Source organism: Cnephaeus nilssonii (assembly GCF_951640355.1).
Source record: "Cnephaeus nilssonii genome assembly, chromosome: 3".
Taxonomy (NCBI): Eukaryota; Metazoa; Chordata; class Mammalia; order Chiroptera; family Vespertilionidae; genus Cnephaeus; species Cnephaeus nilssonii.
Window position 1 is genome coordinate 47,613,677 of NC_137074.1, and position 72,089 is coordinate 47,685,765.

The 72,089-nt window shown below is 38.2% G+C and overlaps 1 protein-coding gene across 2 annotated transcripts; it reads right to left on the reverse strand.

Annotated features, from left to right (window-relative positions):
- Positions 1–5,317: 5,317 nt before the first annotated feature.
- On the reverse strand, positions 5,318–28,173 carry TMEM207 (transmembrane protein 207). Of its 2 annotated transcripts, XM_079766448.1 has the most exons (6): positions 27,556–28,173; positions 24,597–24,634; positions 20,497–20,541; positions 19,210–19,352; positions 13,568–13,627; positions 5,318–7,667 (listed from the first exon to the last, which is right to left on the reverse strand). In XM_079766448.1, exons 1-6 carry the CDS (start codon positions 27,628–27,630, stop codon positions 7,531–7,533), a joined length of 498 nt encoding a protein of 165 aa, XP_079622574.1. In that variant the 5' UTR covers positions 27,631–28,173; the 3' UTR covers positions 5,318–7,530. The 2 variants fall into 2 exon arrangements, with proteins under 2 accessions (XP_079622574.1, XP_079622575.1); XM_079766449.1 differs by lacking the exon at positions 13,568–13,627.
- Between the last annotated feature and the right edge of the window lie 43,916 nt (positions 28,174–72,089).

Below are 72,089 nucleotides of genomic sequence, written 5' to 3' on the forward strand. Positions count from 1 at the left end.
AAAATATTTCTATTGATTTCAGAGAGGAAGGGAGAGGAAGAGATAGAAATATCAATGATGAGAATCATTGATTGGCTACCTCCTGCACACCCCACACTGGGGATTGAGTCCACAACCCTGGCATGTGCCCTGACCAGGAATTGAACAGTGACCTCCAGGTTCATAGGTCGATGCTCAACCACTGAGCCACACCAGCTGGGCTACAATGAACAATTTCTTAATATCAATTTTCCCAATGTATGTTTTGTTCCAATTGTCTAAAAAATGTCATTTATAATTGGGTCCCAATTTGAAGATCCCAAATGATCTACACTTTGTGGCAGAGTAAATCATAAATAAAATACTATAATTTTAATTTCTATAATCTCTATTTGAATCAATGTTTAGGAGACTTTAAAAAAATATGCTACAAGATTTCCTTTGCAAAAACTCGACTGCTTTTATAAAACTGACAGGTTAAATGTTTGTTGAAAATATATGGAGTGTGGGGAGGGAGGAAAAATGGAGTTTAAAAGGAAAATGGAAGTTTAAAAGAAGGAAAGGAGACACTTTTGTGAAATAGCCTTTGTACAGATAAAGAGAAATGAAGCCAAGAAGACCTGGCTCTTTAAGGGTCTTCCTGAGTTTGCTGGAGGAGGGTCTGAATGTAGGTGGGAAACCGAGGAGGGTGGTTGAAATTATCAAACTTTTCTGATATTTTCTAAATAAAGTTGTTTTAATGCAAATTGTAGCCTAGAGAATTAGGGGAATACGTTGAGAGATGCTCTGGTTGCAAACCATAGTTTTCCTTTTACTAAATTAAAACAAAAGTTACACAATGCCTTTGTGAAGCTAATGAATGGGATGCATTGATTAGAGGGACTCTATTTTATTGGACAAGGAAAAAGCCTGAAATTTAGGAATCAAAAGCAAAATAAAGTATTTGGTCAATGCAGCAGAAACTGAAGCAGTCAGCAAACCTTGTCAAAAACAGACAAAATAGAAAGGAGTAAGATCAAGAAGAAAATGCATTATTGGAGAATGGAAATCAGGACCTACACAGTGGTCACTGGATCTCATGGAGTTAATGTTCCAGTAATGGCTGTTCTGAGTGGGTGCCAGTTCCTGTTGAAAAAGTATTTCTCAATGAAATACTTTCCATATGCTAATAAAATTATAGTAAAAAAATGTATTTATAAAGTAAACAACTCTCCTCTAAAGCATTAAGCAGTTTACTTCTGCTCCCAAACACGTACCTCAAATAGTAAAACCAAAGACCTTCAGTTACACAGACTCACCTTTTTTCTTTTCTTCTTCTTCTTATTTATTTATTTATTTATTTATTTATTTATTTATTTATTTATTTATTTTTTGGTTAATCTTCACTAGAGGATATTTTTTCCAAAGAGGGAGGGGGGAGAGAGAGAGAGAGAAGTGAGAGAGACACATCTATTGGTTGCCTCCCACACTTGCCCTGATTGGGGGGTGGGTGGGAGGGGAATGACCACAACCCAGGTACATGTTCTTGACAGGGGAATTGAACCCTTGATCCTTGGGTGCGCATGTCAATGTTCTAACCATTGATCAACATGGGTCATGCCAGAATCACTCCTTTTAATGACCATCTATTGTTATTGAGTGTGTCCCATAGGTGGTTCTTATTTTTAGCAGCTTATCAAAGCATCCCTTTCAACCACATACTCTCTTTAAAAGAGTAAAAAATAAAAAAAATCTTTACATCTGCAGAAAGACCTTAGCACCCCAGAAATGTTTTGCTATACCTAAGATATTGATATTCCATTCATAAGTCCTACTCTCCTCATATAGCACTGACCTATTTTGTTGACTTTATCACAGGTGACAAGTATTTCCTATGATATCAGGTAAGATCCACTTGTCCACTGATTGCTTAGAAGTACTTCCTAGGCTTCCTTATCTGTGTCTCTCAATATTCTTTAATAAAAATAATAACTCTCATGCTTCTAACTCTGGAAGGAAATTAGTCAGTGGTTCCTAAGACTCTTTACCATTATAAATTTATCCAGATTTAGACACCCAAGGAAGGATGATTTGAATTGACACATGACTTCAATTTTCATATGTGGTGGAAAAATAACCCTGACTATTTATTAAATATTGAGAGACAATTGAATTAAGTGCTAGAGAAAGGGAAATTCTCTTATTTTGTTTATTGCATCCCTTAAACTGATTTTCCAAGGAAAAAACTCTCACTCAATAAACAAGATAATAAACTTAAGAAATTTGTATTCATTGATAATTTCAACCTGTAGACATTGATAATTTCAGTGCTTTTGAGCAATACATTTTTTCAACTTATTCATATAAAAATCTGACATCTTGATTGATATACATTATTTGCTTCATGAGTCAGTGTACACTGGCATAAATTTTAGCATAAAAAAAACCAATTATTTTCTAAATACACAAATAGAAATAAACTAGAGGCCCAGTGCACATCATTTGTGCACTCAGGGGGGTCCCTCAACCCAGCCTGAGCCCTCTCGCAGTCCAGGAGCCCTCGGACATCCTTAGCGCTGCCACGGCACTGCGCTCACAAGCCATGAGCCCAGTTTCTGGCTGAGTGGTGTTCCTCCTGTGGGAGTACACTGACCACCATGGGGAAGCTCCTGCATTGACTGTCTGCCCCCTGGTGGTCAGTGCATGTCATAGTGACCAGTCGTTCTGCTGTTCAGTCAATTTGCATATTAGCCTTTTATTATATAGTATTTTGTTTATCACCAAATTATTCCATTTTCTCAGAACTATATTTATTAAAATAACAAAATAACTACTATTTTTCAGGATCCAGTATTAATCAGTATTAATATATATATATATATATATATATATATATATATATATATATATATATATATATATTTATATTTATTTTGTTTAAATCACAAAGCAAAACGAATTTGGAATGTATATTCTATTTCCTCTGTTCTGATTTAAAAAATAGTCTCTATTGAATGTTGGGCCTCATAGCCAACACATGTTCATTGTCTTATTTTCTCTTATACAATCCTGAAGTATTTCACTTTCTGCCTTACATATAATATTCTGGCTGAGTTTCATTTCATTGTCCATAAGAATGCTTTTCAGTCCTATCCCAGCTCTATTTCATTCTTGTGCAAGATATTGAATTTTAAAGTCGTCTTTTATAACAGTTGTGCTCCTCACACAAAGGAAAAAAATTCAGAACTACAAAACTGAAAATTAAATAGGAACTTGTGGTCAGGTAAGAAAGAAATAGGCTAGACCTATAGGGTCAGTGACATAGAGATCACATACCATGTGAGCATTTAAATACAAATTATCCTGCCTTTACAGGCACCTCTAACTCATAAGTATCATCCTTAGGAGGGGAGTATATTTCAAATTTACTAGACTCTCTGATGACAGGCATCAGTCCTGGTGCTCAGCTTCTTTGTGAGCAATATGAGCTAAAGCCCTACATTCTTCTTGCAAATTTGAAGCTGATGATTAATCTATTCTTCTAGGATCTGTCAAAAATCGGACATCAGTAGTAATCCAGCTTCATGGTTTCATTTAACCACTACATCAAATCTAGCTAATGGGCTAGAATCACAGATAGGCTTTCATGCCCTCTGCTGGATGTTCAAAGAAAATGCTACACCTTTAGCAGTAAGAAAACCTCATTTTTTTTTTAAAAAAAGGAATGCTCTTTAACATGGGAAGAAAAAAATCTAGTCCTGTCAGAATTAAAATCAGAGACACTGGGTTAAATAGAATATTAACAATTTATTGATGAACTAAGATGCAGGCAAAGATTGGCCGAGATGACAGAATTCTTTTATCATCATGATAATCCCATAGTCTAAATTAGTGTTATTATTGTACTAGAGGCCCTGTGCACAAAATTCATGCACAGGGGGTAGGGGGAGGGAGCAGGGCCCCTCAGTCCATCCTGCACCCTCTCCAATCCAGGACCCCTCGGGGAATGTCCGACTGCTGGTTTGTGCCCGCCCTTTTAACAGATGACAGCTCCATTGTTGTTTTTTTCTTTTCATGCTTAAACCCACTGGAATTAGTAGGTATTCAAAGTGTGCATACATTTTGGGGGGACACCCTATATATCTCTAGTCAGCAGTGAAAAGAATCAATGGCGGATTTGGATCCTGCAGACAGGGGACCTCGCTCACTCCCTTCATGACTCCCCACTCCACTTTCCATCTTCGAGGGCAGCGGGAGAATCAATGTTTTCTCTCAATAATTTGGAAAAACACGTCCTGTCACCCGCTGCCTGGCAGGAGTGCTCTAGGCTCTAAGCAAGCGAGGCTTGGTCAGGGCAGCCTTCGCTCATGGGTGCTGGCACCCAAAGTGCACATTCCTCCTCTGCAGTCACCCCGACTATCCCACCGTTTCACTGAGAGGACGGAAAGCCTCACCTCCACTGGGTTCCTGATCTTGAATGCTGACGAAGGCACCTCAGCGAGGGCGCCCCCTGCGTCCACCAGGTGTGTCTTTCCACACCTGCTCCCGCCCCAGCACCTGCATTAGCCCCACGGAGGTGATCTCCTCGCTGCACTGGCCTCCATGGGAACAGGGCATCACCACTCTGCCCTCTCACTGTCATCTCACAGGTGCCCACCCCAAGCACCCAGAACACCTAGACACTCTCCAAAGGACGTGAGCATACTGGAGGGGACGTGTGCACATTCTGTGGGGGATGTAGGCATGCTGGGGCTGATGGAAGTGTGGCGGAGGGGCTGGGGGGAACCTGCGCACGCCATGGTCCGGGACTGTTGCAGGCACGTGTGGGTGACAATGCGCTGGGGGACGTTTGCATGCCGGGGGTGGGGTGGGGTGGAGATAATACACACATCGGAGGCCTGCAGCTGCGCAGAACTGCAAACCCCCGTGTTGCGGCCAGGAGGACGTCAATCTGGCCCACCACGGTGGCTGTCCCTGCTATCGCACACCTTCTGGGCCAGGAGGTGGGACTTGCACAGCCATTCCTCGGCGTTGAAGGCCTGCAGGCACTACTTCAGCTCAGCCCGCAGGCTCTGCTTGGCGTGCTCACAGCTGCCACCACTGCCATGTGGGGAGTACAGGCCGCCTCCCCTGGCCCGCCTCCCCTGTCCAGAGGCTTTCTGCATGCACTGCCCACCAGCCCAAAGTGCACTGCCCACCAGCCACTCTGTGCCTGCGTGTGCTGCCCACCCACCTGGAGCACGCTGCCCAAGGCGACGAAGGCAGGCATCCCACCCCACCCACTGGCTGCTCTGTGCCTGCGCGCGCTGCCCACTGGCCCGGACTGGAGTGCCTGCCTTTGTCACCTTGGGCAGCGTGCTCTGGGCGGGTGGGCAGCACTCCGGGTGGGTGGGCAGGCGTCCCGCCCCACCCACTGGCCGCTCTGCACCTCTGTGCACTGCCCACTGGCCCCAGCCACTCTGCGCCTCCACGCCTGCATGCTGCCCACAGGCCCTCCACCGGCAGGTCGGGGCAGAATGCCTGTGTCGTCGCCGTGGTGACGATGCAAGCATCCTGGCCCAGCCGCCACCATCTTTGTCGCAGAGTGACCCTCAATTTGCATATTATCTCCTTACTGGCTATGGGCACCACCATCTTTGTTGCAGAGTTATGGTGAATTTGCATATTCCCTCTTTATTAGATAGGATTGTTTGCAGTAGTTTTCAGTGTACCATAAAGAGCACCTGCTACAGAACTTGCAAGTCTCTGTCTGGAGGTCAAAGCCAAGTGATGGAAACTGTAGTACCATTAAAAATAATACAAGCCCAGCTGGTGTGGCTCAGTGGTTGAGCATCAATCTATGATGCCATTCAATTCCCAGGCAGGGCACTTGCCCGGATTGCGGGCTCTATTTCCAGTGTGGGGCATGCAGAAGGAAGCTGATAGATGATTCTCTCTCATTATTCATGTTTCTCTCACTCCCTCGCCCTTCATCTCTGAAATCAATAAAAATAATATTTTTTAAAAACACTAAATATGTTGGGGAAATAAATTCAGACCTTGTACAATAATTAACCTATAATAGTTATTCAGTATTTCTTAGATAATAAATGAAAATGTAACCTGTGGTACTTAATAAGAGATCTTTGTCAGAAACGTTTCTATGAAAACAAAGTGTTTTTGTTACCAGCCCTATCCACCTGCTTAAAGCCTGTCCCTACACTTCCTTCCTCACCTGGATAAATAAACCAAGCCACCAGAGGCCAAGCATGTAGTTTGCTTAGACTTGCTCTGACACATAAATGCAGCTGTCTTAAAAATAAATTCCGGTCACTTCAACCCAGACTTGCAATAACTTCTGACAACTCCAGCTGCTGAATCATTAGTCCCATCTCCAGATGTGCTTACACTTTTCTAGGTGTTAATTATAACCCCAAACGGTTCTGTAACTGGAACGGATTTTAACATACATAACTTATAGGATATGAACAAAAATTCAGAAAATGAATAAAATATTAAGTCACCTGTAGTCTCACTACTTAAACACATTTACGTTTAACATTTTATTCTTCCATAGAGCATGATTTCCTGTTTGTCTTCAATTGTAAGCTATCACTTTGTCAAAATTTATTTGTTTAATTTTATATTTCTTTTTAATTAAAGTAATGCATGAATTTAGTTTTAAAAGTCAAATAGTACTATAGGCTTATTATAAACACACACACACACATACACACACACACACACACACACACACACACACACAGCATTATTCTGCTCCACCTAATCCCACATAACATTTTCTCTAAAGCTGGTTTCTTGAGGGAGTTATTCTCAACTTTAGAGTGTTTTGCTTCATATATTTATTATCTAATTTCCAAATGATGTACTTTTCATTATTTCATGATTTTTGTTTTAATTTTAGGTGTTATTCATTGACTTCCCACAATTGGAGATTAGGATTTAGCTTTCTCATTATTTTCTGCCACCTTCCTTCACACACCCTTCCCCCCTCTGCCTAGATTGTCAATATGAATAACACCCATTTTAAAACTCAATATTAATTATTTGCATTATCCATAGCCTAACCGTTTTTGAGGATTTATTCCAACTTTTTGTTTTTCCCTTTCTGATTCTGGCTCTGGATGTGTCTGAATCTCTGTTTGAATTATTGTTAAAATTATGACAATTTTTATGGACTCCATAGTAGGAGAGAGATCAGATTAAAATAGATATATTTAGGCAGAGAAAGTTGTGTACTAGAGTGGAATCCTAAACTTAATTGAGATCACTGCATATTAATTACTGTCTATGAGTATTAATGGAGAAACATTAACTTAGATTATAGTAAAAAATGTAATACAGCAGTTATCCATTGAGTCCACATATACTATTAAAATATGTTCCTATATATTTTATATATATACATTCATTGTTTTGTCTATTTGTCCTTTCCCTACATTCATTGTTTTGTCTATTTGTCCTTTCCAAGGATATATTAATCGATGTCTGGGAATTCCCACTACATGAGAAAAATTGTTTCTAATTTTGGTCTTAACAATATTTCTAATATTTTCAGTTGATGATCCATATCTAAAGTTGGCTTGATTTCAGAATTTCTTCATACGGAGGAGGAGCTCCTAAAGTGTTGAAACCTGAAACATGATACAGTTCAGGGTTTTGAGCTGGAAGGTGAATTCCAACAGCTGGATTCACAGCTGCTTCTGTCCCTGGAAAGAGAAAGATGGGGATTTGTAAGTTTTCTACTCAGCATAAAACAGATGTACATGAAGTGCCTAGTAAAATCTGACATTTCTTGAATCACTGGAGCAACAGAAAATTATTTGTACACTTGGGGGAAAATTTGCAATCATCTGAGTCACTATAGCGAGAAAATGTGCTCTCAGGAACGGATGACAGTAGCTGCCCTTTTTTGATGGTTTTGTTTTCTGCAGTTTCAGTTTCCCGAGGTCAACCATGGTCCAAACCTATTAAATGAAGAATTTCAGAAACAAATTATTCATACATTTTAAATTGCATGCTGTTCTGAGCAAAGTGATGAAATCTTGAGCCAGCTTGCTCAGTCCCACCCAGAATGTAAAACCTCCCTTTGTCCAGTGTATTCTTGTAGTACATGCTACCTGCCCATTAGCCACGAAGTAGTCACCTTGGTTATCATGCTGTTGAGGTATTGCAGTGCTTTTGCTCAAATAACTCTTATTTCACTTAATGATGTCCCCAAAGCCATCCACATAACTTTTATTAGAGTATATTGTTATAATCGTTTTATTTTATTATTATTGTTAATGTCTTACTGTGTCTAATTTATACATGAAACTTTATCATAGATATGTGTGTATAAGGAAAAACATAGGATAGATAGTATATATATATATATATTAGGTACTATCCACAGCTTCTGACATCGACTGGGGGTCTTAGTCTCCCTTGCATATAAGAGGGGACTACAGTACCATCATCAAGAAGCATTTACAATTCAGCAGCTGAAACTAGAAGAAATACCATTTTTGGTGGAACAAAAGACAAAATGCCTCCATGGCATTTTAGCTAACGCTCCTATCGTGGGAAACACAAATCTCACTAGAAACATTAAAATACTAGAGGCCCGGTGCATGAAATTCGTGCATGGAGGGGGGTTGTCCCTCAGCCCAGCCTGTACCCTCTCCAATATGGGACCCCTTGAGGGAAGTCGGACATCCCTCTCACAATCCAGGACTGCTGGCTCCCAACTGCTTGCCTGCCTGCCTTCCTGATTGCCCCTAACCGCTTCTGCCTGCCAGCCTACCACCCCCTAACCACTCTGCTGCCAGCCTGTTTGCCCCCAACTTCCCTCCTCTGCCGGCCTGGTCACCCCTAACTGCCCTCTCCTGCAGGGTTGATCACCTCCAACTGCCCTCCCTTACAGGCTTGGTCCCTCTCAACTGCCCTCCCTTGCAGGCAGGGTGCCTCCCAACTGCCCTCTCCTCCTGGCCATCTTGTGGTGGCCATCTTGTGTCCACATGGGGGCAGGATCTTTGACCACATGGGGGCAGCTATATTGTGTGTTGCAGTGATGATCAATCTGCATATTACTCTTTTATTAGATAGGATAGAGGCCTGGTACAGGGGTGGGGGCCAGCTGGTTTGCCCTAAAGGGTGTCCTGGATCAGGTGGGGGTTCCCTTGTGGTGTGGGGCAGCCTGAGAGAGGGGCCTGTGGTGGTTTGCAGGCCAGCCACGCCCCCTGGCAACCCAAGCGGAGGCCCTGGTATCTGGAATTTATTTTCCTTCTACAATTGAAACTTTGTAGCCTGGAGCAGAGCCAAGCCTGGGGCTCCCTCCGAGGCTGGCAGCCATTTCTGTTGGGGTTATAATTGAAACTTTGTTGCCTTAGGCGGGTGGGCCTGGCCAGGGTGTGCGGAAAGGTTTGCTTCCCCTGTTGCCAGCGGCAACCCTGGCCTGCTCTCTCAAGCTCCATTCTGCTGCCATTTGTTTGAATTTGTTTACCTTCTATAATTGAAACTTTGTAGCTTGAGTGGAGGCTTGGGCCTGGCAAGGGCAGGCAGAAAGCTTGGCTTCCTCTGTTACCTAGGAAACCTTGCTCTCTGTGGCTGTAGCCATCTTGGTTTGGGTCAATTTGCATACTCGCTCTGATTGGATGATGGGTGTGGCTTGTGGGCGTGGCTTGTGGGTGTGTCGGGGGTATGGTCAATTTTCATATTTGTCTATTATTAGATAGGATTACATCTAAACTTTATTATTTTATTTTTATGTTCTGAAAATCACAACTAGTATAATTAATTACTTTTAAATTTTCTTTATGATAAATAGTAAAAATGTTAAGTTGTGAAAAGTTTGCAATTAATGTATACCACACAATAAGGAAGAGGCATTCTTACACTTTAAATTTTGAAGTCAAGGTTCTTCACTTTTAGGTTATACATACTACAGGCCAATAAATAGCAAAAGAAAACAAGCATTTTCATCCTCAAACTGATCACCTCAAGAGACCATGCACTTATGCAATAGCTCTTTAGCTAATCTCCTATTAGTATTTTCCTGAAAGAGTCTTTTGGAGCCATAGGAAATCAATAGTAATATCTTATAACCATTTACTTCTTTTTATTCTTTCCTTTTTTTTCCAGATGGGCTTTTACCTGTCTGGAAATTATTTGATTGCTTCTCCCCCAAACAATAGTAACAACCTTTAAATTCACCTTTAAAGAAGAAACTATGCCCTTAACCTAAACAGTCAAATTCTTTGCCTGCTTTTGTAATTAAATTTAATTGTGATACAGCCATGCCCATTCATTTATATCTTCTCTGTGACTGTTTTTTTGCATCATAGTGGCAGAGGTAAATAGTCCCACAGAAACTCTATGGCCTGCAAAGTCAAACATAGCTCCTATCTGGACCTTAATTGCATTTGCTGACCTCTTCCTTAAAGGATTAAGATTTGATGCCATGGAGGAGATTCCTTTTACCATGCCACTATCATGAAAACAATTTAGAGTAGTTATATTTTAGGCAATAGCTGCATCACAGGAATCCAAAAGTAGATTGCTCAAAATTACTATTTTGGAATGAATAACATTTATTTAGAATCATGGATCTTCATATATTTATATTTGCTTTATTTTGTATCTCACCAGTTTGCAGAGCAAAGCATAAAAACTCAAATATTAATACAATATGTAAAGGTAGAGTTATATTTAGAATATGTCTTACCTCCTGGTCCAGCACTCTTTTAAAGGAGTTATTTATTTAAGAATAATCTACTTCTAGGTTATTATATAATCTTTCTGTTTCTCAGTTTTATTTCATGTAGTAAAAGATTAATGATGGTAACTACATCTATAAAAGCAAGGCTAAATAAGTGTAAAGTGCTTAAAACAAAGCCTGGCACATAGTAATTACTCAATGTTTAATTATCATTACTATTAGTATAAATAATAACATTATTAGTACACATTAAGAACTATACTATGTTACAAATGTGCATATTTTCTTTTAATTACAACTAGAGGCCCGGTCTATGAAATTTGTGCATGGGGGGGGGGGGTGTCCCCTCAGCCCAGCCTGCACCCTCTCCAATACGGGATCCCTTGGGGGATGTCTGACTGCCGATTTAGGCCTGATCCTGGGGACCGGGCTTAAACCGACAGTCGTACATCCCTCTCACAATCCTTGACCGCTGGCTCCTAATCACTCACCTGCCTGCCTGTCTGGTCACCCTTAACTGCCCCCTCACTGCCTCTGTGTGCCGACCTGGTCACCCCTTACTGCCCCCCCTGCCAGACTGGTCATCCCCAACTGCTCCCCCCCGCCGGCCTGGTTGTCCCACACAGCCTGCTGTTCAGTCATTTGGTCGTCCCTCACTAACCCCCCTGCCAGCCTGGTCACCCCCAACTGGTCACCCCCCTGCTGGCCTAGTCGCCCCTAACTGACTGTCCCCCCCCGCTGGCCTGGTTGCCTTTTACTGCCCCCCCCCCCCCCGCCAGCTTGGTCACCTCCAACTGCCCCCCTCTGCTGGCCTGGTCCTCCCTAACTGCTCCCCCATGCCAGCCTGGTTGCCCCCAACTGCCCCCCCCTGCTGGCCTGGTTGCCCCACACAGCCTGCTTGTTCAGTTGTTTGGTCGTCCCTCACTAACCCCCCCTGCCAGCCTGGTCGCCCCACGCAGCCTGCTTGTTCAGTCTTTTGGTAGTGCCTCACTAGCCCCCCTGCTGGCCTGGTCATAGGCAGCCATCTTGTGAGGGTGTGAGGGTCAATTTGCATATTACCTCTTTATTATATAGGATATTATTTCCCAATCTATCCTATTTTAATGGTCAAATAATGTTTTAATCATTATCATTATTAATGTTATAACAGAAATTATTCAATGTAAATTTTTATGGCATTAGTCTTTTGCAGTTAGGAAGTTTAGGGTGATGTCAGCTAAGTCTGAAGGACTTGATAAAACAGTTAACATTGATAAAGTGTAGTTGTCCCAGCACTTCCCTCCATTGTGGATATTTGTACTGAGCCCCACCCATTCTCCAGGTGAATGCTCTTAGAGTGTTCAATACAGAATCAGTGGTAACTTTGCTATCATTCTGCTGGAGACTTCAATCAGATTGACCTGACACAATTATTAGCTCAAATGGGTTTCCATCACTGCCATTATCAATACTGGGCTCCAGGCAACAGGATATTGACAATTGCCCTCTGTGGTAGGAAAGTTTTACTGTTACCTCCTTACTACAGATTTGTCTGTTGCTCTCAAACTTGCTATGAAAACCACAAGACATTCATTTGATAAACAACTAATAAAGACATTCATTTGATAAACAACTAATAAACAAAGACAATGTGTTCAGGTCTTTCATAAAGTCAAACATATATCCGTTTTCAATTCGTTTCATATCATGTTTATGTATAATATCACATGATTGGGAGGGGAGCAGACATTTGTTTTTATCTTTGGACAAATTAAGAATCTGAGTTAAAAGTTAAAAATTCCTGCCCTGGCTGGTTTCTCAGTGGTTAGAGCATCTGCCTGCAGATTGCAAGTTTGTGGGTTCAATTCCTGGTTAAAGGCATGTACCTCGGTTGCAGGTTCAATCCCTGTGTCCAGTCTGGGCGTGTGCAGGAGGCAACCAATCCATGTGTTTCTCTCACATACTGTTTCTCTCCCTCTCTCTCTCTCTCTCATTCTCCCCCTCTTCCCTCCCTTCCACTCTCTCTAAAAAAATGAATGGAAATAATATTCTCTGGTGAAGATTAAAAAAAAAGTTAAAAATCCTATGGTTTAACAGAACTGTTGGTGAAGGTATTAGAGTCTGTTGTTTAAGTGTGTAAACCAATACACTCACTGCTGAGTTTTTGTAGGCAGATTTCAGATTTCCCACACAATTAAGAATCACTCCAATGAACCTGGCTTATGTTAATGTGCCCTTTTGACCTCTTTTTTTAAAAAATCTTTTCTCTTCTCTATCTCATCCTGTTCTTTCATCTGGGGGTAGCTAAGAATGCCTGAATTCAAGTCACAGTTCTTTCATCTACTGTGTTACTTAACCTCTAAGTGCCTTTGTTCTATTATCTTTAGAAGGTTCAGAATGATAGTGAACCCCTCATAGAGGTATAGAAAAAAAGAAATGAAATTGGAGATATCAGATGTTACCACAGAGAATAACACATGGTAAATGCCCAATAAATGAGAGCGGTAACTATTATCATGCCTGTCCATGAAAGTGTGTGAATAAAATACAGTCTTTCTTACTTAAAGGAGTCACAGAATATTTACATGTAGAGCATAAAGTATAGGGAAGTGACATTTAAAAAAGGATCCTAACACACAATGGAATCCTGGGGGTGGTGGGGGAAGACGGGAGCACAGTGTAAGGCCTGCTCTTTTCTGTCTCTCTCCTATTCTCCTTCCCCTCCTCAACTTGAAGCATTCACATTTAATGGCTGCTGGGAGACTGGTATTTCTATTTGCCTTGAAATAAGAAAAAGGAAAGATTATCTCTGAAATAACAGAAGAAATGGGGTCAGGGTGATTGGATAGTTGAAAGCATCATCAGGGAAATCAGATCTGAGAAGCTAAGCCAAAATGAGTGTCCCCAGTAAGAGTCTCAGAAGGTTCTCACCTCCAGGTCTTCTCAGGAAGGCAGGGGACCTGCTTGCTGTCAGGGCTGAAGGGCCCAGCTCTGATACACATAAAATAGGAAGAGTTCAATGCAGATTTTATAGTAACTTATTATTTTTTGTTTAAAAATATGGAGAGATGATGGCAGGGATCCTTCTCTTAGTCTCTCAAATTCTCTTTTCTAATGAACACTAGATTGTTTTTCTGCCTCATGCTCTTCATCCCTCGCTCACGTCCCAAATCCCAAATTTTGTTCTCTTTATTATCTTGAACTGACTTACTGATACCATTGTAATAACCTGGTTATTATTTAACAGAAAAGGAGTAAAAGGGAAGACTAGATATAGGCATGCCATTTATGCAGCGTTATTAAAAGCAACATTTAACACTAAGTCTGTTCCCCACTGATCCATGGGGGAAGGGACTAGACAAAGCCAGTTTAGACGCAAGCCCAGTAAAGGTCTGAGGGACCTTATAAAATACTTGCCCATCAATCACACCTAGAAATAGGTAATTGGCCAGGATGGGGGTGGCCACAGCAAGCTTGCAAAATCTAAATATATACATTTCCAAAAAAAGGAAATTCACTCTCTCTCACATGCCTCCCCTTTAGGGACTCATGCTAGAGGGGCAGTAGTAGGAGGAGGGAGGAGCTATGCTCCCTTGCGCCCACAGGGTGCTGCCTAGCCATGCATGTTGGGCTTTACACATGAACTAAATTTAATCTGGCCTGAATGCTGAACCACACCTGGCTGCAACATGGAACAGAAAATCTGGGCACTGGCCTCCTTCTGGCTCTGCTGAACCCCCAGCTACCTCTCTTTCAGGACTGGCTTGAGGGAAATGGGACATTGCAAACCAAGGGATGTAACTACAAGACTAAAATCTTCTTCCACCTCTTATCATCTCATGAGGGCTTCTAAAAATGCTTATTTCAGCTGTAACCCCAGAACTCCACAAACATCAGAGGGCTCCCCACAACACTCATATACCCAGCCAGTGGCAGCATTACTTTATAAATAAGGGTTTTTATGCAGCTTCATAACCTTATTTAAATTGGAAACATATTATTATTCACATTTTCAGTGAATTATAAAAACACTTGTTTATAATAAACTTTAAAACTCCTTTTAATGACTCCTTTGTCATTACTTATTTTTTCAAACATGAATTTAAAAAATAAAGAAAACAATTAATCTAAGAAACCCAAAACATTTTTGTTTTCTTATTTTTCCACTTAGGTGTATTCTCTACCTACTCTCCTTGTTATATAGTCCTTGGTCTTACAAAGTGGGGAGTATTGATCACAAATGATAGAAATTTAGGATACAAAGAGTTGTGTGAGAATTTTAATTTTCTCTTCTTGTATCTCCACCTTTACTAAATAATTGATACATTCCTTTAAAAAAAAATCACTTTCCGTGGCCCAATATGTGTTCTCACTCTTGATTTACACATTTGAGGAGGGGTGTGGGGAAACAACGGGTTGTAAATCTGTGTATTCTGTTGAATTATCAGAAAGGAGGGATTCCAGAAGCTTCATTAACATAGGTAAAATAATGAGATTTAAAACAACAGTGAAACACTACATTATTTTTACTGCTGACACAGGTGCTAAAAACCACAAACTGAATTATACTTGAAATGTTAGTCTCTACTGGTTGAAAAAGGAGAGCAAGAAGGACTCAGAGATTACTGCATGAATTATCCCATTCATGAAGACATAAGGGCAATGAGTGGGTTCTTTCTGAGATTATAAAAGAGTGGGAATAGAAAACAGGATCAGAGGAGTTGGGGATGGAGGAAGGATAATAGGGGAAAAGGGTCTATCTAGGATATCCTGGGGCCACCTCAGGAAAAAGAGTTGGACCTGAAAGCAGAGCAAAATTACATGATTTTAGGGATTGCATAAAATAAGTAGGTTTTAATGCCAGTCCTTAAAATATCTTCAACTTCAAACTGTAGGTTCCTTTTCCTCTTAATTTTCATCTTTCTCTTCTCCTTCTCTTTCTTCTGGTCTTTCTCTTCCCCTTCTTTTTCTAACAATGCCTCCTTTTTCTTCTTACCCTCGGGTATCAGATAGATTAATTTTCCCTTATTGGGGCATAAAGAGCTTACTCATTACATGTTACAGACTTGGAAACATAGAGCCTATGAGAGGGGAAGAAAAACTAAGAGATCTGAGCACCGGATCAGCAGAGAACTGTGAAAATATGTGACTATTGGCCCAGGAGAAGCTATTGGGGGGCAGAGTGTTTGCTGAGATTTCCAAGGACCTTTCCCCAGACAAAAACCTCATGAGACATTGAGGTGGGCTAGGCCCTAGCCTAGTCTGTAAAGGCCTTCCTTAAACTCCTTTGATGAGGCTCCCAAACCAAGTATTTTCCTTTCTCTCTTTAATATTTCTAATCAAGATAATTGGCAACCTGAGCCATGTAATATTGTCAGGAACTGGTAGTGAGAGAACATTTCTATTTTATGTACTTAAATCAGTAAAGTTCAGTCCACTCCGGCCTCTAATAATCAGTCAAAATTATCCTCTTGGCTCTATTCAATTGAGGCAACTTCCATGGGATCCTGAGAGTCAAACCTCTCAATCACAGGTCAGAAGAGCAGAGCTATTTCAACTAATATATTCAGCAAATAGTGGTAATAACATGAAATGAGTTCTGAAAAATAAAATAAAGGTCTAGGAGGAACGCAAGGTTAATATAGCAAATCTAGTCTCTCCATTAAGATGTTTTAAATGACCCACTTCCTACATTCTGTATTCAGAGGGAAAAATCTATCATTCCCTTTGTGTTCCAGGGGTGACAGGAAGTCCAGACACCCTTATTTCATATTCTAACATGTCACCAGAGTCCTCCAGTGAGTTCTCATTTCACCCCAATTCTGAACAGAGGCTATGAGGAAGACTCAGAAGTGCACCCCATATCCTGCAGAGTGAGCATATAAAACCAACAGTAACTGCACTCAACTCCAAGCTGTGAGCACATAGTTTGTGTGGGTTGTGGAGGTAGAGGCTGTGGTTTGGGCCCTTCCCTCCCTCTTTAACCATACAAAGATCCTGGTAGCGGTTTCCTCACTTCCCTTTTGGAAAACAGCTCCTTCTGTGGAAATACTAGGTAGGAAGAATCATTTGTTTAGAGAAGTGAAAGTATAGTGAGGATACAGTGGGGAAAGGAAATCCAGTGTGGGTCTGGGTTTCAGACTACCTTAAAATATTGACTCCCTGGAATTTACTTCTGAAAATTGCTACTTAAGAAGAAGTGACTAGAGATCACAGAGAATACCACTTCCTAAATTACTCTTTTATATTTTATTTTAGAAAGGAGAAGCAAAAAGGCCAAGAAGCACAACTCTAGGAATCATATCCACATCAAAGGCTAAGTGAATGACTGTTCATGGCCTGTACAGCCCTGCTGAGCATCCAGGGGACAGGATGGGAGGTGGTCAATGGATGGAACAACCTAACACCCAACCCAGTGTAGATGAAGGAAAGAATTAATAGGGAGGGGCAACTGAACCTGTGGTCTCCTACGATGGAAATCAATGAAACTGAACATTGTAATGCAGCTTAAGCTGAGGAGAGTTTAATTGTTCCTTGATCAAAGTAAGATGTAGAGCTATACCAGTGGAATTAATGAGGAATGGAGAGAATAAGGAAGGGAATGAGGACTCTGGAGAGCAATCTCTATCATTAAGGAATTACAATATGGAAACATCTGGAGGTTCAGGATATAGGTTGTACTTAATGTAGGTGGCTAAACCATGAGTGCCTGTCCATATTTTGTTTAGCTTCCTAACCTTAATTCTGGACAACTTGAAGTCTATTAGTTGACTTACAGCAAAGATCTATGTGGTACATTTATTCAATAGGGTGGGAAAAGTAGATAACATCCTCTGAGAGAAGTAATAGCCTTTTTACCAGGCTGGTTTTAGGAACTAGAGATAATGTCTGAGAAGTCCTTGACCTAATGCCTAACACTTGGCAGATGTGAATTAAATTGGGACTATGTTATTTAAAAATCAACAACAATTTTCCCCAAGTATTTTCTTTCCTGTCCATAATGATTTCAGGATAATATAGAGAATGTGATGCTAATGCCCTGCACTCAGTGCTATTACATGCAGATTTCTGAAGAAGCATATCAGCCTTGATCCCTTCTCTCAGTCATACCTGCTCAGACAAGTTCAGGCAAATTCAAAAGCATGCATATGAATCACCATCCAGGAAATATGAAAACATTAGATAAATTGGGATATAACCATGGCACATAGATTGTCTTAAAATTATAACAATATCAATGGGTAACTTACTCAAATTTAAAACACACACACACAGATATTATATATATATATATATATATATATATATATTAAGATTCCAGGAAGTCTAGAAAAGTCTTCCTTAGAATGACAGTAGGGCTAAGAGGACCAAGGTGAATTCTCCTCTTTAGAAACTCAAGTAAGTTGAAAGGAACATAACTGCATTTGTTTATTGAATACCTCTAGTTAAATAAAGAAAATAAGATCAAAGTGACCATGTTGACCCTTTTGATTCATGTATTTTATTAAAAGGTCAGTGACCCTATTTTCTTCTATGTTCAGAGGACAGTAATTTCAAGTTTAGGAGAAATAACTATTTTCATTGGAGATTTTAATTATTTCTCCAAACACCCATTTCTCAAATTGACAGTTTCCCTTGGTAAATAATGACTTAAAAAAAAGTCAATAGGGAATATAATCACTAAATAGTGAGTATAATCACTAAATATCAAATTTTGATATTAAAACATTTTAGTTTATTAAGATCCCACTTTTTATTTAGCTTTTAGTTTTTCCAGGACATGTCCTACACTCTCTATGGGAAATCTTATCTGGCCCAAGTTTCTGAAGTGCAGTTGTCAATCTCTACTAAGCACAATTGTGGTGTACAGTGCAGTGACTTAGAGGGAAAGTCTCAGAACAGATGTTCTGGATGAGGACAAGGCCTGGAATTAACAGTGACTGTACAACCTAAATTTTCTCCATTCCTTACCTCCTAGTGAAAACTGGAAAATAATAGGAAGGGTATGGTTTGAGGGGCAAGGGTGGGAGAAGGCAGGATCAGGATGCTGCCAATGTGTCTGGGGAGAAAAAAATATGAGTATTTATACTCCTCTGCCAATTCCAAATTTTCAGATTCTGCATTGGCATCAATCTGAAAAGTGTGGTTCAATGTTACTGTAGGTAAGTGAGGCATAGAGAGTTTAGTAAATGAGACTATGAACTTCAATTTTTTCGACTGATATGAAAAATAACTCAGAAATAGTTCTCTGCACCTTAAACCCTGCACTCACTTGAAGTGACCAACCTTGTATAGCTCCTCTTTTATTCATGTCAACTGAGCAAAATATTTAGGTTCTATCCCCATACTCAACTATAAATCATTTTCCTAAGACACGTGTTTTTTTCTATTGGTGTCTCCTTTCTTCTGATATTTTCTCACTTAGACTCTGTCCCCAATGCATGCCTTTCAATCTTCTATAAACTATGTCTTGTTGTAAGTTTACAAATCTGATTTTCAGAGATTAGATTTATAATTCACCACAAAACTATAAGGTTTCAAAGAGCAAGCCCAGCAATGTGCAGAGAGCCTACCATAAACAGGGTCCAAGTCGCCGACAGCAAAAACAGCCACGGTGCGCCTTGAGGAACCGATTGCGCATCTCCTCAGCCAGCAGGGAAGGCAGAAGAGCACTGCTCCGCATAGCAGAGCCACCAGGAAAATTAGGAGCAAGAACCTGGTGCCAGAAGAATCAGGAGAGGATTGAGGTGGAGCACGCAGGAAACTTAAGACTCCTATTGCACCCTGAAAAGGGGGCAAGAACTCAGCAAAACTGGCTGCAAGCAATGTGAGAAGCTGAATTCCTTAAGCAACCCCTCCCCACACCTTGGCTAGGTGAGTATTGACCTATGAACCAGGAGGTCACAGTTCAGATTCCCGGTCTGGGCACATGCCTGGGTTGTGGGCTCAATCCCCAGTTGGGGGCCTTGCAGGAGGCAGCCGATCAATGATTCTCTCTCATCATTGATGTTTCTATCTCTCTCTCCCTTTCCCTTCCTCTCTGAAGTCAATAAGAAAAAGTGGAGAAGATAAGACATGGTCTCTGTTTTTGAGGAGCTATCTAAATGAGAAAGTTGGTAATGTTTAATTTGGAAAATACAAAAGTCAACATTTAGGAGGGTATAATAACTTACAAAATTTCCAAAAGTCTAGCTCATAAAAGAGGCAGCAGTCTTATTTTGAATTATTTTTAAGGCCAGAACTAAAATCAGTGAAAGAGGCATTTCAGAAGATATCAAGAGAAGGAAGAATAATTTTACCTTTAAAGATTTTCAACCAGGGAGTAAATTATTATTATTCTTAGAAATAGTAAGTTCCCTCTTATAGAAAACACTTAAGTAAACACTGGACAACAACCTGAAAGTAATGTTTCTACATATATTGATTCACATGACCTCTATTATTTTCTTAATATGTATGATTTCATGTGCCATATCAGTTATTTAGTAAAAGGAGAATGTATATACCACCAAAGATTTTTATAAAACAACTAGAGGTCTGGTTCATGAATTTGTGCATGGGTGGTGTCCCGTGGCCTGGCTGGCAATCGAGATCTATCAGGGGGCTGGCCAGCCAGGGGAAGGGACCCTGGGAGGTTGGCAGGCCTGTCAGGGGGGCAAGCTGGCCCAGGGTAGGGGCCATGGGAGGTTGGCTGTGGGAGCAAACTGACCACCAGGGGGCAGCTCCTGCATTGAGCGTCTGTCCCCTGGTAGTCAGTGCGCATCATAGCAACTGGTTGACCAGTCGTTCTGGTCATTCTGGTCATTCAATCATAATGGTCCCTTAGGCTTTTATATATATAGAAGTGAAGATGTCCTTACCAGATATACCAATCATTTGGGTATTGATTTTTATAGTTTATGTACCTGGTAACAAAGAAAGAACAATTAGTGTTGGACCTCTAAGTGGCCAAAACCTATTCTTTTGCATCATAATATTTGTTCTGACTATACCTATTTCTCCAACAATAATTTACTCAATGAAAGGCCCCCAACACAATTGGTAAATGTTTTCCATATGTCCACATCATTCAAGGCACTGAGGATACATGTAAATGGAAACTATCAGATACTTAAAAACAGATAATTGCATAGTAATAGGTTTGATGCCAGAGTTAAAAATACTGTAGTACATTGAGAAGATAGTGACTAACTTTTCAGGACTACCACGTGGTAGGTGGAATGGTAGGTATAACCATTCCACCATTCTGTTTATTAAAAAACCTGGAGTTCTTTAAAATGCAAATTATCCAGGGAAGGTCATAATGCCTATCAACCTTGGATGTCTTGGTAGGGAATAGCAGCCCTGCAATCCTGGTTGAAAAAATAAATTAGGATAAAAGGAAAATGAATGAGTGTGGCCATACACACCATTTACTAAGGAGTTAGAAGTTGATTTGCTAGTCAGGATGGTCAAACCATTTATGTGCTTCAGCACAACTTAATAGTTCTTAAGATAAGTTTTAAAAGATCACACAGAAAAAGATCACACTTTGGTTCACAGTGTGATTTTTAGGACATATAACTCCCCAGGTTTAGACACATGTGCTGTTCATTCCAGAGTCCCTTGCTATGTCACACAAAGTGCTTTCAATGTATGTTTGCTGATGGACATTTTTCAACCTCGGTAGATGGGCTGCTGTTACAGTATTCTGGAATTAAAGAGTTGAAGGCTGTTCATCACAGTCCGATAAGCTTCTGAGATGGCGCTGCCCTTAATCACGTTTTCTTCGGCCTTTGTTAAAATAACACTCGGCATTTTTCAGCTTGAAAGCTTTCATAAATGTCAGCTAATTTATTGTTCACAGCCTCCCTAAGGAGAAAGTGTGTCCTGTTTATCACACTACTCTTCAGAAATGACTTTTTAACATATGTGAGTGTCAACGTAAAAATTTTACCTCAAATATTTAAGACAAAACCCAATCACCCAGACAATAAGTTTTTGGGGTGTTTGTTTCTTTTGCACCCAGAGAATTTAGCCAAATACACAGGTACAGATGATTGGGATAAATGACAGTTGAAGTATGACTTTAAAAAAAAGCATCCTAAGACAAGTGATCATCAATAGAAGATTTTAAAAATAATTAATGGTACTTCCTTTTAAAGAAATATTATATATTCATCAAAAATGTAGATTTATATTTATAGTTAAAAGCCTTGATAAGTAAAATAATAAAGAGCACTCATTTCTATTTTGTATATATTTTTAATACAAATATAATGATTTCACAAAATAAATATTATATAGTTATATATATACATACATCAAATTACTAACAATGTTTGCTTCTCTTGAAGATGGTATCATGAGGCACTTTATCTTTCCAATATTTTTATATTGGTTAAATTTTTATAATGTACATACATCACTTTTGTAGTCATAAAAATTTTAAAAATTACATTGAAATATATAAATTTTTAAAATGTAGTATCCTACCTTAGAGATGGATGTAGGAAACTTTTCTTGGTGATTTAGCCAAAAAAAGTAACATAAGGTTCTTGTTTTTGAGTCTTGAAATCTAAGCTCATGATCAGGAATGTGGATTGCTTAATTTCCCTCCATATATAAATCTCTGCCTCTTTTCTTTACATTTAAAAATAGACTATATACTTATTATACTGTCAACTAGAGGCCCAGTGCATGAAATTCGTGCACTGGGGGGGTGGGAGGGGGTCCCTCAGCCCAGCCTGTGCCCTCTCACAGTCCAGGAGCCCTGTGATTGATTGCCCCAAAGAGGTAGGCCCTGCCCACCCAGCCAGGGCTCCGTGATAGATCGCCCCCACAGAGGGAGGCACCGCCCACCCACCGCAGCCCGCTGCTCGGTGGCCTGGGCTACCCTCTTTGGGACGACTGTGGAGCTCCCCGATTGATCAATCACCCCACCAGCCAATGGCCTAGGCCTCCCTCTGCAGGGTGATCATGGGGTAATAGCCAGGCTCCCCACCAATCACATCGCACCTGCCTTGGCTGGAATGGCACCATGGATGTCATAGCGTGGTCGTTCGGATGATCATCCATATGGTCGTTCCACTGTTTGGCCATTCGGTCAATTTGCATATTATGCTTTTATTATTATAGATTCTAAATTTAACTACCTCATTTTATTTCCTAGGTTTAATTTTTTTAGTCACTCAATATTTTTTTCCAGTGCTAAAAGTTTTGCAAACTGACTTATTTCACTTTCTCTGTCTGAATCTGTGAACCTACTGATGGATTTTCTGATATGTAAAAAAAATGGTCTAGAAGCAGCTGAATAAATGCAAAATGATCATGTAATTTAGGAACTACAGGAACCTTTGGGATAATTTATTTCCCCCTTGGAATTTCACATACTTTACCACTGAGACCCAGAGTGGAAAAATAATTGAGGAGGTCACTAGCTGCCCAAAAACTTAAACTACAATATAGGTCTTTGGACTTGGTGTACTTCCTTACATCATTATTTCCATGTCTTTCTCAAGTTCAATTTTTAAACAGAAATTCTTTGTGTTATTAAAAAAATATCTGAACTGTGACAATATTCCAATTACTCAAATTTTAGATGTAAGATTTTCAGTGTAGTAAAAGTTACATTTTTTAAGATAAAGTTATTGCTTAGAGATTTGTGTATGCTTGGTGAAATGAAATAATGATGCCAAAAAGAAAAAAAAATCTGGCAAAAGTGAGAAGTGATTTTTATTACTGTTCTCACTGCTGATAATCTGATAATCTGTGGACCTAAGATGAACTACAAACTCAATACTTTGATAAATTTAAGAACTCAGAATGTATCCCAGTCATTAAGTGACACATGACTGTGAAGGGAACCAAACTTTTGCCTTTGGGATATTTATTTTAAGCTGTTTTTTAGAAAACAAAAGATTCAGAAATAATCTGACTTTTTCCCTTTCTAAGAGATTCAGATGGGAAGGCCTACACAAGAAAGGGGATCTTAGGATGTTAACCTTAGTTTAATTTAAATTAAGTAGATAAATAAGAGGGCTTCAGTCAAAGTCCACTTAGCTAGATACCCTGTGTCCCATTGTTTCTGAGTTTCCCAGCTAATACTTACCTGCCTTGTATGTTCTACTCTTCCTCAGTTACCCAAAAATGGCCCAGTCTCACTTTTGCAATCTAAGATCCAGTCCCCTTCTTTCTCCATTGCAAAAATGACATTTACACCCAATTTTGCCCAATTATATTTGGAATTTTCATGCTTATGTGAATTCCCCATGGACATGTATTGAAATTCTGATTTTTCTCCTATCAGTCTGTCTCTATTAGTTTAATTGTTAGCCCTTCCAGAAAAACGTAGAAGATGGGAGGAAAAGTATTATATATAGTAGAGGCCCGATGCATGGAATTCGTGCAAGGGGCTCGGCCCTCACAGCCCCGGCTTCAGCCCGAAGGTCGTCCAGAAGGTCGTCTAGATGGTCATTCTGCTGTTCGGCCTTCTGGTATAATTAGCATATTATGCTTTTATTATTATAGATTTTTAGCCCCCACAACTGTATATCTGCACTTTGAAAGCTACACATAATACAGGTTAGAAATTTCATTAGTCTGCTTATATTTGAAACTGATTTATCCAGAAAGCTACCCCCCATCACCAATGTGATTTATGGGTATGGATGCAGCCATATAGGATGTAATAAGTCTTTCATGAATGTAAAGTACCCTTGAAACCTCAAAGGTGGAGAATGCTGTGAGCAAAAATACCTAGAAATCAAGTAGGCCCCTTATTTATTTAACAAAGCTGATCATAATAGAAGTGCACTTTTTCCCTGCTTTTAGAAAAATCGAGCCATTTTCATTTAAAACAATTTATCTTTCTGTTTCTTGCATGGTTATAATGGTCATTTGAAACTCATTGGGGTTTCTTAAAACTTGAGCCCTTTTTTTATTCTTTGAATTTTGAAAATGTCTCTTGCTATTTACTTACATTTCATTTTCTTCACATGGTGGGTCCGAGAGCACCAACTGAAACACATGTTTAGAACAAATAAAATCCAAACATCTCATCAGTCTAATCCTTTAATACAACAGCACCGAGAGACAATGCAGGTTTTTATAATTTTGTTTTTGTAAGTAATGCTCACAGCAGAGTCTATTGTCAGGCGAACAGAATTTTAATTGAAAAAACAAACCAACAATCTCTGGGTAGATTTTCCAGCTCATCAGTGACAGGAGATATGTATTGTAAACCAGATTTCTATCTTACACATAATTATAGATGGATGAAAAAATCATTTTGTTTTTTCTATAGGCAGATTTTGCTTGCTCTAAAGAGCTTTTATGCACATTGCTTTTTTTCTTTGTTTTAATATTTTAGCTAGTCAGAGGAGGTTAATTATTTTATTATTTTCACACACAGAAATCAAGTTCTCTACATAAAACAGAAGTCCATGCCATTAGCATTATTGGGTATCTATCTATATAATAGAGGAATATGCAAATTAGCCAGGACACTGTAACATCACTACCAGAACAGCAGGAACCTGAGGCTGCATGGTGCCTGGCCACAGCGAGAGACCTCAGGCCGCATCCCCTGCCCAGCAGGGCTTGACTATGGTGGGGCCAGCCAGGTCTGGGTCTCACCCAATGGGGGTAGGGCCGGCCAGATCTGTGTCTCCTGCATTTTCGAAGCACGTGCAGGTGGTGGGGAGGGACTTGACTCTGGGTCCCACGGCGCGCCCTGACTCTGATAGGAGGGAGATTTTCATATACATTTTACTAATTTTCTTACATCTCTGACACTTCTATCCTATCTAATAATAGCGTACCATGTAAATTACCATCACTCCGCTACGCCCACGATTGGGCGGCGGAGGCTGGGGGGCGGGACTCAGGGTGGCCTATCCGGCCATTGAGAGGCACGGATCCGCTGCCACTGAGCGGGGCTACGCTGCTGTTGAGAGGCACAGGGGGCGGGACTCCCGCCCCCTGTGCCTCTCAACGGCCAGATCCAGGCCGCTGAGGGGGTCCCACCCCCTGCGCCTCTCAACAGCAGGGGAGACCCCCTCAGCGCCGCGGATCATCAAAAGTGGGGGAGCGAGCTCTGGCCTCAGTCAGCGAGCCACGGAAACCCGGCAGAGGATGGAGAGCAGCGACGAGGAAGACATGGAGAAGCACCGCATCCACCTACGCCCCGTCGCTCTGCGCACACGCTGCACCTCCTGCCCTGTGAAGTCCGGGTTAGCCGGCCCGCCCCTGTGGGGCGCTTTTTCACCCCGGCCATCCATCAGGGTCCCGATGGACTCGAAGGGCCGCAGTCTGAGGGGCGAGGAGGTGGAGATGCCGCCTGGCCTGCTGGGATACATGATGGTGAGTCCATCGGGACCCTGACGTGCATGATTCAATCATGCACTGGGCCTCTAGTTATAGAGAAAGGGCAAATAGCAATATTGAAATATTTCCTCTAGTTAATTCCCTTTTAATGTGCACGAATTTCTGCACTGGGCCACTAGTTAAATATATGCATGAAGGAGTGACTTTAACCTACTCTAAGGCTAAGGTCAATTTAAGAGCACATGACATTCTTGTTGAGATTTACATTTCTCTCTTTATCAAAGAAGAGGGGGGAAAAGTAAGTCTTCACGGCTTAGTTTTAAAAGACCCAAAGCATAAGCAATCCTACTCAATTATCTTCGTTCTGTGTGTTGAACCTTACAGTTTACAGTAACTCACATCACTGAAGAAATAAAGTGCTCCTTTCTTAGGGTTTTGTTTGTTTTTCTCTTGACTTGAGACTCCTCCTGTGTACAATAGAAACATCTTTAAATGTCCTTTGTAAATAGTCCTAAATATAGGTTGATGAGGTTAGTGAAGTATGACTTTTCTTGGTCTATAACACAGAAATATAAAACCAAGTAAGTAGTTACAAAAATTTAAAATGATACACATAGGAATTTTGTGGGAGATGCCTTTTTTTTCTTCTTCTTAATCTCAAACGCATCTTTGTCAGCACCTTATATTTACTCCACCATGTTTATCTGGGCAAAGAGATTTGTGGAGTCGCAGATGGAGACATGAATTGGCCATCAGAGAGCGTGGTAATGAACAATTTATAAGCACAGAACATGACTTGTACTCTCTTTTGCTAGAATGCTGAAAATAGATTTGGATACTAACTGAGAGGAAAATGAACATTCAAATTTTGTCCATAAAGAGAGTTTATGTATGACTAGATGAAATCATTTGGGATCCAGTTGAACAGATAAACAAGTAAAGCCAGCATTTCACTTTGAAGTCATTTCCTAATCTTCTGGTGTGCTATACCCTAGCAAGGAGTGAGCACACAGTATCACATTAGTACCACCCCTCAGCCAAGGCAGTAGCTGTCAGACTTCAGGTTGTCAGGAAATGGGGAGCAAAGTCTTAATATATTTCAGAACTAAATCTTTCAGATACTTTGCATTCAAGTAACACATATGCAGAGATGCAGGTATTACTCTGAGTGAGATGCTAGAGTAGAAGAAACAAAGTAAACTACCATGGTTCTGTCTACATTGTACAGCAATAGGAAACTCTCAAGCATCAAGTGTGGTTGCAGGCAAGAGTAAACAAATATGTCTTAAATTAACCCTATCATAGCATTTTGCTACGTCAATGGCATTTTTTATTCTAAAACAATTTTTTTTACAGCATAGCAAAGATTACATTGCATCATCTTACTTCAATAGCAATAGAACTAAATAAAGTAGAAATAAGACTAATAGCATGGGTCATTTTGTTTTCTGTAGCTTTGACCAATAAATATAAGTAATAATACAATTCTGGTAACAGTTCCTTAAAGGAAATCTTTGAAATGTATGAGTTAAGTTTTCCCAAATAACAAATCAATAACCAATCAGGTCCTTAGAGTACCTCTGAAAATCTCTTCCCAGAAAGAGAGATGTTACCTGGAATAGTGGCAAACACCAGGTTCCCGTTTTGGAGATCACTGAAGTGAAACTAAAAAGACTGGATCTCGACATGCTTAAAGGACAAGCTGCTCAAAGATAGTGGTTTGTTGTCCGTGTTAATTTCCCTCTTCCTCAGAACTTGCTAGCTTCTCTATAAATTATGCTTCCTACCAGAGCCCTCATTAATGATGGCTCCTTGTGACTGGTAAAGTGCATGCTGGGGGTAGGAATGTTGGGTGTGTGGTCACAGGTACTGAGAGTTCAAGGAATTTCAGGTTAAGGTCAGAACCTTGGTACTGTTTGTCAAGCCCTTAAAAGCCAGGGTTATACATGCTGATATGCAACACTGGCTGGCTGCTTAAAGAACTTACAATATTCAAGTGCATGTTTTATTCCAGGGTATTTCTGGGTTTTATATAAAATGTTTTTTGTACTTGGAACATTTACTTGGCTTTCTCCCCTTTATTGGTCCTCTTTGCTCTTCTTTTCCTACACATCGTTTTTAGTCCCAGATCTTACAGAACCTTGGGCATAAAGCTTTTCTTGCCTCATAATGATCACACCTTATTTTTAAACAGGTCATATTTCAATGCTTATTTTAATAAAACAACTCCAACACAGCTGCCAACAAAAATGTTTGCCAAAATACTTAGGGAAATTCTGAAAAAGAACAACGAAGAGGCATAAACTACTGTATATTAAGATATTATAATAGTAGAGAAATGTATAAAAATTGGTACTGTTGCACATAAACAATAAGATTATTGTACAAGGATAGTTTAGAAATAAATGAGAATAAACATAGAGATTTATTTTTACTGCCGTTTCAAAGCAGTGTGGAATAGATGTTATTTAGGGAACGATGAACAACCGAGTGGTTAGATGGAAAGAATGTTCAAATGCCTAAGTACATTCACAATTAGAGAAATATAACTTACAAGTATAATCACACTGGCAACTTTAAAAAAATTGATAATATAGTGAGAAGAGATAGATGTGGGGAGGCAAGCCTTCTCACACATGGTTGGGAAAACTGTATAGCCTCACTGGAAAGCAATTAGGCAATATTTCTTAATCTAAAAATTGAATATATCCTTTGGCCATGAATTCTCCTTTCAGGGCTGTGTCTTACAGATATTACTACATGTGGCACAAATAATTACAAGCAATGATGTTCACTGAAGCATTGTTGCTAATAACAACATATTGGAAAAAACCAGTCTCCATCAAAATGTGACTGATTAAGTACAAAATAATTATATCCACTCAACAGAATACTAGGCCGCTGTTTAAAAAGGTAATGGAAGATCACAGATGCTGTTGTGAAAAGGCTTCCATGACTTATTAATTAAAAGAAATAAAATGAAGAACATTGTGTTCTACAATCATGCTACCTTTCATGTAATAAATAAATATAGCTATACTGTTGTTTTACCATATAAAACTTAAACATATATACTCATATATACATAGACTGTCTCTGCTTGAAACTATTAAATTATAAAAGAGAGAGTCTGAGCCAGGCTGGCGTGGCTCGGTGGTTAAGCGTTGATCTATGAACCAAGAGGTCAGGGTTCTATTCCAGGTCAGGGCACATGCCTAGGTTGCTGGTTCAATCCCCAGTGGGGGGTGTGCATGATTCTCTCTCATCATTGATGTTTCTATCTCTCTCTCCCTTCCTCTCTGAAATCAATAAAAATGTGTATAAAAAATAAAAGGGAGAGTCAGGAAATAAGGGTAGAAGGTAAATTTACTTTTCACTGTTAGTTTTTTGTATGTTTAATTTTAAATGAATTCTCTATATGTAATTTGCTCATTTTATACAGACATTTCTATAGGCAAATTCAAGTCATCTGGAATTCAGAACAGGCATGTTGTAGTTCAAGCCACATAGAGTTCACTGAATCCAATTCATATGACTATATATTAATTTATTTATGATCACATACATACATTGCTCTAGAAACAAACCAGCCATGTTAGTTATCTAAACTACCATTCTGAACTGGCCATTAAGGTATATGGATTAGCCGAACTGCATCTGGATGCTAAGCAGGCTGTGGCGGCCTCGGTCTGTTTAGTATGCAGCCACAGACACAGCCATGAATTTCAAAGCACAGGAAGGGCTTGGTGCCAATGCCAATAGAAGATAAGTAAACCAAGCCTACAGTATTATTTGTCCCTAAGACACCCTTCATTCGGAGTGTCTCTGAAGCCTGTAATTAAATAGAATGAAAAATGGGCTTTTCACTTGTGAACTTATTTATTAGGCTGTGGGTCAGAAGCCTCACTTCCGTAGGTGGAGTCAATGATCTTACGGATTCCTAGGGAAGGAAGGGAAGGTCAGATGACTAAAAAGAATGGAATGGAAACAAGGGCAGCATGTTTGGTTTAGCTTTAAAAGCTGAAACTGTGACCAGCTAGGTGCATAGATTCAATAATTCTTATGAAAAAAAATGATCCCAAAGCAGACGGCTGACTGGGAGTGTGGCAGCTGATTGAAGGTGGGTCTATAGTCACAGTAATACTGCAAACAACACTACTATATTTGTTGCTAAAATTAAAATATATATATATATCTATTTATTACCACCTTTCTCTTCCCTGATTGCTGTCTATCTGTTTACCTCTGTGACTTTCCCATTCCACTCTGAAAGGCCAGCATTGTAGATTCTGCCTAAGTAGAATGCAGTTGTTTCCCTAGTGCATTCCTTTCCCATCATCATAACAGTTTGATGGTTTCCATAAAAGAAATCTGCCCATGAATGTCTTTCTACCTGCATAGTTTTTAAAACATTTTATTTTGATGTAATTTTAGATTTACATGCAGTTTAAAAAAAAAATACCGAGGTATCATGTATTCTTCACCCAGTTGTCCCCAATAGAAACATCTTGCCTAATTAATATACAATATGGCAACCAGAAATTTGTCAGTGATACAATCCACTGCCTGCATGATTTTTGTAATTTATATTTTATTATTTAAAATTTGTGATTAAAACAATAATTGTACCCATGCATGCTTATGTGCATAAACTTATGGTAGTGAGTTACCATCACTGGGCTGTCAACCTGAGCGTGGATGATGGCTTTTCATAACAATATGATCTCCTCGCTAATAAGTATATGGATTTCTGATGTTTGAATATAAGGGTGGAAGGAAGCAAAACTCTTAGAAAGAATCAAGAAGAAGAAGAAAGAGGACATAGACTGTGATAATATATGAGATTACAATCACAAGATTTATTGGGTACTTGGATGTTGGACCCTATAATCCTCATCTTTGTAAGAGAGAATGGTAGATGCGTGTTTAATGGTACAGTGCTGATCATTTACCCAGCTTTTTTCCTATGCTAGGAGGAAGTAAATCCTGTAGGAAAGGCTGGAGATGAGAGGATATAAAAACTAGCTTCTGGATTTGGAGCCTGGCAGAAGTCTAAATTCCATGAAGCTCTAAAGTCATACTGATATTTGTCCTTAAAGGTCATGGTGTGCAGCTGTTCAAAAAAATCCGGGGACGAAAATTCAAGGGATTAAGTAAGAATAAATAGAAGGTATGAAAAGAAGTGAGCAATGCATCAAGAAAGGTCCAAAGAACAAGAAAGGAAGCGTCAGCCCTAGCCAGTTTGCTCAGTGAATAAAGTGTTGGCCTGAGGACTGAAGGGTCCCGGGTTCGATTCTGGTCAAGGGCACATGCTTAGGTTGCAGGCTCAATCCCCAGTAGAGGGTGTGCAGGAGGCAGCCAATCAACGATTCTCTCTCATCATTGATGTTTCTATCTCTCCTTCCTTCTCCCCTCCTCTCTGAAATCAATTAAAAAAAAAAAAAGGAAGCATCAGCTCCTCTTCTTATGGGAATTAAAGGAGCAGGGTAAGGTTCTAGTAGTCAGAAGGCCTGGGCTGAATTGATCTTCTCTACAAACTATATTCTACAAAACAATGATAATAACATTTGCTTATCTCCCTCACAAAATTTTTGTAAAAGTCAACTTGAAAATATTAACATGAAATCAGACAAGGCACAGACATAAGGAATTGATTACTGTAGCATAATAAAACAAGATAAAGAATTAAAAAATCAGATTAGTTCATGAAAATGATGGGAGCCAAGGTTATGTAAGGAGCACTTTAAGTAAGGCAGCCTGTCTGGCTGTCGGTTTAATCATTTGCTTCTTCTCCCCAGTGAGAAGAAATATTGATTATATTACTAAACCAATGGTCAGTTTTCAGTCTTCATCTTACTTGATCTAATTGCCAGCTTTTGACATGGGTACTCACTTCTCTTTTACTTTCTTCACCTGGCTTCCAGAAGAATACATTTACTGATTTCTCTCCCACTTTATTGACTGCTTTCTCCCATTTTCCCTCATCCCTTTAGATTTAATATGTTAGGGCTACCCTAAGACTGAGCTTCAACTTCTTTCTTTTCTATATACTTTCACATTTTGGGGAATTTTATTCAGTCTCATAGATTTTCATCTAGAAATTAACAGCTCCAAAATGCATATGTCCAGTCCAGATCTCTTTCCTGAATTTGTTTAACCAACTGCCAACTCTATGTCACCATTTGGATGTGTCTATTAGACTTCTGCAAGTAAACTTGCCTCAAATCTAGCTTCTGATTTTCCCATCTCCCCTCTACCTGTTTATTCCCATTGATCTTTCCTATATCAGTAAATCTTTCGCTTTGGTTTTCAGGCTCAAAAGACTTGTAAACATCTTTGAGCTCTCTCTTTCATAGAGAGAGATGGCAATCTACCATCAACCAGCAAATTCTGTAGTTTCTACTTTTAAGATATATACAATCCCCACCACTTTTTATTACCTTCGCCAGAAACTCTTCACCTGAATTACTCACCAATCACCATCATCTGTCACCTGAATTAGTTCAATAGCTTCCTAGCAAGTCTTTCTGCTTTACCTTGCCTGCTCACAATCTACTCTTAACATAGCAACCACAGTGATGTTCTCCTCCATAAGTTAGATCCTGTCACTCTTCTGCACAAAACTCAAGTGGTTTCATATTTCCCTTCGTGAAAAAGGGAAGTCTCTGAAGTGACTTACAAAACCTCACAAGGTCTGTCCTCTCTTTTCTTTCTGGCCTCATGTTCTACTGGTCTCCTCCTGAGTCATTCTGTTCCAGGTACACTGGCCTCCTTGCTTTTCCTAGAAATTCCCAGGTATTCTCCTAGGCCTTTGCATTTGCTGTTCCTTCCATCTGCAGGGCACCTACTCATTTGTCCATATGACTTACTCCCTCACCTATGCTCAAATGCTCAAATGCCACATTCTCAGACAGGCTTTCGCTGACTACCATACCTGATCTTACAACAACCTCTTCCCTGGCCAACACTTCCTATCCTCCTTCTGTAGTTTATGTTTTCCCAAGAATTTTGGGAAATGCCTATTTTTCATGTTACATTTATGATTATTACTGATTATTCGTCTCCTCTGGAATGAAAACGTAGTGAGGAAAGGGAATTTTGCCTTTTGTGTTCACCCTGTAACTCCAGTACCTAAAAGAGTGCCTTTCACATACTAGAAGCCCCCAGTAAATATTTGTTGAATAATTGAACTAATTGGTTAATTAATAATAAGTGGATGAGCTGGTGGAGAGACTGGCTAAAGAGCATCACAAGCAGCTGGCTGACTAGAGAGAAAGCTGCTGTGGGAACTGGAGACCAGACACTCTTCTAGAGTGAAGGCATTTTCTAGCTATTGTGAAAGGGGAAAAATAAGTAAAATTTTAGGTTATTTTTTGCTGGAATTTTACTGACCAACATGTTACAAGTATATAAGAGAGTGTCAATGAGAAAAAGAATGCTGAAGGAAGAAAGGGATCAGGGTTGTTACAAAGACAATATTTAGATGAACCTAGATCAGGTTGGGGAGAGGGTGTCTCTAAGGCATTTTGAATGGAAAAAAACTTGACATTGGTTTGTTCTACATTCATTACTAGATTGTACCAGCAACTAAGAGGCCATGTCTGAAATGGACCATTAAATGTAGTCCTTTGCAGATTTAACACAAATTATATCACTCCGAAGAGTGCTTTGACATAACTTGGAGTTAAACATTTGCTGTAAGGGCTACTGCTTATGGTAATAATTGACAAAGCATGCTTAGGTTAGATGTGAGTAAGAATAGAGTTGTTTTATTAACTGGTAACATGATTGAACTGCTAAAAGTTGCAAATTCTGGTTGTGTTTTGAAAACCGATGGATAAACATTGCAGTTGCTAAACAGCTGAGTTTATTGCTCTGTTAAATACAATGTAATAGGTATTAAAATCTATGTCTTAGTTCCTTTCACAAATTTCAGTGGAATTTTTCTTGTCAAATATGAAAATTTTAGGATTCTAACTTCCAAATTTGGTTTTATAAAACACTACTCAAACCTTTTTAGATATGTGAAGAAAAAAATACATAGTTTTCCCTTCACATCTCACATTACTTCCTACTGTATTTTCATTTTGGGGTGCCTTGTCTTTTCCCTTTTTGCATAAAAAATAGATTTCATGTTTCTTTAAAACAAATAGTCAAAAAATACTTTTTAAGTATTTTGCTGTTTTAAATCCAGAAGAGGAAATAGGAGAATTCATAATTTATCACTTTTGCTAACTTGGTTGCCATGACAGTTAATAAAAGGCAAATGTGTCCTGCTAGGCCCATATATCAGTCTGGAACTGGCTTTGTTTGGTTTGTGGAAAGAATAATGCCCCAGAAAGCTTATTTTATTTTCATACCTTGCACCAACCGAACAGCCCTGGCTTTCTAATCCAAAGAGATTGTACTAACTGTACCTACTAATTACTAAATCTCTGTCATTGGGCTAAGCAATATACAAACATCCACTTAAGCCTTACCATATTTTAATTTCTTGTAAAGCCTTCCCATTTTACAGATGGAAAAAGTGAAGCTATGAAACTTATGTAACTTGCCAAAGCTCATGTAGCTAGTAAGTTATAGTTGAACTTAGAAACAATGACTGTGACTGCCAGCAGTATGCATACACAATGTTTTTCTCCCTTTAACTTCCACTTTACTTCCTTCTAGACATGGGCTAGAGTCATCATTCTGTTATTGCAGTATATCAGTGATGTCACGCAAACAGAATTTGCTTCCACAGATCTTTGCTGGAATCTAATGTGTGCCAGGTGCTGGGGATACAGAGATGAAATCTCAATTCTGTTCCTCATTGCTAACACGACCTGACTGGAATGGGTTTTCTTTGATAACTGTGGAAAGAAAATGTAATTGGAATTTTTTAGAAAAGAAATTAATTTTGCATCATAAAGAGCTGAAAAAAATGATTGTGTATTCAAAATCTACTCCTCCCTTCTTTTAACATTGGTTTTGTTGAATTACGTATTCTTCTTCCATCCCCATGAGTGGCTGAACCGTTGTGGTGACCTTTAATTTACTTTGTTAATAATTGGTTTAGGCATGATATGACATTTTTGCTTTTAACCTGTCCAATGATCTCCTTCCCATTTGGACCAGTGACTCAGTTATAGACAATGAGACATAAGAGGAAATATGTTGTGGGGAACATGGATTATAGAAAACATTTCTCCACACTTAGAAAATACTAGTATTAACTGGAGAATGATAACATATTTCTGACATTGGATGTTGTGTGTTTAAAATGTTATGTTTATTTTATAACAGGTTTCCTGGAGGAAACAATATTGGAGATGAATCCTGAAGGATGCAGAGAGGTAAATTGAAGTGCAAGGGCATCTCAGGTGTAAAGAACAGAGCAAACAAAGGTACAGAGTCATGATTATGTAGGACACGGTTGGAAAATGGCAACCAGAGCTACAATGTGGCTAGAAGCAAGGATGTAGGACCAGATTGTGAGGACTTGAAATATACACCAGAATAAAGAGACTGAACTAGTCTTTCCATCAGGAAATAAAAGTGCTTAGGAGAATTTTGAACAAAATTACATCTAGATAATCATTAGCTCATCTACAGATGTCTGGCTGGAAAAAAAAATGTTAAGTACAGTGTTTGACAAGGTTAATATCTAGATCCAGAAAATGGCTGCAGGTACCTCAGCATATTATTAATACTCATGTGTTTACTTTCTATTCAGATGTTAGTCATACTAATCATTAATTGGATTCTTAACAGAATAATGAAAATAATTTAGAGTATAACTGCAATGAAATGTTGAAGAAGAAAAATATTTCTTTTCCCATTGCATAATTTTGCCAGAAATTCTCTTGAATGAAGAATGTGAAAAAAAATGAAAGATTGAGTCTTATATGCCCTAGGGAACAATTTATGCTCCAGGAAGTCCAAATTCACTGTGGCTGAGGAAAAGAGAGCTTTGTCTTTGTAATTTAGACTATAATTTGGGTTGCAATAGAGTGACACTAAGTGGCTGAAAAGGGAAAGGCTTATTCAATAGAAATCAAAATAAGAACAAAAAATTGCACTTGTAGTGACATTTATGACTCCCAGGCAACAGCAGGAGAAAATTATACTCAGAGTAACTTGGAATCATTAAAAACAAAAAAACTAACAACTAGCAATTTCTTTCCTTCTGAGTAGTTTTAAGACTCTTATAAATGAATGATGAAAGCTAATGGAAATTAAATTATATTAAGCTGACTTGGTAAATAAGATCTTATACTTTTAAATTTTAAAAAATGTGTTTTGCTATTGATTTCCTGACTCAGACATATATTTATGAGGTGACACTTTAGAAATAGTATTAATAATAATAATTTTGCTTTTTAATTTATAAAACTTACAATAGATTTTCAATGCAAAATTGAGTAAATTTACCCAGGTAACTAAATATATACCTGAAACTTAACTATAATATTGGCCTTTGGACTCCCTCAAAAATTTTCACTTGCAGGTAGAAGGAAACATTTTTTCTTCTGGCAAACGGTAGTCAATTTGTGTTGTTGTTTCCCTTAGTTCTTTTAGAACTGATTTTTTTTTAAGTAACTATTTTTATTCACTGAAAATTAAGAGGACTTCCTAGACCCATATTAATTCATTATTTTTTCATTAGATTTTTCATTCAATAAATACTAGGTTGAATCATATAAAATTGCCATTTTTATTGGTTAAAATGGCTAAATATTGGCAATTACATATTATTAAACCCACTACTTATTAAGTACTTCTAGATGATGCTGATAGGTATATGGACCCTCGTCCTCTGACCTCTGATATGTGACCCATCAGGCTAGTACTAGCAACTTTCACTGGGGCAGCTCATTTGTCTATGGATAATTCTGAAAAAAAATGCAGAATTTTTCTTCCATAAGTTGAGCTAAATTCTTTTCTTCTGGACCTTCTACACATTAGTTCTATTTCTGGCTTTTGAATCCACACACACACAAAAATCTGCTCTTTTGTATATAATTAGCCTCCAAATATCAGAAAACGTTATTTCTGCTCCTATCTTGTGGTTTTACCTCCTCTGGATTGAATCCTTCAGTTGCCTTATCTGAAATGTTGTAAACACAAATTGGAATTTGAAAATGTTGACCCTGCATCTTTCTGATAATTTTCCTCTCTGATATTCTGTAACATCCTTCTTTTCTGGCTTTCTTCCTACTTCTCAATATTTTTGTACAAGTTCATGTGTGGACATAGTTCAGTTTTTGTTGAGTATTTTTATATAGAATTAGAATTTATGGGTCAAATGCTAACTTTATATTTAACATTTTGAGGAACTGCCAGCCTGTTTTCCAGAGTGACTAACATTTTACATGCCTTCCAGGGTTCTGATTTCTCCACATAGTTGTTAACATGTGTTATTATCTGACCTTTTGACTTTAGCCATCCTAGTGGGTGTGAAGCAATATCACATTATGGTTTTAATGAGCATTTTCTTAATGACTTTTAGCATCTCTTCTTGTGTTTATTTGCCATTTGTATATTTTCTTGGGAGAAATGTCCATTCAAATCCTTTGCCTATTTAAAAAATTTGGTTGTCTCATTACTATTGCATTATACAGTTCTTTATATATTCTAGTATTAGTCTCTTATTAGATATGTGATTGCTATCATATTCTTCCATTTTGATAGTTGTATTTTCAGGTTCTTTATAGTGTCCTTTAAAGCATAATAATTTTCAATTTTGATGAAGCCCAATATATTTATTTATTTAGGTTGTTTTTTGTTTTTAGTTGCCATCTCTCAAATACAATGCCTAATCCAACGTATAAAGATTTACACTTATATTGTTTTCTAAGAGTTTTATAGTTTTATTCTTTACATCTTGGTATTTGATCCTTTTTGAGTTAATTTGTGTATAGTACTAATAATTCTGCAAACATTTAAAATTTTCTATTCTATGTAACATGTCAATTTGTATAGACATGTTTTTTTGGTTTATTTTATTTATCCTGTTTGAGAGTTACTTACCTTCTTGAATCTGTAAATGTATACTTTGTTTTAAAATTTTTAAGGTCTTTCTTCCTTCCTTTCATTCTTCCTTCTTTCCTTCCTTCCTTCCTTCCTTCCTTCCTTCCTTCCTTCCTTCCTTCCTTCCTTCCTTCCTTTCTTCTTCCTTTTGTCTTTCTTCTTCCTTTTTTCTTTCTTCCTTTTTTCTTTCTTTCTTAATCCTCACCTGAGAATATGTTTTTCCATTGAGTTTTTAGAGAGAGTGGAAGGGAGGGAGGGAGACAGAGAAACATCAATATGTCTTGGTTGCCTCCAGCAGGGGCACCAGGTAGGGGATCAAGCCTGCAACTGAGGTATGTACCCTTGGCCAGAATCGAAACCAGGACCCTTCAGTCCAAAGGCCAACGCTCTATGCACTGAGCCAAACTGGATAGGGCTTTTTAGTTTCCTGTCCCTACCTCTTTTTCTCTTCTTTCTGGGGCAGCAATTGTACATGTTAAGCCTATTTATATTGTCCCAAAGCTCTCTGAGGATCTATTCATTTTTTAAGCCTTCTTGTTTTTTGCTTTATTATTGGTTTTTCAGATTGGTAATTTCTATTGATTTATATTCAAGTTCACTGACATTTTTCTCTATCCCATCCATTCTGCTACTGAGTCCATCAGTACATTTTTAAATTTCAGATATTGTGATTTTTAGTTCTAAAATTTCTTTATTGTTCTCTATGTTTTTGCTGAGATTTTCTATTTTTTTCTAATATACATATTAGGGTTAGGGTAATATATATAAACTAGAGGCCCGGTGCATGAAATTCATGCACAGGGGGTTGGGGGAGGTCCCCTCAGCCCAGCCTGCACCCTCTCCAATCCGGAACATCCCTCTCATAATCCTAGACCACTGGCTCCTAATCGCTCACCTGCCTGCCTGCCTGGTCACCCCCAACTGCCCCATCTCTACCGGCCTGGTCATAGGCCGCCATCTTGTGAAGGTGTGATAATCAATTTGCATATTACCTCTTTATTATATAGGATTACCCCATAGATCATAGTATAATAGCTACTCTAAAGTTCTGTGTGATCATTTCAATATCTACATCACCTTGCTTTGGCATCTGTTAATTGTCTTTTCCCTCAGAAAGAATGGCTCCCTTCCCTAATTCTTTGTATGTCAGTTAATTTGGGATCACGAAGGGGCATTGTGAATGATTTATTATTAAGTTATGAATTCTGCTATAATTCTGTGAAAATATTCTCATTTTTCTTTTAGCAATCAATCCAGTTATATGTAAATTATAAATTTAATCTCCCCTTCTGAGAATAGTGGCTCAAGTTTTGGTTCAGTTTCTTAAAACATCACTTCATTTTCATTCTTATAAAGGCAGTTAGGCTGAGACTTGTGTGAGTTAATCCCCAGAATTAAGACTTCTTTCCCTAGCTTTCTGCTACTTGCCCTCACCCCCAGCCCACCCATGTTCCTTTCCTTGTTCCCTGTGGCCAGAAAAAAGGTTAGCTGTTGGAACTTGAGCTACTCACACTGTGTGTGACTCTGCAGCTGTGGTTCAAGGTCAAATGCTGCCAAGGCAGGGGGGATAAAACCTGAAAACTCACACCCATGTTGTTGCCTCTTCATGCTTGACTCTTTCCATAGTCTGTTTATATTTGTTTACTCTCCCTAGTAAACAAATGGTAGCTGTCTTTTTTATACTTTGTTTAGAGTTTATAGTTGTTATCAGCAGAAAGGTTGGGTCATTGGGGGATCACATAATCATACATGGATTATAACTCACACTGCTTCTTTGTAAAGTGTTCTATTCCAATTTTTTTGTCATATATTCCAGAGGAAATTATACTTTAGATTATAGGGAAGGAGGAAGGATTGTGACAAAGATGGGTTATTCAATTATTTACCCTTCTCCTCCAGTGTCTGATGAGGTTCTTGCTCTAGAGGAAATAATGACTGAGTTTTAATCCTATCTGAAATTAATTAGTTATTTGTGCTTGGGAAAGTCTATATGCTTCTTTGGACATCAGTTTACTTAGGGATATATTACCAGACCTCTTTGTAGAGATTAATTTATAAACTCCATATTTCTACAGAAAATAAGGGGTTGTTGTACTCAGAATCCTGATCTAGTTATCTTAATAAATAACTTTGTTTAGTATGTTTGGTTATTAAGAGGCATTTCAACATTACCATTTTACCAAAGTAAAAAAGAAATTTAAGAAGCATACAGAGTTTGGGTTTAGATCTTTGAGTTAATCTACATTGCAGCCACACCCTTAGTTGAGGTGGAAAAGATCATTGTCTGCTGAACCATCTTTATCTTCTTGTTTTTCTTTGCCTAGAATTATAGATCTAAATTAGAAATTATCCTATCTGCTTATTAACATATAGTTTCATTTGATAAGAAAACAATTAAGAATATGATGAACTTATAGTAAGAGTCTGAAATCTTCCTATGATCCTCATCACTTAAAAAATAGCATGGAATAAAATACATCTGAAATTTATGTATTTAAGACTTAAAACACTGTGACTATAATTTTTTTATTTAAGTAAGCTTTTTACTCTTCAGTCATTGAAAGAGAAGTCATTTTTAAATTACATTTGATCATTCATGCAGTTATTTTTATTTCTGCCTCTTCACAACAAACCCATTTGTTCATAAGAATTTGTATCTAGATATCACGTGTAACTAGCAAATAGATAAAAAAAAACTATGACAAAATAATTTATTTGGGATTTCAAGCCTTAGATTTCATGTAATCCTGGGAAGGAAGGGACAAGAAGCAAGTAAATGACTTTTAAAATATAAAAGTTATATTTTTAATTTAATTTTCAAAATACTGCTACAGTTTTACACTGAACTTAGAAATTACATGATAATAGCTGGCACTTTTTAGGAAGCAATATCAAGTCATTTTCCTTGATAATGCTTCATTCTTTTATCAATGACTATTGAAATATATTCTGCTTTAAGGTATTTTCTCACCTAATTCATGCACACAGTACTTGAAATTTCACATTCAAGTGGTATGTATGAATGCAGCATGATAAATACCAAAAATGATTATTGAGCTTCTCTAAATTCAAATGGCTGTGAATAATTTATTTTCTTTTTTTATTTCAGATTTTGGAAGAACTTGCCCATAATCCTCACTTTAATATAATTCTACCATTGTTATCTTTTACTCATTACTCTTTTATTAGTAACATCTCTGGAACCATGTAAATTGTTTTATTATTATGACCTGGATATTAATTTCTGCTCTTTTAAGGTGTGTAATATATAGGAAGATCTTATAAGTATAGCTAGAAGTTTGTGCGTATCGGTTCTAAGTTTTGCTAAATATTTTATGACAAAGCAAATAATCCTCTGGTTTTCTACCACTTGTAAATGGAGAAATCGTTTTTGCCATTACCATAACAGAAGTTTAAATTAAAAGCTAATAATTGAGAAGTGTTGTCTTATCTTCCTATGATGTCTTAATGCTTGGTGAGCTTTCAACATATAAAGAATTGATATTGATACACAGTACTAGCCCAGCTGATTCCGGTAAAATAGTGTAGACTAACGTAGTTTAATATTTCTCCCATGGTGAATAACTACAGATATGATAGTTAGTGCAACAATATATGAAATATGTGGCTGAACTAACAAGATTGAATGAGAATCCTTAGGTAGTAAAAATAAAACATTGTCAATTCATGGGTTGAATCTTTGAAAACCATAAGGCATGGTAGATAAACATGTTGAGTATCAGACTCAGTATATTCAGTACTTGGATTTCAATAACCTCACTTTTGGAAGAAGTTGGAAAAGAGACTGATGCACATAAAGTGAACTGAAACCTCAGTAAAAGGGTAAACTGACATAAAACATATATTCTAACTTAGGAAGAAGATACATAACAATAAATCTCTCTGCTTACACTCTGGACTGAAAAAGAAGAAGAAGAACTTGTACACCTGGATTCAAGCCTTTTAATATTAGGGTCTAAATTGTCAATGAAAGCTCCACCTCAATAATTAAGATAACTATAGGTTCCAAAGCAATGAGTGTCTAACAAAAGCAAATATAAAACCACTTTAAACAGACATTCCACAATTCAGGTTCATGAGAAAATCTCACAGAAGAAAGCCTGTAGAAATGATATCACAATAAAAATACATTACAGGAGATTAGTTAAGAAGTGAAGAATGTTAGAAGACAAAAAGATTAATTGGAGAAAATCATCTGTAATTCAGCCGAGAGAAAAGGGATAGAAATATGAAAGACAGGTTTGCAGACAGAGAAAATAGAATAAGAATACCCCACATATGTTTGATAGTCTTTTCATAAGAAAATATACCAAATACGGACATCTATATTCAGAAAACATGATTAAAAATATTAACTTTTTGCACTCGGATGTCGAGTGTGCCTCGACACGGTTAGCATTAGAATAAAGGAATCGAGAAAAAGCAAGCGAGTGCAAAGGGTTAAGAATTAATTTTTTAAATCTTCAAGAGACATAAGTTCTATAAAAAATAAATAATTTGCCTGGCTGGCAGGCTCAGTGGTTGAGCTTCAGCCTATATTCCTGGTCAGGGCACATTCCTGGGTTGTGGACTCAGTCACCAGTGTGGGGCATGGAAGAGGCAGGTGATCAATGATTCTCTCTCATCATTGATGTTTCCATCTCTCTATCCCTTTCCCTTCTTCTATGAAATCAATAAAAATATATTTGAAAAAAAAAGAATAAATAATTCCACACCTAGACATATTTTAATGAAACACCAGTACATCAAATCAGAGCAATTATCTATATACTAGGAGCCCAGCATGTGCAATTCGAAATCTCGTGGCACCGCCCACTTTCGAGTTGCCAGTCCGCCCTGCCTCGCTCTCCAGGCCCTGCAGCAGCCTAGCCACTGCCAGTCTGGCCTTGACTCCCTCTCTGGCCCTTGAAGCAGCTGTGGCCACTGCTGATCAGGCTTTCCCCCACCGCAAACATGCCGAAGCCCCTGCCACCCTGCCTCCTCCTGTCCGGCCCACCTGTTATGGCGTCCCAGTTAATTAGCATATTTCTCTATTTTATATAGAGATATAAAAGCTCAGTAACCGGATTGGCAGAATGACTAGAACCACCAGAATGACTGGTGGCTATGACATGCACTGCGGCAGCCAACCAGCCTGATCCAGGCCCCCATCACCTCTGGCCCCTCTCCCTCTGCCCCCGGCCAGCCTGCCCAGCCCCCGGTTGGCCCCCCCACCCTGATCAGGGGTGGGGCGAGCTGGCCAACTGCCCGTGGCTCCTCCCTCCAGCTGGCCCTGACCCCAATTGGCCCCCAACACCCCAATCGAGGGGGGAGGCAGCAAGCCAAACACCTGCAGCTCCACCCCCCCACCAGCTCGGCCCTATGGACACCCATTGGGGCGCGCTGGCTGAATCCCATCCATGCACAAATTTTTTCACCAGGCCTCTAGTATAATATACAACTAAATAGCAAAGAAAGATTAGATACAAAAGAACTGTAATTAGATTGACTATGGAAAGCTCAACAAAAACAATGGAGATCATGATTATGAATATTTTCATACTGTGGAAAGAAATGAACTGTTAACTATAATTCTCTGCCCAGCTAATATATCAAGAATGAGGGTCATAGTGGCTGTACCAATCTGCATTCCCTCCAGCAGTGTACTAGGGTTCCCTTTTCTCCACATCCTCTTCAGCACTTGTTTGTTGATTTATTGATGATAGCCATTCTGGAAGTTGTGAGGTATTATCTCCTACTAGTTTTAATTTGCATCTCTCTGATGATTAGTGACATGGAACATCTTTGGCCATCAGTGAACCTCTTTGGAGAAGTGCCTTTTCAGGTCCTGTGCCCATTTTTTAAATTGGGTGATTTGTCTTTCTTTTATTGAGCTATATGTGTTCTTTATATATTTATCTATCAGGTATGCTATTGGAAAATATGTTCTCATATACAGTGGATTCCTTTTTCATTTTGGTGATCATTTATTTTGCTGGGCAGAAGTTTTTTATTTTGATTTAGTCCCATGTATTTATTATTTTTCCTTTGTTTCTATTGCCCTAGGAGATGTGTTGGTGAAAATTCTCTTATATGAGATAGCTGAGATTTTGCTTTCTTTGTTTTCTTTTAGGATTTTTATGGTTTTGTAACTTACGTTTGAGTCTTTAGTTCATTTTGAGTTTATTCTTGTGTATAGTATAAGTTGGTAATCTAGTTTCATTTTTTGCTTGTACCTGTCCATTTCCCAATGCAATTTATTGAAGAGACTGTCCAGTGTATGCTCTTGCCTCCTTTGTCAAATAGCATACTGATGTGGGTCAATTTCTGGGGTTTCTGTTCTGTTCAGTTGATCTATATGCCTGTTCTTGTGCCGGTACCAGGCTGTCCTAGCAGTGTTATTTATAATAGCTAAGTTCTGAAAATAGCCCAAGTGCCCATCTGTGGATGAGTGGGTACAAAAGCTGTGGTACATTTATACCATGAACACTATGCAGCTATAAAAAAGAAGGATCTCTTACCCTTTGAGACAGCATGGAGAAACCTGAAGAGTTTATGCTGAGTGAAATAGTCCAATCAGAGAAGGACACATATCACATGATCTCACTTATAAGTGGAATCTAATGAACATAATGAACTGATGAACAAAATAGGTCCAGGGACAATGAGGGGTAGAACAGACTGACTTATCACAGATGGGAAGCAAGGGAGATGGGAAGAGATTAACCAAAGAACTTATATGCATAAGCAATGGTCACAGACAATAGTGTGGTGAAGGCCTGGGGTGGGATAGGGGCTGGAAGGAGGGGGGTAAAGACGAGTCTTTATCCTCTAGGAATTCCTAGCTTAATAGTGAAAGAGATGTATAAATAGATGATTTATAATACTATACACTATGTACTTAAAACAAAATATGAGGGAAGAGATGTATAAATAATTTATAATGCAGTACACTGTGTACTTAAACAAAAATATGAGGAAAAATTATTCAGTGGAAAGCCAAAATAAGCTGAGGCAAATTCTGCTTAGAGGAGAAAGCTTTACTTAAGAAAGGGCAGTGAATTTGAAGAAGGAAAAGTATTTCAACAAGTAAAAAAATAGAAAAATGAATGATACAAATTGTGATAAAAGAATAAATGATTATATTCTAGCACTTTGATAACAAATCTAATAAAACAATAAATTAAGTAATTATTTAGATTTTATTTATTTTTATTTTATTTATTTATTTTGAATGTATTGGGATAACATTGATTCATAAAATTATACAGGTCTCAGGTATACAATTTTACAATACATTATATGTATATTATATTGTGTATTTACCACCCCAAGTCAAGTTTCCTTCCATCACCATTTATTCCCCCTTTATATTTTTCTACCTCCCCCATCCCACTCTGGCAATCCCCATATGTTTTCTGTGTCCATAAGTCTCTTTTTTTTCTTTGCTTAATTCCTTCACCCTTCTCACCCAGTCCCCTATACCGTCCTTGTGACAACTCTCAGTCTGTTCTCTCTCTATATGAGCCTGTCTATATAGTGTGTGTTATTTTATATTGTTCTTTTGATTCCACACATACGTGAAATTGTTTGGTATTTGTCTTTCTTTGACTGGCTTATTTCACTTTGCAGAATACTCTCCAGGTCCATCCATGCTGTCGCAAAAGATAAGATTTCTTTCTTTTTTTTACAGCCAAGTAGTATTCCATTCTGTAAATGTACCACAGCTTTTTTTTATCCACTTTATCTACTGATGGGCATTTGGCCGCTTCCAAATTTGGCTACTGTAAATAATGCTGCAGTGAATGCAGGGGTGCATATATTCTTTCAAATTAGTGTTCTAGGTTTCTTCTAATATGTTCCCAGAAGTGGAAACACTGGGTCATATGGCAGTTCCATTTTTAGTTTTTAGAGGTAACTCCACACTGATCTCCACAGTGGCTGCACCAGTTTGTATTCCCACCAACAGTGCAAGAGGATTCCCTTTTCTCTACATCCTCACCAACACTTGTTGTTTGTTGCTTTTTTTGATGATAGTCATTCTGACAGGTGTGAGGTGATATCTCATGGTGGTTTTATTTGTTCTGGCTAAATTACAAATAGTGAGAAATAACTATCCCATGTCTATATAATTTGATGAAAATAGTCTGATCCTTGAACATTAGGTAAAGTAGGGCAAGGTTTCATTATAGAAAGAATAAAGAAACAGGAATCAAGAGAACTGAGTCCCAGGCCAGTCTCTGCCAGGACCCCTCCAGACACTGTAAATCACTTCACCTATCTAGAATTCAGTTTCCGAAAAGTCATAGAATTGCAAAGCAGAAAATGATCTTAGTGTTCATTTCCTCAAACCCCACATTTTATAGATATTGGAAACTGAGTTCTAGATAGTTGAAGTAATTCGCAGTGTCTGGCGAGGTCCTGGCAGAGACTGACCTAGGACCCAGTTCTCCTGATTTCTGTCTGTTCATTTTTTTCTATAATGATACATTTCCCTGATTTACCTAATGTTCAAGGAGCATCCTATTTTCACCAAATTATGGAGACATGGGATGGCCATTTTGAATTGAGTCACACAATTATGGAGGCCAACAAGGCCCAAGATCTGCAATTGGCAAGCTGGAGACCCAGGAGTGCTGATGGTATATTTCACTCCTAGAGCTGGTGGGCTCCAGATTCAGACAGATGTGTCCTTTAGAGTCTGAAGGCAGGAAAAAAACAAAAAAAAAACAACAACAAAAACAACACAAAGAATTGCTGTTCCAGATCAAGCAGTGAGGTAGAAGGATTCCCTCTTAGTCAGCCTTTCTGCTCTGTTCAGGTTTTCCATTGATTGATGAGGCCTGCTTTCATTGGTGTGGGGTGGCAAACTGCTTTACTCAGTCTCAGGATTCAAATGTTAATTTCACCCTGAAAAGTCCTCACAGACACACCCAGAATAATATTTTCCCACTTCAGAACACTCTGTGGTCCAATAGGTTCACATATAAAATTTACCATCACAGTGAGTAACAAACAAACAAACAAACAAACAAACAATTAATGCTCTTTGTACACCACGTATTGCCTGGGAGGGCTAAATTTAATTTAGTTTGGAAAAGTTAAGAATATTTTACATAGTAAATTAAAACAAACCAGAACTATTTGGTCTCAATAATATCAAGAAGTTGCTTTGACTAGTTTGGGTAGGTAAATTAGAACTAAAAAACAAAATGCAAGACATAGAGATATAATACTAACAAAATTCTTTCCTTCCAAAGTAGAGAACTTTATTAGGTTTTCATAAAAGTGGTTGACTTACTTGAACTCATCTTTCAATGGTTCTCCTGAATTATTTATTTGGGCAATTATTTGAAATTCTAAGAGCTGTCCCTTGTACTCATTTGTACCTTTTCCATGGCATTGTGTTTTTGTTTTATTTATGAAATACTTTCTCTAATCTCTCTGATGCCTCTGTAAGAGTGTTGACTTTTTATATGAAGTTGATTTTTTTTTAGTTTAAAAAGTTATTTGTATTAGTTCCAGTGATACATATTTTCTCTGCTTATTTATCTTGTTCTACTATTTTGTTTTGAAAAACTGATTTTATGTTTGACCATTGTGCATTTACAACTGTGATATTAGAATTCAGTAAAGCTGCTATATACAAAATTATTATATAAAATATTCCTCCTATATTTAAAATCAGATCAGTGTGAATACAAGCTTGTAACTATTTTAAAAATAATAATAGTAACCATATTTCCTGTTAACATAAAATATTTTAATGAAAAATGCATTAAAATTTGTGTGAAAGTGCATTGCTTTACATTTTAGCTAAAGTAAAATATCTTATTTGCTTTATCATCTAATGTGTTGTACTACCACATTATGGCTTCTGGAAACTTTACTGTATACTCAGTGTAATATGAGAGGAAAAGGCAAATAACATTTTAGTATTATTACAAAAATAGTTTTGACCTCACAGCTACCCTCAGTAGTTTTAGGTCAAAGTATACTTGGAGAACTATTGGTTTAGAATTTGAACCAAAAATGATTTTTTTTAAAGAGAAGTATTTTATTACTGACATTTCGTAGAAGTGCCTGCACATGGTTATAATAAAATCAGGTAGACTTTTAATCAGTTTTATTACTGTAATCTGTTTTATCATTGTTTATAAAATCTCTGCCAACAGTGCACTCTCTTATTGCCTGCACCTGGGATAGACCATTCTCAGCACCCCACGATTTGTACAACACCATGAGGCAGAGGCCAGACTAGATTCAAATCCATCTGATGCCCAAAAGCTTGATATCTTAGCTGTCACAGTTTGTTACAAAATTATGTTAATGCTAAGGTCTAAAAATGGACACTTCACACATGGTCATTTAAATTAAACAAACAAATAAAAACCTATTTACCCAAAAGTAATTCCCATTATAGACTATGAGGCCAAGTGAAATAATCCTGGTAAGGAGAAAGTAAACAAGTTTTCAATCATTCCCTGGAATCCAAACAAAGATCCAAGCACACTCATACTACCTCAGATACAGTCACAGCAAAGTAGGAGGCATTTAAATATCTGAAAACTTGAAGAAAATACTTAATTATCATTCTGAGATAATTACTGCCATAAATTCAGTCATCCAGCCTCTGTTTCTAAAACCTGGTATTTCCCACAGAGAAAAAGAATCTGCTCTTCTCAAGAATTTTATTTTTTAGGATCTTTCAAGGGTTCTGTCAGCACAGCCCTGACTCACCAGCTGGGGCTCCCTGAAGCGAAGCAAGAGGGAGAAAATCCCTGTGTATGTGCTCCAACAAATTTACTGAAAGTTCCTGTGCATTTTGTCGTGACAATTATATTGTGTACTTACTCAAACTATCCAAAACATCTTAATTAAGTTAGATGGAAGGAAATTAAACTGAAACAGATCTGAGGTGTGGAGCACTTCTTTCAATGTAGCTTGAAATGGAAAGTAATAGGGTCAGTGTGAAAGTCTCATTATAAACCCAAGGAAGGTAGAGAGCAAGTAGAGTCTGACTAATGCACAGGCAATGAATTTGGGGGCCTGAAATAAATCTTAGGGGATTAGGAAGAGAAGTAGTGCAAAAAATGTTTTAATGGAGGGGCAAGTAAGAGGAGGAGAGGAATGAAAAGAAATGTGAGTGATACACAAAGCCCCTAAGATTACAAGAGATGAGAGCTGGGAGGTATTTGAGAAACCATCCAGATCATCCAGATCAACCCCTTTGTTATATAAATTGAGAAAATAAGACCCAGAGTAGCTAAAGTAATAACGCTTGATATTTATAATGTTATGCATTTATTTATCAGATAAACTATAAGACTTAATATCTTTTAGAATCTCCATGTTTTTGTTTGAGAAACATATATCATAGGTATTGTTTTATTACTCTTTCTTGTCACATAACAATAGTTAAATATTTTAACATATAATTGATGCAACAACAATGAATGCGATACCACCCTAAGTTTCAGCCAAAGCCCAAAGTGATGATTTGGAGTTTATAGTTTTGGATTAGCCACATTATTAAAACAATTCAAAAACACTGTTTGGATGCTTAATACTTACAGACACTGTACTTAACTCTGTAGAATAACCATAGTGAATTCAACAAGGTTCCTGACCTTCAGTGGTTCAGTCATCCAAATGAGATTAATTGTAGGCAAAGGGGGGAAAAGGCATCTTAAAGGTGCAATGAGAGAATAGGTCATGGAGAGTTTAATTCTGTTTAGAGAGTTTGGGAAACCTTCATGAAATTAAATTGAGAAAGGACCTTGCAGGAATAATAAGACTTTAGTGAGTGTAGATTGGGAAAGTAGGTCATTTCAGATTGAAAGAAATATACACACACAGGCAGAGAGGTGGAAAAGTCTGGAGTGCATTTTAGGAAATTGGCTGTGTGCATTTAGGGTGGGGAGAGAAGGTACAATTTACTTACTGATTGCAATGTTTTCCCATATACAGCCTCTTCTTTGAGACCACCCATGTATCCTGCTGTCACTCAGGACTTTCTCTTAGGTGGCCATAATCATTGCCAAGTGAACTGGTCTCTAAATGCTCGTTGGATTAGAGGTCAGCTACTGGACAGGCTCATTAAAAACAAACAAACAAACAAACAAACAAACAAACAAACAGTTTTTTGCCAGAAGATGAATGAGGCCAATCACACACCCTCCCTTGATTATTTGAACTTAAAAACATAATTTAAGTGGAAGATAAAGCTGGAAGATAAGATATACAGAGAAAAACTGTAAGATTTTTCTGGGTCATGCAAATTGAAATCTAGAGGAAAAAGAAGCTCCATGTAGAGAAACCTGGGGTATTGTCCTGGACTCAGCGTACGGTTTGTCCCCAGAGTTATATCAGTCTTTGTGCCCTTTCTATAAGCCATCCTAAGCAGCCTGGAGGGAGTTTCTGGTTCTCTAACCAAAAGAACCTGGCTAATCTAGTGAGAAATTAGTCTACATTTTAGAGTACCTCTTGGAACAAGCTCGATATTTTAGACTGTAATGTATATATTTAGACTAATGGTTTAAGAATTACCAAGGGGTCTTGCTAAAAGATTTCAGAAGTTCTGACTCACTAGATTGGGAAGAACACTAAAAATCTACCTTTATTGTAGGTTTCACTAGGGATTCAGAATCAGAATTTTCATGGACCACAACTTGAAAAACTTTAATAGAGATTTGTTAAAGTAGGGAATTATTGTAATAATGCCTTGTTTCATTTTGTGGGATGTATGCAAAGGAGAAATTAGACCAGGACATAAGTTATTAGAATATTCTAGATAAGAGTTAAGTAACAGTGGGGGGAAAGGTGACTATTGATAGAATAAGTAATCTTACATAAGTTCCCTTATTATAATTTAGAACTATATATACTATCTAAGCTTTTAATCTGTGTTCTTTTTACCTCTCCACTATTTTCTATCTATGGCTTATCTATTTCAGCAGAACTGAGCAAAGCTCTATACTAGTAGATGCATGTAATGATTAGTGCATCTGATCTCTGGATCAAGTGATCTAACCAAAACTAGCTCAGCAGACTACAAAGAAAAATCCTGAAAGACAATAGGTTTATCCAGAATGTAGAAGATTTAATAGTATAAAGTGTTATATCATTTAAAAATATATTTTTATTGATTTCAGAGAGGGAATGATAGATAGAAACACCAATGATGAGAGAATCATTGACTGGCTGCCTCCTGCCATGTCCCCCACTGGGAATCGAGCCTGCAACCCAGGCATGTGTTCTAACCTGTAATCCAACTGTAACCTCTTGGTTCATAGGTCAACACTCAACCACTGAGCCATGCCAGCTAGGCTGAAGTGCTATATCTTAATGCTGTGAGATCATTTATATAACTAAAGGGCTCTTAAATGTCTTTTAAAGTAGGGAATTGGAAAGGAGGCAAATGGAGATAGTTATAAAAACATTTTTAAAAATAGAAAATAAAAAAATAGGTTCAAGTAATTGTTTATATAGATTTACTTAGAGTTGAGAACTTTTTGGTTTTAGATAGTAATAAACTAAAACATGATATTGGTGATTAATGAGTGATAAGAAATTAAAAATGGTCATCTACATAGATCCAAGCCCAGACTTATCAATGTTGTGTATTCCTACTTATTAAATGTGTTCTCAAGTTGGGATCTTTAATATAGGAAACTGATTTTACTGATTAGCTATTTACAGAAAGTGATGGTTGAATTATCACTATGATTTACTTTTGAGCTTTGATTTTTAAAATCCTAAATGATTTTATTTTATCTCTAAATGTGTTCAAAGACACAGCAACTATCTTTTGTAAATCAATTTTAATGAAAAAAGGAAGAAAAGAATGGGAACTAGAGAAGTAAGAAAGCTTTATAAGTTTGATAAGACTTTTAGTTCTTCAATTAGAACTTTAGTGATAAAATGAAAGACACAAAGAAATCCCCCAAGGCATTTTGGCTTGAATTAACATTGTAATTTTCTGAGTTTCCCACTTTTTCTTCCACCACTCTACATTTATCTGGGGTGCAAATAAGCAGCTGAGTAACTGGGCTCAGATGTGCTCTGGAAGGTTTCATGTAATAATCAGTCTGTACAGACTTCTAATTACCTTAACTTGAAAAGGAAGTACCTCCTTCCTCCTCTTCTTCTTCTTCTTCTTCTTCTTCTTCTTCTTCTTCTTCTTCTTCTTCTTCTTCTTCTTCTTCTTCTTCTTCTTCTTCTCTTCTTCTTCTTCTTCTTCTTCTTCTTCTTCTTCTTCTTCTTCTTCTTCTTCTTCTTCTTCTTCTTCTTCTTCTTCCTCTTCTTCTTCTTCTGCAACATAACTCCCTGCAAAGCCAAATTGATAGCACTGTAGAATAATTATAGCTTCTTCTGGTTGCTATGATGACTTTTATACCTACGTCACCCATTATCCTAAGTGTTTTTGAGTGTTAGTAAAAGAAGATAGGATACTGACAAAAGATTAAAGATCTAAGGGGAAAAGATCTATTTACTAAAGGTGACATTAAGGAATAATTTAGTGTCAGTATTCTGGTTAATGGAAATGTAATGATCTTCATAGCACATATGTCTTATGATGCAATGACTTTAAGAGCTGATACTTGGGGGACTGGTTGAGAGAGTTTTAGTTTAAGAGCTTCTTACACATGTAAAATTAAATAACTCTACCTATGGTAAAAGTGGGGAAATGTTTGAGTTTTTTTATTAACTAACCTCTAAGTGGCCTGGAATAATTAAAGGATAACATAAAATGTCCCCTTTTTAGGGAGAAGACTGCATTGCAGGGTTCTTAGCAATGAGGATTTTATGCTCTGCCAAGTCATCTGTGTAAGGTAGGAGGGTAGAGCATGGCATCACCATTGGGTGTGAAAAAGCTGGGTGTTTCTTGTGGAGGGAAAGAAAAAAGAAGAGATCAGGAAGAGAAAGGCAGCAGACAGACCGAATGAATGATAATGCGTTCAGAGAAGCTGCTTCATCATTTGCCTATCATGGGTTTCTATCTGGGTAAGACCAAAAGGGCTTCATTTGATGAGAAGACTTATATTTGGTGTCTATGAAGCGAAAGTTGATCTGACATTGTTTAAACAGACAACATCAGAATGAAAGGGTTTAAAGCTGGTACATTATTGAAATGCTCAAGGAATCTCATAACAAATACATTCAACATACACAATCCAAATCCTTCTTAAAGGGCACCTAACATTAATCCCTTACTGGGGTTCCTCATTTTATAGCATCATGTATCATATAATGTAACATTAGTTTTGCAGATAAAAGACATGGCAGAAAACCTGCACCAACTGTTGGTTGAAACATTCATGACTTAAGTATAAAGGAAACACTTTGAAAGGCCAGCCAGTGCTCTAGTTCTTTCCCTTAGGTTATAATCACAGATGCAGGAAGCAGTTGCTGCTATATAAATAATACTGCAGTGTGGTTAATGTTGGCAAGACCAGACTGATTTTTGACACTAAAGGCTAAATAACAAAAAGTTTGACAAACTGACTCAACGGATAAATGTGAATTTATGTGTGTTTGGGGTGTGTGTGGGGGGGTAGTGATGAGATCAAACAGTTCTTTGCTGCTTGAGTGGATTTTTCTGTAGAAAAAATATAGGGGTGAAGATGAGATGTAGTGGGCGGAGGGTGGAAATACCAGGGCATCCTAGCAGCACAGATGGCATCAGGACTCTCTCCCTCCCACTCTACCTGAGGCAATAGATGCTGCAGAAAAAGGGGCATGGATGTGGGTGTGGGGAGAGTTGAAAGCCATTGCCAGCTTCACTTAGGAGGGGAGAATCCCAATATCTGTGAAATCCAATTCCTCACATTGCTTCAGCAACTCCTTTTTACTTGCCTAAAACATATATCTGTCTCTTTCCCTAACTACACATGGTCTTGGGAAAGACACTTACCTTTTTTTTGAATGACTTTGTCCACATTTTTGAAATGGACCAGAGTCAGGGATGGTGAGGATGGAGTTGTCTCTAAGTCCTTCTCACACTAATCGTTTGTGGATTTGCTTTGCTATTATTAATATGGCTGATACATTTAAAAAGTAATATCCTTAGTGCTGTGATTACATTATATCCAAGGACTGAACCTGTGGCATATTTTTCAGCATCCAGAATTTTCCAAAGGTAGAGCCATCTAGAAACTTTAATGTTACACTGCTTAGCAACAAAGATTTTTCTCAGCTGAGTCCTCATTTTCCCTAGGCCTACCTTTAGCTTATGAAGACTTGAACAAATTCTAATATTGTTTCTAACAGCTTAAAGCTGCATCACTAGGATGGCCCTACTCTGTCATAGGAACCTGCCTGAGAAAGCTCAAGGCTTCCAAAAGAACTCATTGTTTGTCCCAGCGAACAACTGAAGATAGGGTGCCTATCTCCCAGCCTTTGTGGAAAACCAGGAGCCTAACTCTGATGACGTGCCAGTTAACAAACTCAGATGAATTTCACAGAGACCAATCCTCCCCCCCTTCTTACTTGTTTTGTAATTGTTCATGTCCTTTACTCTACTGAGCCCTTGTCCATTGCTTTTCTTATTCCCTCTTCTCCTTTTAAATGCCCAATCACCTCTGTAGAAATCCAAGTTGAATTTAGTTCTTGCTGGACTCTTTCTCCCCGTTGCAATAGTATATTACTGATTAAAATCTGTCCTTACCACTTTAACTAGTGTCCAGCTTTAACTTTGACATTAGACAGCTGCTCTCTTCATTTTAAGGTGAATATTTCCCTAACATCCTTTTGGTTCAAAGGGGAAAATGCACACAAGTCTCTCATCCTGCATTTTATATAGCCGTTTTATACAGGCATTTCCCATCTGCCCCACCTCTTCTTCTGTCTTTGGGGCCCATCTGGCTTTTGTTTCCGTCTCGCACACAGCAGATGACATTCCCTGCTTGTGAGTCCTATTTTCAGCTCTCATGGTCGAACTCCATAAGCTGAGCCATGCTCCCACATTTACTGCCAATTTTAAAACAAAAATCTAGTACCTATTATTTCCCACTGACCTAGGGCAGGGTCTGAAATGACTAGCTCCAATTTTTCGGCAAGGATTTTAAAGCCTGTGTAAAAAAGTATTCCTGTATCAAATGATTGCTTCAGAATGGCCCTGCATGGCTTATAGGTCTCGAAGGAGTTCCTGCTTACTGAACCAGGAGTCTTCTCCCTCATAATTATCATTGAACCTGGGGAGGTGGGGCAAGCTTAGCCTTGTGTTGAGCTCTTTCAGTCTCCCATTCTGCATAGCAGAGGTTGAGTGAGCCCTATGGGCTAATTCAGGTGAGGATGGATCCTCACCTAAAGCAGCTCTAGGACCACTGGCAGCTAATCTGCCCTGACTTTTTGTATTTGCTTTAAAGCTTTGCTGTTCAGCAAAGGACCAACAGTATCTGTGATACCTGAAAGATTGTTACAGATGCAGAACCTCAGGTCCTACCTCAGACCTACTCAATCAGAATCTGAAACACCAATTAGAAAGGATATATGCACCCCTATGTTCATAGCAGCACAATTCACCATAGCTAAGATTTGGAAACAGCCTAAGTGCCCATCAGTAGATGAGTGGGTTAAAAAACTGTGGTACATCTACACAATGGAATATTATGCTGCGGTAAAAAAGAAGGAGTTCTTACCATTTGCAACAGCATGGATGGAACTGGAGAGCATTATGCTAAGTGAAATAAGCCAAACAGAGAAAGATAAATATCACATGATCTTACTCATTTATGGAATATAATGAACAACATAAACTGATGAACAAAAACAGATCCAGAGACAGAGAAACATCGATCAGAGCGTCAAACCTCAGAGGGAAGGTGGGGGGGGGGTAAGGGGGAGAGATCAACCAAAGGACTTGTATGCATGCATATAGGCCTAACCAATGGACGCAGACAATAGGGGCGTGAGGGCATGAGTGGGAGGGGATGGGAGGGTAATAGGGGGATAAGAACACATATGTAATAACTTAATCAATAAAGAATTTTTTTTTAAAAAAAGTATTGCCACTTATAATACTCTGGCTCAGGCTTTATCCTGGAATCTTCATTACAAAATTTCCGAATCCCTATCTTCCTAACAAGTCCAGGGGGCTGTGGCTATAGACCTTTCCTTACTCTTTGCAGATTCTTTCTACGTAGACTATAGTTCTGCTCAGTAGTTACCTGGAACCCACCAGAGTTGCCTCTCTTTTCTTCCTCCTGGAACTCTGAACATCTCTCACCTATGTTCCATTTCCACCTCCTAGAATACAGGGCTTGCACTTGCAGGCTGATCACTCACTACCCTGCTCAATACCTGATTCATTTTGGTTAACACATCTGGTTTTAGGTCAGCCTATCCTCATTAACTCTGTAATATAGAGAATAACCTTTTTGTGTCCATAGGGCATAGAGCACCAAGACCAAATTAACCACAGTGGAGAGTGAGGAATATTGTAAAGAACATGAATCTGAAGGCAGACAATATGGGATTGGGCTTTATCTAGTAGCAAACATAATTTCACCTACTGCTGGGTTGTCATGGTTTTGAATCACAATGTATATGGAAACACTCGGTGAAAACAAGCACTGAAACACTATTTGACCAATAGATGATTATGGGAGCAAATTACTTTTTACACTGCATCCCTATTATAGTTATATTTTAAAAAATATTTAGTGACTATGATACATAATGGAGGAGAACTTAAGGGGGAAATGGTGGGAAAAGAAGCCATACTCATTTAATGAGATTATTATTCTCTGTTTCTTTTCCTTTTAATTTTTGTTTAGATTATTACATGTGTTTAACAAATTTTTAAAAATTTTTTCTCAAAAAGAATAAGGAGGCAGAAAACAAGCTTAATAGAAACCGCTTAGTTTGGCATTCAAAAACTATTATGATGTAATCACAACATCCCTACCTTTCCAAATTCCCCATTCCTGCCTACTTCCACCATCAACATATCCGACCTCACATAATTTTTCTTTCACTTACTTACGTTCCCTAAACACACTTTGAGTTGTTGCCTTGTCTCTCAACTAAGAATGCTCCTTACTACTCTTATGTATTTGTGGAAAGATATTATTTTCGTTTATTTGCTCCCAAACTCACATTTCTTTATCATCCTAAATCAAGTATATCTGGATTTGCCTCTACCAGGGGGATTGGCAGGAAAATTTATCTCAGGATCATATAGATTCTGGAAGATTGATGCAATCCAGAAAACTTGGAAATAGTTTCTGGACTTTAGTTATTCAAGACTGTTTCTACCAGGAGTAGAGATACAGAAAATGCTATTTTTAAAATGCATGCTTTCTTGATTTTTAAAGGTTAACAAATAATTTTAAATGTCTAGAACATTTTCATGGAACAGTCAAAAGAACCTGTGGCCAAATTTTGTCCACAGGCTGCAACGTGGTAATTTTTGTCCCATATTTTAGGATACAAAGTCTTACCTATCCACTTAAAATGGTGAAAGGAGAAAAAAAATGTAATGACTTTTAATTTTTATAAGTTTATTATAACTCTGAGAATAAGACAGAATTTTAAGTTAAATAGATTATCCTACTCCACATTTTAAAACTTTATGAAGTCTTCCAAGGTTTTATATATATATATATATTAGTATATATATTTTTAGACTTAAACAGGATTGCCTTGTATTAAACCATTTTATAGACTTATATATTTTTGCTCTACTATACTATAATTATTTTGAGGGGAATATTTATATCTGGTTGATTTATTGCTTTTCTATAGCACCTGGCATAGTAACTGTGCCAAAGCAATAATCAAAAATATGTATTTAACTGACTTTGCATATCTGAAAATTTCAAAATCCCTATACTGAGTTAAATTCATTCAACTAGTGTCTCTCTTCCAGCACACCCTTTGCCATACCCTCCCTTCTATACATACAGGCTCAGAAACCCACTCTGCAGCACTAATATTCCTTATGAGCTTTGTGTGATGGAAAACAGCAGACACGGAGACTTAGGTTTAGTGCTGATTCTGTAAGTGTGTATTACACACTTAATTTCTCCTCTCAAGCCTTTTTCTCCCACAAAACAGGGTTAAGTGATCTCTAGGCTTCTTTCTGGCAGTGGGAAAAAATGGCTTATGAGTCAAACACAGCAGGATTCAAACACAACATCTTGAATTTTCCAGCTGTATAAATTTAGCAAGTTGCTAAATTGCTAAGACCATTAAAGGGCCTATTATAGTATCTGGAAAAGAGGATGCTGTCAATAATTATGAGATATTTTTTTATTATTGTACTATTATTGATTATTATAAATTCTGTAAGGTGGCTTTGTCTTAGGCACATATATGTGATAGCTCATTTTCAGTTATGGACTGATAATGTCTGCTTATAGCTTCCATAAATCAGCCTTAAATTGTCTGTGGTTATGTGTACTGCATGAGAAACTCATGTGGCCATAGAAACTGAAAAACTGAATCATTCAAAGAGTTGCTTTGTAGCTTACATCTCCTTGATTTATTTCTCACTCATTTGACTTGCTTTACTTTTCACCCTGAATTGACCAGATTTATGGTGTTGTGTAGGCAGAGCCCATGTCTGATCCTTAGGCACTGTTAAAACAAGATTGAGCGAGTGAAGTCTCTATATTTATGAATCTTTCTGAAAATTCATCAAGGATTCCACTTTCACCAAGAGAAATCAACAGAGACAGGCAATGCACATAATTTCTTATTGAGAAAATAGTAAACTTCCTCTCCTTTGGGGAGAGTTGTAACATTTTAGGAACTTGTCTTAAAATATAAATCTATTGGAGACTCAGCTTTCATTTAGCTTTGTTAAATTATAGAGTGTCTATACAGATCTCTGTGGTTCTTTATTTTATATTTATGCATTTGTTTCTCCTCTAAGCATCTGTTTTTGTAAAGTTTAATGAATCTCCCCGCTTTGACTCTACCACTTGCAGAAACATTGAACCAGATTAGACACAAGTTGGGTTCCTGTGTCACTTCACTATTCTTCCCCCCAAGTTGAGATGGATACTCTGCAAACTCCTAAAGATAGAACTGTCTAAACAAGACTTCCTAAGGAGCATACGAAATCAATTTCACTCTCAGGTGTATTATTTCCTTCCTTTAAAATATTTTTATGAAATGATTTCAAAGTATTAAAAATAGGGGGCAAAAGGACAGACATTTGGAGCCAAAATTGAATATGTATTTTTCAATGACTCAAATTGTTTCCCAGTCCTTCCTTAGGGTTGGTTGCTAGAACTGTCTTTGACAATCTTCCCTCCTTGCTCCAATAAGTCAATTATGATGAGCCCGATATCCAATTATTGAAAGTTATCTTTTCCAAAGTATGAAATTCATGTTATTCTCTATAGTGATTAAGAGCTTTACCCGTTCTCTTACTCTGTTGAAATATGTCCCAAATTTAATTCCATTGATATAGCAGCCTTGGCCTAGTTAAGAGATAGAAACCACTTAGATTAAACAGAAGAAGATGAATGTAAATACTTATAACCAAGATAAAAGAGTAACTGTAAGATATAATACTTTATAAAGGACCCTGAGGCTGATGGAGAGCCCAAGAAAGCACAAACCTAGAGGTGGTTCAGGCTTCATTGAAAGGTGGGGTTCAGCCACAGGGTGGCAGACATGGCCATCTAGTAGCAAACATGTCTAAGTGGCAATTTTTTGTCTGTAAAATATACATACAGCCTTCCTCAAAGGGTTGTCGGGAGAACTAAATGAGATATATAATTGGATTCCTGGCACCAATAGGGCAGAGGGCTTCAGAGTGAGGCAGGCTGGGGGTGCGGAGGATGCTTGCAGATGAAACCACTGATGGGTGTGTGACCGTCTAGGCCACTGGTCAGTTTGTACTCACTCAGCATCTGGACAGATGATGCAGGAAGGTCATCACCAGGCAGTAGCTGCAAGATCCTAGAGACTGCATTCTGGGTCCATGTCTGGGGCAGGCTCTATTAGTTGTTCTCACACCCACATTGTACTGACCCCCAGTCTGCACAGAAAGACTCTTCCTTCTCCAATGTCCCTCCAGCACCCTCTACTGAGAAAACTTGGTGCTCACTTTTAAGGAGAAATGATTATAGAAATTTCATTGTTGATCACAGAGCATGCAATGCATTGAAGGATGCATTTGGGGAAGAAAAAAAATAAGTTGCTAATTTTCTTCTATAATTTTATTATAACTCAGCTTTTGATACAGGAAACAGTTCTTTATACTTAACCATCAGACCACCGGGATTAAAATATTGACATTACTAAGATTTCTTAGTTACATTTATGTGATTTGGGGCAATACAGTTTGCTTTTCTGAGCTTTACTCTTTGTCTGTAAAATATACATACAGCCTTCCTCAAAGGGTTGTTGGGAGAACTAAATGAGATATATAATTGAGGGTGCCTAGTACTGAAAATATAAATGCATTTAATTTACTTTATGACTTTTGAATTTTTAATAAATTGGATGCTAATAGTTGCTCTGGGGATATACCAGCTGGTAGGCTAGGATTAAAAATCAAAACCAAAACCAAACCCCAAACTAAAAACAAAACCCATTTTTAAATTTGGTTTTACCTTTATTTCCAGGGTTAGTGAGTGCAATAATAAGAGCAATGAATCAAGTTAGGTTTATTTTGTTTTCTATGTGCAGAACCTTCTGTAATCTGACCTGAGTATATTCCCTAATTTAGGAGATGCAAAGATTTCCTCTAAAGAGGAAGAGTTCCTTTCATCATGTTCAGGTTCTTTCAGGAGCAACTGATTGGAGCCTTTTCTCAAAGGCACTTTTCCCTAATTGTTTAATATACTTTCAGTTCTTAAATCCCCTCACTGTTTTAGCCCTAGCATTGCTCCGCCTTTCTCAGAGGAGAGAGCTCAGTACAAAATGCTGGTTGCTAAGCAGTGCCTATTTTTACTCAACTCCAGCAGAATAGAGGCCCACTCGGTGAGATTCTCTCACTTAGGCTAGCTACTAAGCAGAGTTTGCAGGTTAAACACTTACTGGTGTTTCTCTATGAACTCTAAGGACTCCACAGTTACCATGCACGATGAGGGTATAAAACTGAGGCCAAGGAGCTGCCCAAGGAATTTTTTTTAAGAAATCATAAATATATTAATCCATCAAGTATTTATTGAGCTCTTAATATGGTTTATGGCTCTGTATTAAGCATTTGGAATACATTATTGAGCGAAACGGATTTGGTCCCTGATTTCATAGAGTTTATGAATCAGATGGAGAGAGACAGACTAACAAAAGCACTGAAATGACAAATTGTGATAAAAAAAAATAAACATGTTGTAGAGACAGCATAACAAAAAGAGAGGGAGTTTGTGTTAAATCAGTGTAGGAGGGAACCTTTTTTTTCTGCCAGGAGCCATTTGAGTATTCATAACATCATTCATGGGCCATACAAAATTATCAACTTAAAAATTAGCCTACTATATTTGGTCAAACATTTAATTAACTCACCCCTAATGCTTTAGCAGTCCAGACCAAATGATTTCACAGGCCCTATCTGGCTCAGGAGTCCGATGTTCCACACTCCTGTTTTAAATAGAGAGCACAGAGTGGGGCCTTCTGAGGCCCATGTGCAGAGTTGAAGAAGGCCCCAATTATGTGGAATGTATTCCAGGCAGAAAGAACAGCTTGTGCAAATATCCTTGGAGGCATAGCAGTGTCAGGTCAGAGGGCAGAAAGAAGTGGAGAGTGGGGCAGGGAAGGAAAGAGCTTACCACGAGGACCTGAAAAAAATATCAAGGGAACTGGAGTTTTGTGACTAAGGAGAGGAGATTGAAGTTGCAGAGAGGAATTTGGATTTCAGCTACAGTGAGTGAATGGAAATCGTTAGGAGGGCTTCATGCAGTGAATGATATGATCCATCTACATTTTAAAAAAAATCATTTTCATTTCAGGAGGGCAACTGGCAGTAGGAGGACCAGAATGAACAGGAAGTCCACTTAGGAGATGATGGCAAATGACCAGGAGAAAGAATGATAGACATTTGATGGAAGGGCTGGTAGTACAAACAGCAAAAAGGCAAATCTGAAATATATGTAGGAGAGAGAAGAAAAGAAACTTTATGAGGAGCTTTTGATCTTTTATCACAAACCTGCTTCTTTCACATTGTTCCCAAATATATTTAACCGTCAATCCATCCTTGTTATTCCATGGAGTCTGTCACCTTTTGTTTGAACACACAACAATATGTTGATTCTACATTGAGAATATATCCAGAATCAACTACCTCTCAATTCTACCTCTAAATACCTAACCTAAGTTACTGTCATCTCTCACCTAGATTATTGCAATAGTCTTGCCTTTTTCTGCCTTTCCTCCCACAGTGTATGATCTGCACACACTCAGAGAAATCCCATTAAAATAGATCAAATCATGCTAATCCTCTACTCAAAACCAACCAGCAGCTTCCCATCACACATTGAGAAAAAGATAAATACCTTATGATGGTTAAAAGACTCTATGTGAGCTGGCCAATGACTATATCTCTTCCTTCACTTTTTACTATGTTATAGCCACACTGGCCTCCTTGCTATTTCTTAAATTATAAAAAGCTTGTTCCTACCTCAGAGCCTTTGCACTTGCTATTTCATCTTCTTGGAATCTCTTTCTCCAGTTATTCACTGTGATTCACTGCGTCACTTTTCAAGTCTTTGTTCAAATGTCACCTTCTCCAGTAGACCTTCTCTGATGGCTCTAGGATAAAATTATATTCCCCTTAGCACTCTCTATTCTTTTTCTGCTTTATATTTCTCCATAGAATTAATTTATCTAATATGCTGTATGTATTACAATGTATTTTATATAAATTATTAAGCCCCATTAAGTGGTGACATTTTAAAAATGGACTTCAATTTTTAAAACAGCCTCATGTCTTTAGAAAAATTGAGTAGGTAATAATACAGAGAGTTCCCGTATACCTGGCACCCAGTTTCCGTTATCATTAACACCTTACTTTAGTATGCTACACTAGTCACAATTAATGAACTGATGTTGAAACGTTATTATTTTTAAGTAAAAGTCCATAGTTTATTCAGATTTCCTTTGATTTTTCAGGAATGTTCTTTTTCTAATCCAGGCTACTATATCACATTATGTTGCCATGTCTCTTTTATGAATATTGGAGAAGAAGACCCAGGCTCATTTTGTCTATTTCCTGCCCTAGTCCCAAGGAACAGAGGTGAATTTTTATCAGCTTAATAATTTCTATATCCCCACCACCCTGAGCAGTACTTGGCACAGAGGAGTTGCTCCATAAATATTTGTTAAATAAATGAATAAATGAATTGGAAGCAAGATTAAGATATAAGGCAGTTTAGGTCATAATGCCTTCCCCATATTGGACTCTTATCTCATTAAGGCATTAAGTGGGATCCAGCACCTTGGCATAAAACCTTCTATGGGCAGTATTGCAGGACCTACATTTGCTTCATTCTCAAATGTTATTTATTTAAAATGATCTTCCTGAGAAAGGTGTATAAAAATTTACAATTCATTTACTTTAAATTACTGAGCATTGCTTTCTTCAGTCAGAATTAATCATTCTTTCCTCAGTACTCCCCACCTACTCATGCCCTAATTAGAGAGGGTATTTTATTTTTCCTTCATTGTCTTGCCCCTCTTTCAGTTACTCACTAGTCTATGAACAGCTTGACAACAGGAACCATGTCTTATTTTGTGCAGTGCCCATAGCACCAAGGCAGCTGAGACAGGAAACTCTCGGCAAGCGATTAAAGTAGATGGGCTGCACAAAGAGAGACTATGACAATAAGATTGATGGTTTTATTCTTTTTAATAATTTTTATTGATTTCAGAGAGGATGGGAGAAAGAGAGAGAGAGATATAGAAATACCAGTGATGAGAGAGAATCATTGATTGGCTGCAACCTGCATGCACCCTACTGGGAATCCAGCCCAAAACCCAGGCATGTGCCCTGACTGGGAATTGAACTGTGACCTCCTGGTTCACAGGTCACCACTCAACCACTGAGCCACATCAGTCAGACAAGAATCACCTAATTATTATTAAGATAACATATATATATATATATATGCTATAATTCCTTCATTTTAAAGATAGAGGAATTATGGTGCAGAGAATGAAGAAATTATTTTTCTATGGTCACATGGGCATGAAAGCTAGACCTCAGTCTCTTTTTTTTTCCTTTTTTGGACCTCAGTCTCCTAACTGCCACGCTTACCTTATCATTGCTCTACCAGAAAGGTGTCTACCGATATTAACATACTTGCATAAAACTGGATACTTCACAATTACCTATTCCATTGGAAAATACATATTTGCTGGATAAAATAACAGATAGCATAACTGAACTAATTTTTAAGCATTTACTATTCTATTAAGTAGGAGAGGCAGTGCACATTTAAAATCATTAGAAGATAAAGCTATTATTTTCAAAAATTAAACAGCTAAAGTTGGTCAAACAGGGAAGAAAAGAAAGTAACATATATCAAGTGCTTGCCACATACAAGTTGCCTGTATGTGCTATTTATTTTGATGTGTCATACTGAATAAGGCAAGTGCTCTTATGAGATGTTAAACAAGTCACCCCCAGTCACACAGATACTTAGTAGTAGAGCTGAAATTCTCACTTAATTTCTGTGACTTTCATGTCTGGATAATTCCTTTTTACTATACCATGATCCTTCCAAACTCCAGGACTTGAACTATTGTGATTATAGATTTTAACCAAGAATTGTTGAACCTATGTTATATATCATATCCGTGGTGTATTGCTTTAATTCATCATTTGTAGTGTTTACCATTCAGTCCAATTTAGTTAAAACAATATTTTGGCACTATATTTATCATGTGCAGAGCAGAAATAAAGAGATAGATTCACTGAATTCTAAATGGGAAACACATGCTCACATTTAACTCTAATTGAAAGGAATATATGGAAAGTTCTTAAACAGATGGACAAATGCTGTATAAAGTGTTATACATGTGTGTTTGTGTGTACACATGCATATATATAGTAAGAGTACTGTCTGGTATGTGTGGGATGTGTGTGTGCATTGGTGTATATGTGCATATAAAAATTATCATCATAAATTTATGCCTGCCCTATATACATATCATATGTATGTAAATAGATGTATATAAATATATTGGTTAATTTTACTAGGTTACTTATGCTTTCCCCCCTGGGACCTAAAGCTTAAAGCAGAGTTTAAAGTGTTTATGTACTAGCTTGTACAGAACTCAACAAAAGGTTATATAACTCTTTATGTATTTTTTTCATGATGATGATAATTGTGATGATCATGGTTCAAGATATGGGAAATACAGTAAAAACAAGAATAACAACAAAAACAGAAAATATAGAAACAATCCTGCCTGGCCAAAAATATTTAAGAGAATAGACTTTTTTACAAAGACTAGGGATTTTCTAATAAGCTCATATTTTTATTTCAGACTTGGCACATTGTAAAAGCATGCCTTATTTGTCAAATTCCAAATTTATAACTCTCTCTTCCTATTCTCTAGTCGCAAATTAATTTTCTCTGTCATACTTCAAAGAAATTCAGAAAAATACTTTCAAACTGCTCTATTTGTCCTGACATACATAAACAGTGAGTTTATAATAGTCATTTTATCCAGCTAATTTATTCAGAACATTTGTTCTTAGTCATCATGAAATTCACATATAAGAGCAGGTCACTTGAAGTCTAACCTTTAAAACTCTTTCTAATTGGATTCACGTTTTGCTGTAAGATGGTGTCTCTGCTCCATGTCCCTTGTAATGGATGGCACTAAAGTCAGAAGTCATGAGCTTGAGTTCAGACAACTGGACAAATCCCCCTCTTCCATCTCTTTTGAAATTTCCTACTGATGGATGACAACACTTCCATCAGCAGAAAATAAAATACAATATTTAAAACTATTTAATGAGCATAACTAACACCTTTCTTTCTAAATCCAAGAGTAGGAGTAGGAGAGGCAAAAAGAAGATCTTTATTTTTTTGATGGTGATTAATTCAGGAAGAACCGACATAGGATTACAAAGTGGGGATGTGGGATGTTAGGTTTTAACAGAATTGTTTAAAACCAACGAATATACATGGAGGAGACAGTTTGCCAGATGGAACCAATTGGGGTGATTCCTTTTAAACTTCTCTGAACTCCTTGCACTCTGTAACTGTCTATATCTCATCCTATCTTCCTTCTGTGATATCTATTTGTGTACTCTGTGAGATTCCAAAAATTTGTTGAGGGTAGAGGATGGATCTGATTCAGAACATCCTCCTCCATAATTCCTTGCACTGTACCTTATACATAGTAGATACATGGTAAACTGATTGATTGGCTGCAGGCAGAGAAGGAATACAGGTCTAATATTAAGGGCACATGGACTATAGTGTGTGGTTTCTGTACATTTGCATTGTGTTCTCAATCAGTTTCAGAGAATCACTTTTTGCTCTCCTTACCTTAGTGTAAGACTTTTAAATGGGATGAGAAAGACAGCCGCATGTCTTAATGTTGCCTAATACACCAGGGCCTCTTTAGTGACAAGGTATCTTCTTGTTTTATCAGCCGGGCTGGCTTGATGAAACCAAATCACATGGCATTTGTTCTCATGTCAGACAGCTGCTGTCAATGATGCCTGGGAAATATGCTGGCAGTCTCCCTCCTGAGATGCCAACTTCATTTAATTAGTTTGCACAAATTGTACCCACTCCTTTTACACTGAAGTTCTTTTCAAAACCTCAGCTCTGAGTTGTGGGCCTTCAAAGGTAAAGAACTTCAGAAAGTGATGATCATTTAATATAAATGGAGTGTGGAAGCACTCCTGGAGTAGCCCATATGAAATAATAATGATGATTAGAGTAATTTTAATAAATAAATTGTCTTTCTTGAGGCGAAGTCAACTATGTCATGCAACCTCAATGCAATAAGGATACTCAGAGCTAAACACTCTGAAGCTTAGTGATGAGGAAACTGACAAGCTCTGTATTTTCATGGATGGAGGCAAATAATAAAGCCAGGACTGCAAGGTTATGTGAGGACTCGGGGCAGAACAAGCCTACACCATGGCAGCAGCATACAGAGAACATGGTGTGGTAGAGCTGGATTCAGGTCTCCTGGCTGACATTTACTAAACTATATTTGCAAGTCACATCACCCAATTTGAGCCTCATGTTAAAATGGGAATAATTCCCAATTCATAGTTTTCTTACATAATTGTTTTGAGGATCGAGTTATAGCTGATGCCTGCCAGGTGTTGCTCAGTGGTTGAGCGTCTACCTATGAACCAGGAGCTGACAGTTCAATTCCGGATCAGGGCACATGCCCGGGTTACGGGTTCAGTCCCCAGTAGGGGGCATGCCAAAGGCAGCCGATATGTGATTCTCCCTCATCATTGATGTTTCTATCTCCCTTCCTTTTTGAAATCAATAAAAAAATATATTTTTAAAAGTTATAGCTGATAATGCTTTGTAAGATATATTGAAGTGCATCGCTTTAAAGAATTGTAATTATTATGATTCTAAGAAGGACTGTTCCCCTCCTCTTTCTCCCTTCCTTCCTTCCTTCCTTCCTTCCTTCCTTCCTTCCTTCCTTCCTTCCTTCCTTCCTTTCTTTCTCTCTTTCTTTCTTTCTTTCTTTCTTTCTTTCTTTCTTTCTTTCTTTCTTTCTAATACTCATGTGAGGAAATGTTTATTGACTTTAGAGAAAGGAAAGAAGAGAGAGAAGAAGAGAAACATCAATGTGAGAGAGAAACATCGACTTGTTGCCTCTCATATATGCTCCAACCAGGGAACCTAACCCTCAACCCAGGTATATGCCCTGAAAGGTCAAATCTGTGACCTTTCAGTGTGGGGATGATGCTCCAACCAACTGAGCCACACCAGCCAGGGCTCCCTTCTTCTTAAATACTAATATGGAAGCTGATTCCTTAGCCACTTTTCATTTAGTACCTTGGATTCCTCACAATAAATCAAGAAAGCATTTAAAACCATATATCTCCTGCTGCAATGTTGATCGAGCAAAAAGTGTTTATTGAATGCTTGTGTTAATCAATAAATGTATATCAAGTACCTATCACATGTGAGGAATTGTGTTAGACTTTGGTGAGAATAAGAATTAGTATCAGCTATAGTTCGCTTTAAGTTTTTTGTGGACAATAGCCAGCTTAGAATGTATTTGAAGTCAGGGGTGAGGACAGGAATTTTCATGTTCTGTTCACATATAATGTACCAGACATCATGGTAGGCAATTAAAATGTGTTATTTCATTTAATCCCCACAGTAACTTTCCTTTTGAAATAGAAGTCTTTAAAAACCTTCATTTCTCATATGTAAACACAGAGGCATAGAGAAGTTAGATAACGTGTTCAAGAATTCACCAGCAATCAGTCAGAAAGTTGGAAATCCAACCCAAGCTGGGTCTTGAACAAGTAATAGGAAAGGCTGGACAAGTAGGGTGGGGCATGATGGGAGTGAAATTTCTTCCCTTTTCTGTGGTTCCACTTTCATGTGTTCAAAGAACAACATTTTTTAGAAACTTACATTAGGCACTCTCTTTCTTTCTACTTATTTCTGTTCCTCTCTTCTATCCCTCGCTATCTCTTTGTCTCTCTTTCTTCATCAGCCTACTTCATAATGAACTCTTCACTTAAATCTTAATAGTTTCATATATGGTGGTTTTACATGATTTCACTTATCCTCACAGAATATTTTTTTTAAATATATTTTATTGATTTTTTACAGAGAGGAAGAGAGAGGGATAGAGAGTTAGAAACATCAATGAGAGAGAAACATCGATCAGCTGCCTCTTGCACACCCCCCACTGGGGATGTGCCTGCAACCAAGGTACGTGCCCTTGACCGGAATCGAACCCGGGACCCTTGAGTCCGCAGGCCGACGCTCTATCCACTGAGCCAAACCGGTTTCGGCCCTCACAGAATATTTGATTATCACAAAAGAGATGAGTTCTCTTACTTTATTTACACAATTAGAAAATTTGTTATTTTTGTTGTTGTTGAATAGGAGTTCTTTATGTATTCTGGATATATGTGAATGCAGTTTCCTCTTTGAATTGTTTCTTTTTTATAAATATACTAGAAGCCCGGTGCACGAAATTCGTGCACGGCGGGGGGTTGTCCCTCAGCCCAGCCTGTACCCGCTCCAATCTGGGACTCCTGGAGGGATGTCCGACTGCCCGTTTAGGCCTGATCCCACCCCTCTCACAATCCAGGACTGCTGGCTCCCAACTGCTTGCCTGTCTGCCTTCCTGATTGCCCCTAACCACTTCTACCTGCCAGCCTAATCACCCCCTAACCACTCCGCTGCCAGCCTGGCTGATGCTTAACTGCTCCCCTGCCAGCCTGTTTGCCCCCAACTTCCCTCCTCTGCCAGCCTGGTCACCCCTAACTGCCCTCTCCTGCAGGGTTGATCACCTCCAACTGCCCTCCCTTGCAAGCCTGGTCCCTCTCAACTGCCCTCCCTTGCAGGCCTGGTCCCTCACAACTGCCCTCCCTTGCAGGCCGGTTGCCTCCCAACTGCCCTTCCCTGCTGGCCATCTTGTAGTGGCCATCTTGTGTCCACATGGGGGCAGGATCTTTGACCACATGGGGGCAGCTATATTGTGTGTTGCAGTGATGATCAATCTGTATATTACTCTTTTATTAGATAGGATAGAGGCCTGGTGCACGGGTGGGGGCCAGCTGGTTTGCCCTGAAGGGTGTCCCGGATCAGGGTGGGGTTCCCTTGGGGCGTGGGGTGGCCTGAGCGAGGGGTCTGTGGTGGTTTGCAGGACGGCCACGCCCCCTGGCAACCCAAGCGGAGGCCTGGTATCTGGAATTTACTTTCCTTCTACAATTGAAACTTCGTAGCCTGGAGCTGAGACAAGCCTCTTGCTGCTCCCTCTGGAGCCAAGCCTCCGGCAGCCATTTCTGTGGCAGTTAATTCACCTTCTACAATTGAAACTTTGTAGCCTTAAGTGGGTGAGCCCGGCCAGGGTGTGCGGAAAGCTTTGCTTCCCCTGTTGCTGCCGGCAACCCTGGCCTGCTCTCTCAAGCTCCATTCTGCCGCCATTTGTTTGAATTTGTTTACCTTCTATAATTGAAACTTTGTAGCTTGAGTGGAGGCTTAGGCCTGCAACGGCTATTGGAAAGCTTGGCTTGCTCTGTTACCTGGGAAACCTTGCTCTCTGTGGCTGTAGCCATCTTGGATGGGGGTTAATTTGCATACTCGCCCTGATTGGCTGGTGGGTGTGGCTTGGCTGGTGGGCATGGCTTATGTAGCGGAGTGATGGTTAATTTGCATATTACCATTTTATTAGAGAGGATTGGGGTGACATTGGTTAATAAAATCATATAGGTTTAAGGTGTACAATTTATAATACATCATCTGTATATTGTATTATGTGTTCTTTCTTTAGATAAGTTTCCAGTATTAAAATCTTTGGCTTGATGAATATAACATTTTTAAGATCTTGACTTTAATTTCCAAATTGCTTCTTTGAAGAGTTGTGTCTATGAACTTTAGCCACATGGAAATGTAGCAGTGTACTAGTAATCTCAAAATTTCATTAGCAAATTAGTTTTAAGTTTTTTAAAAATAATAAATATACAAATGTTCCTTATTGTTTACCCTACATTTCTTTGATTACTAATGAAGTTGAATGCTGTGCCATATGTTTTTGGTATAACTACATTCCCTCATTTATTAATAGTTTGATCATATATTTTCCTATTTAACTATTAGAATTTGAATATTTCTCTTATGACCTTTCAAATATTCTGCATTATTGTCTCTATACATATTTTAGTTATGCTTTAATTTTTAGTGTATGAAAGTTATATCTGTATGCATAATAGTTCATTAAATCATTCTCTGACTTTTGAAATGTGATACTAGTGTCTACTTCCTACTATATTTCCTGTGATTATATATTTTCTGTTATTTTTTAAAAGCAAGGTGAACCTGTACACATTTTTTCAAGATACCTCACAATTGACATGCAGAGCTGTAGAATTTACACAATCTACTGTTCTCCTGAGTGGTGACCAAAATGTCAGTCTGTGCTATTATGTGGCCAGCTGAACATATTGGTGAAAGAAAACGCATCTTTTGGAAACATAACACCAATAAATCAAATGGCCTTCAGGGGCAATGAAAGTGTCTTGGTGTCAGCAGCAACAATCAAAGTCATATTGGAAGCACCATGACCAAGAAAATAAAGAATTCTGGTTGGGGAGGGGGGAAAGGTTGAGAAATGCTGTCCCATGAGTTTTATGGGAACAATAAAATTAAGGTCTCTGACCACAAGGGGTCTTTACAAGGACCCAGGATAAATGGTGATATTAAATCTTGACACCTTGGCCAAATTCCAAGTTGGGTAATTGCATTCAGTCAATTTTAAATTCCCTCTGCAGTTTCTAATGCAATGCCCTTCTGTGATTCCTAATGCCTACCAGCCGCATGCTGCTGCTCTGCATTGATAACTAACTGGTGCCCTCTACCCTGGAGAAGGCCTTGTAGCCCCCAGGTGGAAAGTCATTATGAATATCATTCCTATCTTCCACATCTAAAGAATTCTACTTCTCAACACTTAGGCTGTTATAGAAAAGTCTGCAGGTCTTTAAGAATGGTGTATTTGGTATGGGTATTCTCCAACAACCCTACCGATAAATTTCAGTAGTTGGGGACAGTAGAAAAAATTTTTAGACTTCAAATCAGACTATCTGAAATCCAGTCCATCTCCTCTAACTCTTATTGCCTGTGTGATCTTAAGCAGCGCACTCCCTTACTCATCAACTTTCAAGGACTTCCCAGTGTTTCAGGAAATTATGCCTTAACAGAGCTAGGTCTATCAAGACTAGTCTCTAGCTAGCCTTCCCCACTTTATCTCTACCTACTTCCAGCAATAGATATTATAGTCTATTTCTAATGTTCTTGCTATGCAAGTTCATGCTGCTGTGCCTCTGTCCCTGCTGTTTCTAATGCCTAAGTGCCTCCTACTGCCCTCTCTTGACAAATCTTATCCATCTTTCAAGCCTGATCTGGAAAACCATTTCCATAAAACCTTCCTTAATGTCCCAGCTGGAAGTCATTTTGTATTCCATAGCATGACTGTGAGTATATATGGCTGACTTAGC

Coding starts and splice junctions, on each gene's coding strand:
- TMEM207 (XM_079766448.1), bottom strand. CDS start 27,630: ATGTCGAGATCCAGTCTTTTTAGTTTCACTTCAGTGATCTCCAAAACG. Junction 24,635..27,555: donor GGTGTTTGCCACTATTCCAG/GTAACATCTCTC, acceptor CATGTGTTTCAG/TTGGTGCTCTCGGACCCACC. Junction 7,668..13,567: donor CTTCCTGAGAAGACCTGGAG/GTGAGAACCTTC, acceptor TTCTCTTTCCAG/GGACAGAAGCAGCTGTGAAT.